The sequence below is a fragment of the Abramis brama genome (genome assembly GCF_963993115.1).
Source record: "Abramis brama genome assembly, chromosome: 14".
Lineage (NCBI taxonomy): Eukaryota > Metazoa > Chordata > Actinopteri > Cypriniformes > Leuciscidae > Abramis > Abramis brama.
Window position 1 is genome coordinate 14,768,249 of NC_139976.1, and position 72,089 is coordinate 14,840,337.

The 72,089-nt window shown below is 37.4% G+C and overlaps 1 protein-coding gene across 3 annotated transcripts; it reads right to left on the reverse strand.

Annotated features, from left to right (window-relative positions):
• Positions 1–17,257: 17,257 nt before the first annotated feature.
• ppm1bb (protein phosphatase, Mg2+/Mn2+ dependent, 1Bb) lies at positions 17,258–49,323 on the reverse strand. 3 transcript variants are annotated; one of them, XM_084135458.1, is made up of 6 exons: positions 48,957–49,323; positions 26,745–27,590; positions 24,671–24,788; positions 24,056–24,167; positions 23,345–23,402; positions 17,258–19,364 (listed from the first exon to the last, which is right to left on the reverse strand). In XM_084135458.1, the coding sequence occupies exons 2-6, from the start codon at positions 27,573–27,575 to the stop codon at positions 19,335–19,337; spliced, it is 1,149 nt and encodes a 382-aa protein (XP_083991584.1). In that variant the 5' UTR covers positions 27,576–27,590; positions 48,957–49,323; the 3' UTR covers positions 17,258–19,334. The 3 variants fall into 3 exon arrangements, with proteins under 3 accessions (XP_083991584.1, XP_083991582.1, XP_083991583.1); XM_084135456.1 differs by lacking the exon at positions 17,258–19,364 and adding an exon at positions 20,593–22,715; XM_084135457.1 differs by lacking the exons at positions 17,258–19,364; positions 48,957–49,323 and adding exons at positions 20,593–22,715; positions 39,634–39,778.
• Positions 49,324–72,089: the final 22,766 nt, after the last annotated feature.

A 72,089-nucleotide genomic window follows, 5' to 3' on the forward strand; every position in this document is an offset into this window, starting at 1 on the left:
TTCTGGCACCTATGTTTAAGAGTGTACAGCAGCACACACTTCCTGTACACTATGCATTCTAAAAACAGGATTTTGTAACTCTTCAAATGAGAGCATTCATCTAAAAACTATACAACACAAACTGAGCAGGAGGCGGCACAATTTTGCACAACCAAACAAGAGCTGAAGAGCTATCAATATTTTTTTATTTATTTCAGCTGTTAAAATGGACAGTGAACAAGCGGCTACAGAAACACAACTAAAGTCTGAGATAAACCCAAGTGCTTGGTTTGACATTAAATAGAACTTACAGAGGACATGATGTTTTAAATGAAAACATAACTGCTTTTTTGAATATTTTATCTGCAGAAATGATTTTGTGAGAGTGCTGAAATGGCTCCCAGGGACCCTCGAGCACTTTGCATTTTCCTGCCTTTTCTTTCCAGCTATTCCCCACAGACGCTTCTTCATCACTGCCTGGCAGATCCAACATTCACAATTTTCCACCTCCGTACACCCCTAATTACAGGAGACACAATTGGCACAGAAACTTGCATGACTGTAAGTGTAGCTAACTTGTAGCGTAACAGTTGTCATTGATGCAAAAAAAGATGTCTTTAAACAATCACATCGTTTGGTGGCATGTGGCTAGCCTGACTATGTAAGACTTCGTACTTCCGCTCAATTTCATTTCGCTTCTGTACTCAGTCTGAGACAGTAGCCATTTCTCAATATGCGTTCTTGTCTGTACTTGTGTTCTTGTGGACTTGTGAAACGTCATCAGTCGCTGCCCAAGTACTGTTCCAATTCAAAGTTCACATCTAGCCAAGTCCAGTTCAAATCCCCGGATGTGTTCTTGATCCGCCCCTTTTACCGAGGATACATCGAGAGGTGACTTGTGCGGACTTGAGACAGCCAGGTATCCCAGAATGCATCTCACACCAACCAGCAAGCGTCAATAGCAGAGGATAAACCCCGCGTAATTAAAAATACTGCTGTAATTGTGTCACGAAATGTAGTTTTAAGAGTATTTCAGGCGAGAATGCAGTTGTTTAAAGATCAAATCTAGGTTTATTTATAAAGATAGCGCCTATTTGAAAATTTGATCTGACGTTTTCGGAGTTGTGAGAACCAGGCAATCGGACACTCGGCGCTCATGTACCCCGCCGAGAACAGCCTTTCCTCGGCTAGTGCTGCTGACTTGCCGCTGGCTCGGATGTCTCTAGTCTAGTGGTTTAACATGAGATATAAATTGTCTTGTGTATATCTAACGGACGATTTATTTATTTATTTATTTATTTATTTTATTTGTCTCATTAATCTATAATTTGTTCCCTGGCAAAACGTTAAGCTGAGGGCAAAGTGAAGTTTCATAGCTTTATTTAACGTTGTAGCAGAGAGCTGACTTTTGTTTGACTGAATCGTTTGCTTTATTATTGTATAGCTTCTTATACCTTTTAGGCTACTTATACTTTTATAATGGCTATTATTGATCATTAAAACTGACATTTAACAAAAAAAAATTATGTCATTTTATTTTATATATTTAAAACATATAAAATGTTGCCTACATTCTCTTCACTGTATGTACATATATAATAAAATAAAATGACACAACCCTGTCTCTTTTTGATAAATGTTAGTTTTAATGATCAATATTATAATGTTTTTTTATTCATCATTCATCAAGAGTCAGGGTTGTGCTTTATTTCGTGTTGTTATAAATATGGAGTGAAGATAATCAATTGCGTTGCCTGAACCACATTTGCGTGACCATTAGGTTTAAGATTTTTTTAAATGAAAATGAAAAGAGGCAGAGTGGTGGTTTATAACATATTTTGTTTTATTTGTAGCCTAGATATACATAAAGAGATAACCGGAGTAGCCAGAGCGAGCTGAGTGACGCTATCAAGTACGCCGCTGTTCCATTTCAGAATTATCGGACTTGTGTCCTCCCGTCCTCGGGAGTTCGTTCTCCTGAGTCGAACTTGTCAAGTCCGAACTACCAAGGACTCAAGTCCGAACTTTGCGTACTTGGTATTGAGAAACGGCTAGTGTCAGAGCTTTCCGTTTTCCTCCGGCCTGAAAACAGCCGGCCAATCAACGAACAGAGGGCGGGCTGAGAGCCGTGACGTAGACGCTGATTGTACCGTGGATGCGTATAGATTTACTTCACATAATCTGCAAAAGATGGTTTTATTTTTTGATCAGCTGTTTGTGTAATGAGTGCTTCCACATCGAACGCGAATGTGCTGCGGCGAAAAAAACGACTTTTATTTTTTTCGTTTCGATGTCGATTTTTTTTTTTTTTTTTTGTGGCGACAGAAAAGGCTTCAGCCAATCGCATACTACAAGGACAATGATCAACTCGGTTATCATGACTGTGAGTATGTTGTGTGATAGTTTTAGTCATTGTATAGTCCTGTGCTGTGTAGGCTAGCAGGCTAAACTACATTTGGGATAGAAAGCTAATCGTCAAAGATAGAGACAGAGACCGTGTTTACGCGGCTCATGTGATGGGTTTTGACGCGAACTATTCGCACACAAACTATTCGCTTTTTCGTTACGCATCCGGTGTGAAAGGGCCTTTAGATGCGGCTGAGCATGCGCATAACACACGCCATAACCAAACGTTATGTGATTGGCTTACGGGTAACCAATGATTTTAAACTTAGAGTTTGGTATTACCAGGCTAGCATGTGGCTACTGAGAAACACTTTACAATAAGTTTCAATTCATTAACGTTAGATAATCCATTAGTATCATGAACAAACAATACATTTTTTTGTTGTTGCAGCATTTAATGTAGTTAATGTTCATTTATTTATACACATATTTTTCATTGGTAATTAATGTTCATATTGTTGTTATATCATTTGAGATGTTAAAAATGTATATGTAGAACTTAACATCATTATCCTATTAATTAATGTGTTTGTATTGTAACTTCACAAATGCATTAACTAATGTTAAAGGATTGATCCTTACTGTAAAGAGTCAGTGGTTTGTTTGTTAAAAATCATGAACAATTAAGTGCGAATGAAAAAATGTTGTTTAGACTGTGTTAAGAGAAATACATTAAACCTAATTTCAATTTTAAAAAAAATTTCCAAAGCAAGAGCTAAATTAGTTAGCAAATACAGTTTTAGAATGAAATAAATGTTTAATGTTTCCAACATCAAGGTTTACTTCTAAATAGCCAGAAGGCATTACACAGTTGAGAAGTCTAAACCTGCTTTCCCAGGATTCATGCTTCTTTTGGCATCAGTATGTCAAAACTGGACTCTTACTTTTTCAAGATGAGTAAAGGGAACCGAACAGGATTCCGTTTACAACTGCAAATGATTAGACTTTTGCAAAGCCACTCACATCAAGGTCCTGGGCACTGACTTGCGGAAATACCTCCGCAACCCAAAATATGATCTTATGAAACGTTTGCACGTCTGATTCTTTCACAATCTGTGGGTGATCGAACAAAATAAGAATGTCATTTTTAGATCTGCAACCCTTTCCCCGTGATTTCACAGCTCTATATTCACTCCCGTTTTCTCTCTTACAACTTTGATTTGGCTTCCCAACCAGAAAGCTCAGAGAACGGTCATGTGTTCCACTCAAGGTTAATGGATCTGCAGCCGTACAGGTAATCTACGGAGAGAAAGATGACCCCTTGTATTATTAAAGGTTTATTGCTTTGCGAGATCTGACGTTGCCTATTTAGTTCAGTCTATACTGGGATTCATCTTTTGGCCTATTGTGACATGCAGCTACATGAAAGGACAGTGTCTTTCTACATGTTCAGTCAATTGCAATGAAAAGCCTGTTATCAAATGCTTTACATGGATATTCTTTTACCCTCTTTGCTGAGTATTTCCGATTTCAATATCTTTTGCACAAAACGCATCTTTTACCGTCTTTGCTGAGCATTTCCGAATTCAATATCGTTTGCACAAAAAGCATCATACTTCACATTTACTACTTTATTCAGATTTGTATGCAGTGCAAAAGTCCACACGCTTTTCTGTACGGTTGTGTTGAGGGAGAGCAACTAAGTGACCGCATAAATATGCACATAGAAAACACACACACAAAAACACACACACACACACACACACACAGAATATCTGCAATCAGCATCCAACTGTTCTGCATTCCTCCCGCCCTGTTAAAATTGCAATTTCTCATGGAGTGGTGAATATGAAAAACAAACACACACGTAAATCACTTCCACCAGTAAATTACCTGAGTCCCGATTGCATCTGACCCTTCACCCTGCTGTCAGTAGCCAATTACAACCCCTCTCTGCGAACGCGATGCAACCTTGGGATTGGGATGTCAAGAGCAACTTCTTCAATTCAGATAAAGCAACGCAAAACCTGTTTGCGCAGTTTACTTGTCATTTCTCTCATCTCACAAACTGGGGAATTGTTCGCTATTTGGGTATGTGCTGACAACCAGTGAATTTTATGACAATGAGCCTTTCACAGTCATGTATTCACAAAATGTGGCTGCTGTGCATTATATATCTTATTTTCCAGTAAAAAATCTAAACATGTTTTAAACAATATAAATGCAATTTAATTTATGATTAAAAGAAAAAAAAGTTAAATAAATAAATAAATTAAACCATATTAAAAAATTATTAGCAAAATTAAGTAAAACATTGAGACTTGTTATAAAATGTTATGTCTTGAATTAGGTTCTTACATTATTGGCTTAAAACAAGAAAAATTATTTGCAAAGATATGAGAGAAATAAACTTAATTCAATATAATGTTAGTTTTGCAAGTAAATTGATCTTGCTTTAAAGATTTTTTTTTGTATATTTTCACTGCAAACAATAAAATAATGATATATGTGTAATAATATAATATGTGTTATAATATAATATATAAGAAATAATAACGTTTTTTTGCCTTGCACAGAGGCCAAGTAATGTGATTTTTTGTGTAATAATGAATGGACATTTATTTTTCTTACGTAATTTTCTTGTGTTTTTAATAACCCTGAAAACTGTTGTTAGATTTATACTTAAATCTTATCTTACACAATTGAGTTTCAAGTAAATTGATCCTGTTTTAAAGATAAAAAAAAAAGAAAAAAAAAAAAAAAAAAAGTTTACTGGAACAAGACATGGCAAATCTATCATCTCAGACTTCATGCAGTCATTATCGTTAAAACAAAACAATTAAAATTCTCAATATCTCTATTCTTTCTCACCGTCCATCTCTCTGTCTTTTTCACACATTCTCTCTCTCTCTCTCTCTCTCTCTCTACTCTGCAGCGCTAAAGTGCTGCATTAATCATCTTAAGTCTCTGGTCAATATGCAGGCGAAGAGCAAAGCGGCTCAGCTCTCTGCTTATTTAACGGCTCAGTGCTTTTCCACCTCTGTGGATTAGAGAAGAACGACCTGCATTTACACATTTATTCACTCCACAGAGACCTGCTCATCTTCCACTCTTCACTATCAGAGAAAGAGAGAGAGTGACCTCACCGGCCATCAACATACTGTAGAAAACACTGTGTTCTCCTGCTTCGCCGCCTGTGTGCATGTGTGTGTTTACTTCCAGTGACACCACTAGAGAACTCGATGGATTGAAACCACACAGTGGATTAAATTGCTCCGTTATGAAATTGCCATAAAACTGATAAGATGAACAGACACAAGGGGAACAGCCTTTAAACATAATGGCAGCTTGACAGACAGCGCAGCACTTAAATTTTAAGAGGCACTTAAGAGCAATAATTGAGTAATGTCTTCACACAGAAGGGACGCAACAGGCACGTCGTGGCTTTGACAGAGCGCAGAACTTATTTAAAAAATGATGGTCATTGTTTTACGCGCTTTTATTTGTAGATTAGCTCAGTTCAACCCATCCAGATTAATTGAAAAGTGCTCTTAAAATTCAAAGTAACTCTGATAACTGATTTTAGAGGGCAAGGGTTCAGGTGTTCCTACTCCAAAGTGGTGCGAATTAGGGGCATATGCCAGGCCCACATTTGACCCAGAGGGTCCCGTGCAATTCTAGCCATCAGCAATGGGGCACCAAGAATGCCTGTTAGACGGCATGCTGGGCACCGCAGAGAGCGCCGGTCTGAATGGCGGGGTCAACGGCTGGGCTTGTTTCTTTATGAAGGCCTGCTGAGGAGGGAGGAATGAATGGAGAGCAATGGAGGGAGAGTGACGCACAGGGCAAAAAAGGCCCAATAAGCGGTGCGTGGTGACCAGGGGGTCTTGTCAAAGGCCATTTCAGTTAACGGCCTCCCAAACTCACAATGCCCCGTGCTTTCACAATCCACGCGGAAAAGGGAATGGGACTGACCAGCTGATAGGAGGTCACGCTGTAATTACGATCCAATTTTTACCTGCAGGGCTTTTCATCCTCAGGTGGAACTCGGCTGCGATCGCTAGTGTAAAATGCCCTGTTGAATAATGAACAATAGCGGCGATCTCCAAAATTAAAACCCCATTACATGCATGTAATATTCAGAGACTCTAATTCAGGCTTTTAGAGGCCACGGCGGATGCTCGCAGGATGCCCCGCAGCAAGTTCAATCTGTGCAGTAAGAACACCTGCTCGATACGGTCCCCGAGTCTCTGAACGCATCAACCGGGGACTTGTTGTGCATGCAGAAGTGACGAGAGGAACCAACTCTGGGTTTAATCTTCCCATGAGCCTCTTAAGGGCCGTTCACACCAAAAACGCCAATTATGAAGAGAACTATTAGCATCCACACCAAATCATGATAACGTAGTTTATTATAAGCATGCACTCTTTAACGAGCTCTGTATCATCAGGTGGATTCTGATTGGCTGTCAATGTTTTTAATGTTAATAAGTTGGGAAAAAAAAGGATTCAAATGATATTGTTCCTTTGTGTCATTACCATTATTGGACTTTCCCTGTTCTCATAGAGTTAGAATGACTATTCAAACTTTATAGTCATGGTTATGGATGGGCCTTTACCCCAATTTGGGCGGTTTTGTTCCACCTCTAAAAGATAAATGAAATACAATAACCTAATGGGCGCTCATTTACTACGATGGCCTATATTAACATCGCAGTGAGATCCTACGACAGAGCTCTTCCTGTAATGAGAAGCTTGGGAGTTTTGAGGAGAGCTTTGCTAAATCCCGTCCCATTACAATATGAAATTAATCATAAAAAGAGAGCAATTATATCAATATGGTCTTTTGTCATTAGAGAGGCCACACCTGCCACAAGCCGTCAGGGTGACCTGGGTAATGGCGCACGGAAACACACCAGTCCTCCATCACCGAAATTACGCGGGCTTGACCCCTCACAATGGGCAGCGACAATGCAAGCGTAATCTCATAATCCGCAATCCTGATTGGGAACACCTTTCAGTTATGATTGCATTATGATGGACAGCCATTAAGCTCGTGGATACGGAGAGAGCGCTAAGACATCGGAATACAAGGGAGCGGGGAGTCATTCTCTTTATCCGTCTATCCCGAACCAAGCTCCCTGGACCAATCAGAAATGATTAGAGAATTATATTGACATCCTTCCACCAACCAGGTCCCGTATCAGTGCTCTGAGCCCTACTCGACTGTCATATCCCTGAGCCAAAATCACTGTCTGGGGCCAAGCACACCTTCCACTCCAATTAAGACCCGCATCCGATCATCAGAGCTCCATCCTTAATCTCATAATACCACACTCACACAGCACAGGCGCAGATAAGACTGCCACAGGTGTATCTGAGGGAAGAGGAGAGCGGAAAAAGAAGGGGAGATGGAGATTTTGGAAGGTGACAAAGTTCAGGGATTAAAGCGAGAAAGAGAAGCATTTTGTCAGTGGAAGAGAGAGTAAGGTAACAGGTTGAATAGTGATGGGAGACTGCGAGAGGATGCGAGGAGTTATAAATCCCCTCTTGAGTGCTGTGTGAACAGGTCTGAGAGTAGAGGGCTTTAGTATAACTTCCATATGCATTAACTAACCCTCAGTCATCTGGTTATTCAGTAGTGCCTGCCACTCTTCACCACAGTACAGAAACTTAATCACCCAAAAATGAAAATCATTTACTCACTCTCATGTTGTTCCGAAACTGTATGATTTACTTTCTTCTGAGGAACATAAAAGCACATATTTAACATTTTAATTTTAAATAAATAAATGACAGTAATATACAGCTAAGATAATACAGACTATGTGGTTAATAAACCTCAGTTAAACAGACATAATGAACAATTACTACAGCTTATATAAATATTTGCAAGTTTTGTATGGCGACCCAAAGTTGCAATCATCTGAAATCTTTGCATAAAACGTGTAATGAAAGGTTTAAAATGTTGTTGTTATTGTTGTTTTTTTTCCATAAAATGAAAAACAACGGAGTCCAATGTTGTTTTGGACCCCATTGGCTTTTTATTGTATGGAAAATAACAGTTGTAACATTCTTCGAAATATATTACATGTTCTGCAGAAAAACGTCGTCATACAGGTTTGGAATGACAAGAGGTTGAGTAAATGACTGAATTAAACTGTTCCTTAAATCTGATGCACACACATACATAGCCTACTCGCATAAACACTCCCTTGGTAATTCGATAAGTGTGTTTTGCGCCTCAGTCTTAAAGTAAACTTTTTCCTGACGAGATTGCTTTTGCTCTGAGGCACCCTGCAAATGAGCTCGCAGCTAAAAGCCTAAATTAGAAGCTATGAATGTTACATGTTTACAGGACACTTACTGACAGGAGCTGTCAGGTTCTCGAAGACCACCAGAGGACCCCTAAATAAGCACCACATGCAAAAAGTGGAGACTGCTGCCACCCACTGGTGGCACACGGTGAGGCAACACTGCGGTCTGTACTTCTGTCAGGATAGCTTCTGTTATTGGATTAAAACATTCCACACTGAACAGTAAAGCAGGATATAACACTCAAAGCCACAGATCCGTAAATGTCCCGATCATTGGGAAGCTTCACTAATATGATTCAGGTCGATAATCCCCATGACGCCCACAGGCTACTGGTAAGTGCAATTAACACTGCTTACTGTGGCCAATCCAATTGTGTAAATAGAGATATGCCCAGAAAGAGGCCAAAGTGATGGTGTAGTACTGCTGTTCACATAGGACTAGATTAAAGTTATGTTATACACTTGTGGGGTTGGTTGTACATGGTTCTAAAGGCAATGAATACCATTTTTTGCTCGTCTAAAAGTAGGGGAGGGTAGAGATAGTTGCTAGGACAAAAACAATTGCGGAATAGGAACATAAACTTTTCACTTGAATACATTTTTAATTTGTGATCACGTTAAAGGGATGTTAAAAATCATTTTCCATCATTACTTACCCTATTTCTTTCTTCTGCTGAACACAAAAGATGATATTTCGAAGAGTAAACAAACGGTTGATGGGCCCCATTGACTTCTATTGTATGGGGAATACTATGGACGTCGATGGGGTTACCTGTTTGGTTACTAACATTCTTCAAAATATCATCTTTTTTTTTTGTAGAGAAAGAAACTATTACAGGTTTGGAACAAATTAAAGGTGATTAAATGATGACAATTTTCATTTTTTTGAGTATCCCTTTAACAAATGTTAGAAATGGGTGTAGCTACAGTATGAATGAAAGAACAATATCATCTGTATAAAGAGATGTTCATGTTAAATTGGGTTTACATTACCAAGTTTAATTTAATTTGATACACTAGTTTGGTGTCAGTAAATCTTCTTATGCTGATCAAGACTGTTTATTTGATAAAAAAAATACAGTAAAAACAGTTATATTGTCAAATATTATGAAAATTTTAAATAACCTTTCTATTTTAATATATTTTTTAAAATGTAATTTATTTATATGATGGTAAAGTTTTATTACTACAGTCTTCAGTGTCACATGCATGAACATAACATTATTTATTATCATTGTCGTTGTGCTGCTTAATATTTTTTGGAAAACCGTGGTATTTTTCAGGATTATTTAACAAATAGAAAGTTCAGGAAAAAAGCATTTGCTTGAAATATATATATTTTTGTAACAATGTACAATAAAGTACTTTTAATCAATATAATGCATCCTTGCTGAATACAATTATTTATTTAAAAAATAAAATATAAATTAAAGTTTGAGTAGGAGGAAGTTATGAAACAAACGTGGATTAATATGGTTATATCCTACTGCTCATAAAACATTCACAGTAGGCTTAAGAGATATAACCAGTTTCGATGGAAAAGATCTGACTACCTGAAGACGTTACTGTAGTTACACCCATTAATAGACATACTTCCTTGAAAATAAATTCCAGCACATCGCTATAACAACCAAAATTAAATGAGCCTTCACAATAGATAATGCTTTACAGTGAACTTTGTTAGAGAGCTACATATGGCAATTTACCTGTTTAACAATATACCTTACTCTCCTGTTGAGTAATAAAATAATAAAAGTAATAAAACTTTTATAAAAGTAATAAAAAATCTCTGTCTCACTTTTACAACATTTCAAATCCCTCAGTTCTCGCCATCTCTGAAAGGCCCAGCCAATGTTGATTCTCGTTTTATTACGAGCTCTGTCGCTTTCTCTTTATGCAAGCAAGATTCTCTGTTCTATGTTTTTTTTCTTTTTTTTAAACAGGCGATTCCCCCGAGGTTCGAGATTTAGCGGCTCCATGTCAACCTTTCTGGCTCGTTTACTCCCACATGCATCAAAGTAGTCGGAGCAACTTTTCTCTATTTACAAGAGACGCAGGTACGCAATTTCACACGAAAAGTATCCTGCCCGGTCTAAAATACAAACACTTATAACGGACTTACCATAGTAAATCAGAGTCAGACAAACATGTTTTGGAAGGATTGATGGTGTATTGACTCAAAATTTATACCGTCTAACTCGACAGCAATTGTTGTACTTGACGTGAATTTATACAGTTTAGGAAAAAGCTGCAGATTTAAACAAACTGTAATTGGTAACAAATAAGCATGGGTAGATTAAATCTAATTTTGAGGGAAGCAGCACCAAAAACAGTATTGAGTTATAAACGGAAAAAAAATAGTGTTACAACCATCCCTACTCAGCAGTTCTTTGGCATCTTTAACTTAGGCAGGCGGAAACAGTTCACGGTCATTCTCTCTGCTCCCTCATCACCGTCTCTCAATATGACACCCATGTCCTGCTGCTTCCTTTCCCTCCACCCCATAAATAAGATATATGGCCATGTCTCCACGCTCAGCTGTCATCGTCTAAATTCATACGGCTCACGGGAGACACTCAGCTTTGTGTTTCACAATGACCGCCCAAAGGAGCGCACATTGCGTCCAGATAATGCACATACACAATTGGGCAATGTGCATTATAGAAGTGGATTAAGAGCATTCACGGAAGTGGCCCGAGGGCACCTCCAGAATTAAACGCTTCAGTTGATCTGAATCAAAACTATTTTTATCTCTCTGACCTTGTGGTTCTTCTCCTTCGTTTGGCTGGAGGACACAGGGTCAAATGACTAACAGGTTGGTGGACAAATCAAACGCAATGAAAGCTGATTGCGAGCTTTTGATTGGCTAAATAAAAGTGAGTGACTACAATGTGCAAAGAATAAAAACAAACAAAAAAAGTTAAGTAGACCAGGCCTCAGCATCTCTAAACACGAAGTAAAGTGTGTGCGCATTTGTTGGGTTGGCCTCCGCGGTGATCTAGTGATAATCCACTCCTCTCAGCCACAAATGGTGTACAAAGAGCGAAAGAGAGAGTGAACCGGAGAGAGGGTGGCCTCAAGCAGTGATTACTCTATTTAATTCAACATGGCTTCTGAGGCATGAAACATGCTCAGCCCATAAATGACTTCCTCCTCTTCTCTCCTGTTTTCCTCAGAGCCTGGTCTAGCCCGCAGACCAAGGCTCCCGCACCTGATCGTATCGGCCTCTCTCTCCTCACTTACAAAAGAGAAACCATAATATGGAGACAGATATTAGGAGCACATTGGTCTGGTTCCTCAGGCTAGAGCACATCTGTGAAGGAGAGTATAAATACATTTTACACAATAGCATGTTCACTGATACTATAGGATGAATACAGCATGCCTTTTGAAACTTTTTGAAACCAACGATCCTCAAATAACCTCTTCCTAAAAAAGCAGCTATGTATTTTCAAGTTGACCCATTCGTACATGATAGTAAACATCAAGCTTAGTATTAAAAAGCAAATTTGTTTGCAAAATAAATTTTTACATGTTAATTATTGAATTAATTAAAAGCTTGATTAGCTGTTATTTGTCGTTATACTAAAGCCAAAATGTATCATTGAAAAACACTTACAGTTATTATAACATACTTCATAATAAATATCATTCTAAACTTGTAGAGTAAAACTTATAGTGCCATAAATTATTTATATATAAGGAAAACCACATATATTTGTATATGCTAACATAATATATTAACACAATATATTTAAATATATAATTACGCACATACATATATATACATACATACATACACATTAACATAATATACATATAATATATAAATACATATATAAACAGAAATACATATATACATACACACATACATTATATAAATAATATTTATAAATATAAATATATTAACATAATATACATATATAAATACACACACACATATATATATACACACACACACACACACACACACACATACATACATATATATATACATACATATATATATATATATACACACACACACATTATATATGTTACCGGCAAAGTGTGTTATCCGGCATTCTATAGAATTCCTAGGTAATGTATAGAATTAGGTAATGTATTTTTGGCAAAAAACATCAGGAATTCTATACATTGCCTATGCATTCTATACAATACCGGGATTTCACACTTTGCCGGTAACATATATACATATATATGTGTGTGTGTGTGTGTGTGTGTGTGAGTGTGAGTATCCATGCATGTATGTATGTATATACACACACACATATACATATATACACACACACATACATACATATACATGTATATATTTATATATATATGTATATATTAATAACCTACATTAATATACATATATCTGATTTCTTACTGATTTAAAATGACTGATATATATGGTCTTTTTTACTCCACATTTTCTACAGACCCCATAGTGGGTCCCTGGGCCCCAATTTGAAAACCCCTAGACTACAGTACTACAGAGACTCTTAAAAACAAGTCGCAGAGAGCACTGGGGTGTCCCGAATCTAGTTTAACGTACTGTAGGGCGGTTACACAACATACAGTCTGTCTTGTACTCTGCAGACGCTGTTACAGCATATTGAGTCTCACGCCCTATTAATTGCAAAAAATTGCTGACAAACCAGACGAGCCGAGCAGAGATGCATGTGAATGGGCAGGCCTGTAATTGGAGCCTGGTGTACGTGAGCGGCTTATCCTACCCTTACAAACACACGGTCCTGCCCTGACCTCGCAGGGGCTCCGAGGTGTCATGTTCTGATCCGCTCTCACCGGCATTCCTGCTCTTTTCACTTGACTTGACAGTGTTTTGTGGTGAATCGCATAATTAACACAGGGATCTACAGAATTCAGTGACTAAACATAATTACTTCTCCCCTCCTATCCTTTCTTAATTCCTTCCTGCGGCCAGGGGTTTCGGCCTGGCTGGACAAACACAATGGGCTGTCATGTCGGGACAGCGCCGGCTGGTGGGCCGGTGGCTGAGAGGGAGGGCGCATTCAGCTCCAATGGACGCTTCATGCTGAGACTCAGGGATATCCACTGACACAGAGGTGACAGCTCAGAGAGGGAGAAACAGAGAAAGACATAGCAGGGGAGAGTCGTAATTAATGTCACTTGACAAATACGAAGTCAGATGAGACTGAGAGAAAGTTTATCACACAAATACATTAGCCGTACAACACCTGCTGGTCGCAAGAGCTACGATTTTTGACGGTGACCCGCGGAACGAGACGAAGCAAACTTGCCTCAATCCAAACGTGCCGGGTTCTGCTCCCAAACAATGACGTCTGAGAATGCACTGGGCAACAGTATGTCTCAACAGGTAGGAACAAATCCTGCAGGAATGAAGAAAAGGTGGGGAAGAATACATGCAGGTTGGTGAATGTGGTTAATTAGAGCTGAATTACCTGGCTCTCGGTCCCCTGCTCTGTCCTCTCATTTCCTCTGTAATCCCACCAATCGGGCGGCGGTTAAGCTTCGGCCCCCAGGACGTACGGTTGTTCCTGCCCTGGATGCATTCTTTCAACAGCTCATTTACTTCTGCAATGTAACTAGGCTTTGGAAAAGAGGGTAATCCCTAACACCCCCCACCCCCCCACGCCCACCCTCCCTATCAACCGCTCAGACCCCCACTGCTAACTCTATACACACGAGCCAAGGTAGTTTAGCAGGGCGTTACAAACGATGATGCAGCTTTATATATTGGATGTTTGAAAGAGCACAAGCAACCAATGCAGAGGCGAGCTAAACAATTAAAGGACTTTTTAGTTGCACGTTGAGGCAATTTGTTTGCTAAACAGCTAAAACATCTGCCACACCGTTTATATGTTTGTTTTTCAGGCGTAAATCTTCTCAAATGAGATTTGCGTCTGGAACAGAGCTGCAATGTGTTTGATTTACAGTTAAGTATTTTATGCCGTGTTAAATGCCGTTCACACACACAGAACAAGTTTTTCCACTCCACTGCGCTACTTTTCCATTCCTTTTTAAAAAATTTTTTAATGAAAACGTGCTAAATGGACCTGTTTGACCCTTGTGTCTTTTGCAACTTACAACAGAAGTGAAACTTTTAAAAAATGCATCTCTGCACCTTTTTTTTTAAATTCCACTGATCTGTATCTAATGTTTTTAACCGCAAAAACACCTTCTGTGTGAACTGCCCTTTACGGGCATTTAGCATTCCATTGCACTACTTTCCCATTGTTTGTGAAAACAAAAACATGATATTTTGAATGTCAACTATTTTTGCCCATATGATGAAAGTCAATGGGGTCCAAAACACCACTGGTCCTCATTGACTTTCATTGTACAGAAAAAAAAAACACACAAAAACAAACAAATCTATAGCTCAGGTACTTACTGCTTTGCTCCACACCAGGCATTTAACATTGTTTTTCACTATATGTTAAAACACACACACACACAGTTAAAATGATCTTCCTCTCAGTCAACAGGTGTTTTGACTAAACTATCTTCCCTATAACCGGTTTCAGACCATTAAACCATCATCTAACCTTCCTTAATCTCCCAATCCACAAACCTGAGAGGTTCTGCGCAATCTAGTCAAGTTCCCCACCGCTTCAGCCTGAAGAGTGTGGATTACCTTAATCCACACGTTTGGCATCCTGATCCATGGGAAACAATACTGTGTAACCATGCAGGGGCACTTTTTAGATGGGGTGGGTCTATACTAGATCATTAAGAGGATTTAGGCTTTGCAGTGGGAGACATTGTAATGAGCTACAGATGTTAAAAAAGAAAAGAAAAGCCAGTTCAGGATGTCTCTGCTCAGAGGCTGTCGATTAGCAGAAGGGGTGAGAGGTGATGACTCTACAGTCAGGTGAGCATGTGCAGTCATCTGTGGTGTAACGCACACTGTTCCTCATCTTTTCTCATGTCATTCACACAGACCACAGGGCTAAAGTGACATACATCCTCTTAATGAAACAGAATCTGTTCAGCTTCAAAAAGACAATTGTTTTTCACCAAGAGGAAATACACTGCTGCCTAAACCTAAACCACAGTTTCTTGTTCTATAATGAAGTCAACTAATTTTTTTTAATGGCTTTGGCGAGAAGAAAAGACTGAAAAGACAAGAAACGATATACTGTGCATGAAACTCATTGGATCACAGCATGCTTTCTTATTCAGCACTCACATCTACTCTGAGGAAAGTTTGACTTCAACTCAGTTATCACGCCCTCTTGTGTCAATCCACTGATATAACCGTTCACGCCTCAGAAACAGCATTGAACATATCTGAAGTTCAATTCACCTTATTTATTTATTTTAACTTGAATGTTCCTGTCAGCCACTTCCAGTTATTTTAATTCATTAATTTAAGCAAATGCTTCAAAAGCCATTGCCGTTTCACGAGTTTAATGGTGATGTTCCAGAGTGGTGTCTTCAAAACTATGCTGAGAAATATAATAATAAATGCATTTCTACCACAGTGAAGCATGTAGGAAGAAGGGTCATTGTGGGGAGCCTTTTTAGCTGCTGGTATTGGTGAGCTGCTTCACTGTGAAAAGGCATTTAATGCTTTGGAGTACAGGAGAATATTGACTTGCTTCCTACAAATGGAAAGCTATCCAAAGAGGAATGATCAGATGTTATTTTTCAACAAGACAATGCTCCTGCATTGCAGATTGCAAAGATAACCAAGAAGTGGCTTGAGAACAAGTTCATCAGGCTCATGTTCAGTCCTGGTCAGAGTCCAGATTTGGAACCTATAGCGAATATTTGGTCTCACAATAAACTCAAACGAACTGGGAGACATTTTTCAACTGTTTGAAGCCTTTAAAATTGAGTGAACAACACACTCCTCTTCCTGCTCTTCTAGCTCATTTCCTGATCAGTGATGTGTTCTTAAAATGATTATCATTAAAAGACCACTAAATATTTTGCCCGTTTTGGCTTGGCCTTTTATTTCTTTAATTTTTTGCCCAGGAGTGTATGCATTTGTTGAAGCCACCAGCCTATATTCTTCCAATTTTTTTTTTTTTTTTTAATTGTTCAACAGCAAAATTCCAGGTGAAAAACATAATTCTGCAAAGAATTCTCCACCAATCACAGGATCAGAAACTAATAGTGACAAAAGACCTCTTTAGCTCTCCCTACACTCAAATATTTGTGTGTATATATGCATATTTTGCATTAAACAAACATTGTCAAGTGTAGTTCTTTCTTTCTTTGAAGCCGCAAAGCAGACTTTTACCTTTGTCTTCTAATCAGATTTTTGAATACTTTTTTGCTTCCAGTTTGCAATGTTATGAATCACCTGGTAGCTGGTTGGTTTGGCTGATAGCTTACCTCTTCAACAAAGACTTTTCAAATATCCCAATGGGAAAATACTTCAGGAACCAAGGCCGCAGAAAATGTAGAACACTGTTGCACTCAATGACAGCTAATGAATCGGAAGTCTCGCACTTTCATAGAAAACAGCTTCTGAATTGAAAATAAGATGGCTAGAGGTTTCCTGAGAGGAGAAAAAAACAGAGTAATTTCACTTTCACTGAATGATTCATGGTGTGAATCCTTCACTCCCTTCCTGAAATATAGCGAGATAACATTTTAAACACAAGCAAGTCTTTGTGTTAACATCAAACTTTAGCAATCCTTTATTGAGGAGAACAGATCATATTCACTGTTTGCTACTGAAACATCACAACATCATACTGGGGACGTTCATTACATGGGCTTGTCGGGTGGTTAGAAAGAATCAGAGAGAAATAGAGGAAGGACGTGAGAGCAAGAGAATTTGATCACACTCTCCAAAATACAAGGGACAGTAGTTTCCCCCTCCGGTGAAACCCTCTCTTCTCAAGCCAACAGACTTGGAATAAATAAAATACTTTGTTTCAATTCTAATTATTCAACAATAATTGTTGATATACACAATGCAAATGAATGTCCTTGAGCACTCACAGCACAAAATATATCTCTTTACCATCTCAAACTGGAAACAGACTTGATCTATTCATCTTAAAATTAAGCTTTCCAGCATATGGCTACAAATTATGTGTACCAGAAGAGGGGAAAACTGCAAAAATATATATACATACATAAACAATCATCTCATAAAATTCAATTACACACTCATTTTAAAGCTACACACCAGAGCAGGTGAAGTCGATGAATAAACAACAAAAAAGGGAGGAAGAAAAGAAGGCCTCCAAAGCATGTCTGTCTGTGTCAGATGTACAGAGTGCAGAAAAAAACTTATGTGAAGTAAATGGAGTAAGAACGTGAACGTATACGATGAAGCTGATCAAACGATAATTGTACATATGAAAGTTATGCATGAGCATGTACAAATGGGTGCGTGAAGGTATATGTGTATCAGTGTGAATAAGGGGTACATTCATCCATAGCCGACTGTCCTGTAAGTACACCCTTACAGCATGGTTCACCTTTTTACAGGCACGGTTCAAAAACAATCCTACATTAAGGATTACCAAAAAAAAAAAAAAAGAAAAAAAAAAAGAATTAAAAATCAGAACCACTCATAATGAATATTCAAGTACCTATCAGCCAGTCTGAGGAGAGAGCGTCCCCTCCCACTCTTTTACTCTGCTGTTAAAGGAGAAAAAAAAATATATATAGCTATATACACATACATATTTCTGCAGTTTCACTTTAGAAATACTCTAGCTTCTCATAGTTTCTCTTTCATATAGTTTTTAGTATTTTTTGTTTTTCGAAAGCAAATGTGAGTGCAATCAAACAATACCAATTACGCCATATAATCTGTAATAAAAAGAAATTAAAAATGCTGAGTCAAAATGATAGAGGGGGAAACTATTCTAAATTCAAGAAATTTGTTAGAGAAAACCACAAACCAGAACTCAAGCTGATGGGAGAAACTCGGTGGGGAGAAAGCTGGGGATGAAGAGTGCGGAGCAGAAGACGACGAGTTTTTATGTACGGTCTTTGCGGCGACCAAAAGGAAGTCACCGTGAAAAGTTCCTCCAAATAAAGTTCCCTCCAATCAGGGTTTGCCATAATCTCCTGCCGTCAAAATGAGTGTCCTTTTATTTTTATTTTTACATTTTCGTGTTAAACAGCAAGCACCAAAATGAATGACACAAGAAGAAATTCGCCTCTGCCCCCAAAAAGAGAAAAAGAAAAATCCACAACAGATACATTATAATTCAGTGGCTGCTGTCCAGCTGGTCGGGTGAGAGTCGCAGGGTTAAAGTAGAGGGTGGCAGAGAGCATGCCTCCAAAAAAGCTGCACATGCGTGGTGTGAAGGGGTTAAAAGTGAGCCTTCTGAACGAGGGTCCCTGTCCCTCTCAGAGCTCGCTGGCCCCGTCCTCCTCCAGCTGAGTTCATGCCTCCAAATTAGCATCCAGCAACTTTTGCTCAAGCAGTCTCGTCACTGCTCGTAATCGACAGATTTCAGGAGGGGGGGATGGGGAGGGGAGTAAAAATAAATCTCTCTACCGTACAATGCAGTTCTAAAAAAAAAAAAAAAAAAAAAAATCATCTTAACATTTTTGTAGTTTTCTCATCTTTAAAAACAAGCGTATGTATTCCCAGACTCGTTGTTTAACATTTCCTATGACGCTCTCCGAATCGAAACCAAAAAAAGTGTGCGAGCAAGGGTTTTCTTGTGTGAACTGAGGACATTCTCATGTGGATTCAGAAGCCGTCGGCTGCTCCGGCTACCAGGGGTCGTCCAGGTCACCTCCGCTCTGAAACAGGGGAGAAAACAAGAACGGGAAAGAAATGAGCAAACAGAGTCAAATTAAAAGGGTAGAGCACTCGCTAGTGAGAATCGGGGAAGTAAAAGAAACAGAATGAAATGTGTGAGGATGTGAAAGACGAGAACAGGAGAGAAAGGAAGATTTATTAATGTTTGAATTCCATGTAATGGAAACACGATTACCCACCAAAGTATTTTTACATACTTCTGATAGAAAATACACTACTGTTCAAAAGTTTCAGGTCAGTAATTTTTTTATTTTTTTTTATTACAAGGATGCATTAAACTGATCAAAAGTGACAGTATAGACATTTATAAATTAATCCATTTCAAATGAATCTCGTTCTTTGAAAAAGTCTATTAATCAAAAACACCTGAAAACTTTTTTTTTATTATTAGTTTCCACAAAAACAAGCATTGATAGCAAATGTTTCTTCAGCACCAAATCAGCATATTAGAATGATTTCTGAAGGATCATAAAAACTTGACCACTGGAGCTTGAAAATTCAGATTTGCCATTACATTTTAAAACATTCAAATAGAAAATACATTTTAAATTGTAATAAAATTTCACAGTATTACTGTTTGATCAAATAAATGCACCCTTGGTGAGTATAAGAGACTTCTTTCAAAGCATTAACAAATCTTACAGACCTCAAACTTTTCAACAGTAAGTGTAGGTGCCTTCTGGTGACTCCAATGTAGGCAGAGGGCAAAAAAAAAAAAAAAAAAACACCACACAAAAAAAAACTCCAATAACATAAAAACTGCATAAAACCAAAATAGGTGTAGTAGATTTCATTCATTAAAAAAAATCCTCAAACATAATACACATAATAATGATAAAAGCTAATGAAAATGTAAAACAACCACAAACAAATGGGTGGAAAAAGACCTGCAAGGCCCAGCCAGCATTTTTTTTTTTTTTTTTTTAAAGATGCATTTGCATCTGAAAAGAAAACTTATTTTCCCCAGCCTAAAGACTGATTTATGCACATTTGAAGCTCACTTACCTCAAGCCTCAAACTTCCACTGAGCTCATGAGTAAGAACATTAGCCATATAGGAGTACATATGGAAATATCGGAGTATGAATGATAGTTAATAGTGCACAAGTTCTTACAAGAGCCATAACAAGCATTAATGTGATTGTATCAGCATTCTGTGTCACAGAATGAGAAATTATGACATTTAATAATGGCAGCCAAGACGGATATCAATAGTTGAATTTGATTTATTTTGTTCAAAGAACTTCAGAGTGAAACAAAACAAATATAAACCTTTGCCCTGGAAATACTGCTCTATGGACAATTAAGTAAAGCTCTTTGATACTGAGGGGGTATATTAGTAACATGAGTTTAATATAACAATGGCAGCATTATGCATGCACTTACTCTAACTGTTAAGAAGATTACACAGTTTGTATTATGCATTAACTTCCAAATCAACAACGCAATCAGCTTCAAATTGCTTGATAAATCAGCCAAAGAAAACACATCACAAAAGCAGTTTGGAACAGATTTCTTGCGATATGACACACAATCCATGTGGACAGAATTCAGCTTGCTTTCCAAAAACCTGGGTCATAAGAATAAGATAAGTGCAATAAGAAGCACTGTGCAAATACTGCAGAGTACAGACATTCATGTATGATCATGTAGCAGCGTTGCCTAACTTGTAGATTGCAGTAAGTTAGATTGCACTCCAATAGGTAATGCAGTCCACTTTAACAAATGACTTTTATATTGCAAATGTAAAGTCATTGACTGAATAGAATAGCACAACAGGAGAAATGAGAGTTCGCGAGAACATGTGATTGTGTAAGCTTCTGTAATCTCATATGGTCCATGCTTATAAAGCCAGTGCATTTCCATGTTGTGCTTTTTCCTCAAGGACACACCTGGATAACTGTGAACACTCAAAGAGCAGACACAGGACAATCATTTTCAAGAGGTCAGCTCAAGTTATAAACCGATATGAAAGAGATATGGAGAGAGTAGATATATACACACACACACACACAGCATTAAAGTTCCATTTTAAATGGTGAAAGAATTGCTTTTGATCAGTTAATCATTTTGCATAATATGATTTCAAACATTTGATTCATACACACACACACACTAGATAAAGAGCACAAATAAAGCTGTACCTGATGTTTACTACAGTACGTTAATATCCTATAACTATGATCAACCACGAGACAACCCAGGAAAAGGAGTACACATGCATCGCATGGCACGAGAGCAAACAGTTGTGTGTATTCTTGGCACAACCCAGATTGTCCAGTTAAACCATTCCCTCTTACAACTACTTGCATAAGTAAACTCTTTGGGTGTGAAACAGTGATGGTCAAATCATTCAGGTGTGTGACACAGTTTTCATATCTCCTTAAAGGGACAGTTCACCCAAAAATGTAAACTCATAATTTAGTCACATTCAAATCATTATAAACCTGTATAACTTTCTTCTGCGGAACACAAAAAAATATATTTTCAAGAATATTTGTCAAAGGGATCCAAAAACATGACTTTCATTATGTGGACAAAACAAAACAAAAAAACACAATTAAACTAGACAAAACTAAAACCAAGACATTTCCCAAAATATGTTCCATAGAAGAAAGTCATTTGGAATGACATGAGAGTGAGTAAAGACAATTTTCACATTAGGATGAACTATCCCTTCAACAGATTATTCATCCAGGTCTAATTTTAAAAACACTAGGCTAAGTGCAGAGATACGAGAAAGTGCTTACTGCAGACAGAGCTGGGATATGCCAAGGTTAACCTCACTTGCAGTTGCAGAGCAGGTTTTTAGTGATAAGAATTTTGCGCAAAACTTCCTCTGTAAGCGACTTTTACTGTGAGCAATGCTCACTAAACAAAAACACCCAAAGAGCCATTTCAAATCCATAAAGACAACCAAAAACCTGCACTGAAACTGCTCTAAGGAGGAACATTGCCAGAAGCAACCTAGCAATGTGGGGAAAAGGGTTTGATAGCAGGGCTGGGTTTAGTGGGTCCTAATCAGGGCCATGCAGTGGGGGCGTCAGAGAGCTTGTCCAGAGATGGTGACGTGGCGGCTTCGTCCTGTCCCTCCTCAGAGCTGAGGGGTTCAGTGGCCGGGGACGGTGGGGGTGAGCGAGGTTCCTCCTGAGGGTCGGTCCGTGTCGTGGCACCTGTCCCGCAGGACAGCCGGTAACTGGAGAGCGCCTGCTCCAGCACGTGGCGGTATTCGCCTCGGTGGCTGAGCCGGAACTGTCGTAGCGCATCCAGCAGTTGGGCGGCAGCAGAGCCGCCTTCTTCCTCCTCACCGCCGGCTGCTCCCCCCTGGCTGTCCTGGTGCAAGACGCCAGTGTCAGTGGACAGAGCAGGTTAAGAGACCCCGCTTAGAGCGGGCCACCTGCCCTTGACCTTACACTGGCCTTTCATTTAGAAAGAAGCACGCTTGAGGAGCGACAAAATAAGCTGTAAGTGGTGGCGAATGTGTGTTCGTCTGTGTGTGCGTGCGAGTGTACAAAAGATGCAGGAGCTTGTCAACACGGGTCTTTTCTCACAAGTCTTAGGAGCAATAAACTTGCTGAAGTAGCATTACCAAGATGCGACCACACAAATACAAACTGTTACAGAGTGGCACAAGCACAGACGGACAAACAAAGCCAAGGCCAGCAAAAAAAGCCTTGCATTTACATCTTAAATGCAGAGGCAGTGCTCTTAAAGATAGTGGTGTTTGGATGTTTAACCTGCTCTATATATAAAGCTATCGCTGAGTACCAGTTACACTTGCCTAAGTACGACATTTGCTAATCACTTACTAAATGTATCATTCAAAATATTTGCTGGTGTGTGCATTAAAAGTATTATAAGATGATGAGTAAATGAATGGACTTAAGTCTAAGCAAGAAGACTCAAGTGACCTTTTGTTTTGAATTCTTATAAGAACAAAAAAGTAAGGAAAAAACACTCACCCCATCTTCTTCTCTGTGTGGGTTTAGCCTGTTGTAAACAGCTTCAATTACACTACGTCTGGAAGAGAAGAGAAAAGAGACAGATTAGACAGAACTCTAAAACACCACGGAAGACTCTGACAGGGAAATATTATTTGGTTTACAGCAAAACCTCAGATGTTTAAATTTACTAATCACTGTTAAGACATTACGCATTGCAATATTTTTACTCGATTCCTATATATTGATATTTCATTTACAGCTGTATTCTCACACCAAGAATCAATATCTTAAGTTAATTTCCACATTAAAATAATTTGATATACTAGGTTATATAATTATATAACAGCAACACTAGAAAATATTTTCACATTTAATGTTAAATTAATATAAAATTCTGGATGATACCAATAGGCCTATAATTACTTTCATGTTATGGACAACAATTGATAGATGGTTCAAATTAAAACTATACTACTGTGTCTAAATCAATGAGAAAAACTGTAAAAACTTAACTTTTATCATTTTGAATGATACAAGTGAATTTAGGCATTACAACATTACCATATGTCTAACATATGTTTACAATAAGAAAAATGGATAATCATTTAGACATTTGCTCAAGATTAAGGATTAAAGTACTAATCTAAATGCAAAAACAGAAACAACAGAGAAAAGAAAAACAAAGATCTTGGCCCAAAATCATGCATCAATCCAATTTTGGATCCGTACTTGCTAGCGAGACCACCTCCTGGTGGCAGGTTGGGGATGCTCTCAGGGCGAAGGTTATGCATGATGTGGCTTAGATCTGGGACGCCTTCCTCCCCTGACTTCTCCATGATTTCTGCAGAGAAAGACAATTACATTACACATGTGGGATAATGGAAGAGTGTGATAATGGAAGCCTGGAGCATTTCTTCCACCATGACTACTGCTGTGAAAACGGTGTAGGCATTGGATCAGCCATCCCACTTATAGACAGAGTGTGAGAAAAACAACATCCAGCTGGAGAAAGAACGCCAAACAGGTTTCATCACAGCTGTCCTGACTACATCTCTAGTGGAAAATACAAGAATTCTTTCAGAATGAATATATTCCCCATCCAGAAAAGTTCCTACGAGCCTCCAGACTGTTCAGAACATGCCAGGAAGTTGACAGAGAAGAAACAGAGGGAGAAGAGGAGGACTGCAATCTAAACAGAACTTACACGAAGAGCATTTTCAAACCACATGGCAGACACTAAGGTCTTGGCATTAGGACTTTTTGAATTAAAAGATGGCCATTTCCACAACGCTCGATGGACAATGCAGAAAACTGGCTGACAAATAAACAGGTGCCACCTCTTACCTTCCACACGAGCCTCCAGGAACTTGTCCAACTCGGCCTCTCTCTTGACAGCCTCCTCTGATACCTTCGGTGCATTGGGAAAACAAACTAGAACAACACTCATGTTGTCTCGGCTTCCCTGGTAAAAAAAAAAAAAAAAAAGGTTAAAGAAAAGGCAGTTCACTGGACAAAAGTCCAACCTGTTGAGCAAGTGTTTATAACACCACAAGCTTCTATTGTAAACCACTATAAATCTAGGCCGCTTCCAATTTTGCCAATATTTACATCAGATGGAAATTTGTGACATCTATTCATACTTGGACACTAAGCAGACCATCGTAGAGAAACATCTTTCAATTGGGGGGGAGCTTAGTTTCCAATGTATATATGAGCCATACATCATGAAAATGTATGAAGAAGGTTACAGACTAATACGGAAAGCCCTGACATCAACTTGAGTAAATCCATGCCAGATCCAGAACTGTGACATCACTCACAAGGTCCCTGGCTCTGTCTGATCATCTGGAAAGCTGGTGTCAACAAAGGCAGAGGGCTCAAGTGTTTTAAAGGGTATTGGAGGGGTTTTGGATTCTTGAATGCCATGAGACAAAAAAATAAAATAAAAAAAATGATACGCTTAAATGCAGCATGGAAAAGGGGAGTGGGGATTGTTTTTATAAAATCATGAGTTACACACATAGGTTACACACAGCTGGTTTGTCTAATGAGACTAGCAGGACTAGCGATTATGTAAAGACTCAATGATTCAACTTCATAAAGCTGTACAACTAATGAAAAACAGAACAAATAGACTAAAAAGGGACGAAATTAGGGTGAAAAGATTTAAAAGGAAGAAAAAAAAAGCTATTTACTCTATTTGACACAAAGCAAACACAGCACAAACCATGATGAAATTCAAGGACAGCTTCTCCCCCAGAGCCATAACCATCATGAACTCTAATATGCACTGATCCCTCTCTGCTACATAAATACATACACACACACATACAGTCTCAGGGTGCTATTTTTCAATATTCACTATGCCCACGAACAGGTTTAGTGCAATATATTCTTAGTGCAATATTTAAATTTGACTACAAACTGTTTATTTTTGTAATATACGTTTAATATTTGTCATATATAATATTGTTTTTGTTGGTTGTATAATTTTTCTGCCACCAAGGGAAGCACTTACTAATTTCTTCAAACGTGAGTATAATGACAATAAAGGCTTTCTATTCTATTCTATTCTATTCTATTCTATTCTATGTCCAATTTGTAAACAAATGACTGATTGTCAACAGTTTTTTTTTTAAGTCAGTCAAAAAGATTCAAGTAACAGCTCTGAACTTGCTTGCAAGTTGGCAGTTTGAATAACAGCGAAAAACCATGATGTCCGATTAGAGAAAAAAACGACTGAACAGTTAAAAAGATAGTCAAATGCAAATGCAAAATAGTCAGTGCATTATTCAGAGCCACAACCGACCAATTAGAAATTAAATTAACGTTAACATGAGACTTACAAATAATGTATTTACTGACTGGCTGGTCATATGACAATGTGTAATTAAAAACATACACAACATTGTTTTGCTGTAAAAATGAATTGGTATTTATTAATTAATGAAAACCTACTCATGGATTACCCTGCTTATACCATGGTCACCTTGCCAGCAGTGACAAACAGAGCTAGTGTAAGTTACCTGCATCTGTGCAGCGTTTCTCTACTAACAATGAAACTGTGAGTTTAATTGCTTCAAAAACAGCAACGTTACCACCTCGTTACTGAAACAATATTATATAGCAATTCATTAGTGAAGCTACTTTGGGTCGCGGGACAGTATTGACAAACAAGTATTTGTGCTCCTAAATGTTTTTGTGTGTGTGCAGTGCGATCTCCCATATCTACCAGCCAAAAATATATATATATAAAAAAAAAAGCATTCAGATCATGGTATAAAATGAAATATTTCATAAAAAAATATTATTGTTATTGTAAGTTTAAATCGAAACATGATGTTATATTCTTCTAAAACAGTCATATTTTTATTTTAGCACTAATCATCACTAGAGACATCTGTTGTGATCTCCTCACCTTATGTAAACAGGTGTCCACCACAGAGTTGCAGATCTTCTCCAAATCATCCCACACCTCCAGCCGAGAGCGTACAAAATCACACAGCTCCTCATTAGTCATCACATCCCAGATACCATCGCAGGCGAGCACCACAAATTCATCCTCTTCTGAAACGCGTGGGATTTCGAACACCTCCGGTTCCGGAGATACCAGCTGCTCAGTGGGGCCCTTTCCATCCACACACTTGTAGTCATAGTCCCCCAGTGCGCGCGACACTGCAAGAGAACCATTCACCCTTTGGATCATCACAGAACCTCCTGCGTTCTGAATGCGCTCTTTCTCACGTGGATTGCACGGCTTGTGGTCTTGTGTGGAGAACCGGACCTGTCCGGCACGGCTTAGCACGGCACGCGAGTCTCCGCAGTTGATGAAATAGAGGTGCTCAGGGGACACCAGCACACCAACCGCCGTGGAGCCACTACGGTCCATGCCGTTACGTAGATCTGAGAAGTTGCGCATGTACTCGTCGATCTTCAGGAAGCCAGAACGAATGCCGATTTTAACGCCCTCCACGGAGTCGGGGCCAGAACGGAAGTCCTCGCTGCTGGTTATGATGTGCTCCAGCAGGTGTTTGGAGCAATAGTTGGCAACGCGGGAGCCCGCGTGACCGTCGTACACCGCGAAGAAGGACCAGTCGTCCAGGCCGTGAGGCAGACCCACTGCGGCCGTGTGTGCATCCTCCATCTCTACCCGCCAGCCCTGCATGCTACTCAGGCCAAAGAGCAGACCGTTGCCCGCCCCATGAGCATTGTGTTTCTCTGTCTTCGGTTTGTCCAAGAAGGCCCCCATGGCTCAGGACACCGTCTGCAAGAGAAAGAGTGAGTGATGCGAAGTTGCTTTACATGTCAAAAAGCATTTTATGATGCTTAAGTATTACAACAACAAAAAGCATTTTGAGAGGTTAAAGGCATAGTTTCCCAAAAAATGTAAAGAGTCATTATTTACTTACCCTCATATCATTCCATTAAAACTTTGGTTAATCGTCAAAAAACGAATTACGATATTTTAAATGAAACCTGGTTTCTTTAAAAAAATATCTTAATTTGTGTTTTAAAGATGACGAAAGATGATGAGTAAATAATGATAGAATTTTCATTTTTGGGTGAACTAACCCTTAAACAATATCATGCCATGTTATACTAAACATGTTACTGGCAATTTAATCCACAAACACAGGTTGGGCTTTTTTGGGACATCAGCCAAACAAACACTTGAGCACACCAGCAAAGCCGTTGCATTGACGACAATGTTATTTAGTATTACACAGTCATCAATCCTCTTTTGTTCATAAAACAGTGCATGTGAAAACGTATGAGACTGAAGGCTATGAAAGTGACAACTGCCTACGGAGTTACTGACAGATCTTGATGTGATCTAAAGGCAACTGTAACAGCAGATATGAAGATAATAACAAACTGCCAAAAGCTCATCAAAAGCAAATAAATACTTCAAACAAACCTCAGCAATTATGTTAATCAAGACCAATAAAATACAATGAGCATACAAGCATATATGATTAAATAAGTCATAATTCACTGAGTAGGCAGAAAAATAAATAACACTATTTAACCTAACGCATTAAATAGCGTACGTTTGAAACATTTGGCATGACCTTCAATGAGAAAATCTTTGCAGAAGTGACTTATCACTGGTTAACTAGACCCATATCATCATAACTCACCATGAAAGGCACTATGCAATGTAAAATGTGCAGGTGTGTTCAAATGGAGCATTTAGGCTATGTGATAAAAATACACTAAAACTGTATTATTGTGAAAAAACTACAAAAATGTAAAAGTGTTTGTAAGATAATTGTGAGCATGACTGTAGGACCTAAATTAAAGCATATAAGGATGTCAAAAAAGGCTTCTGGACACATAATCTACACAGACAGATGGGGTGTGTCCGGACGGTAACTCAAGCTCCTGCATCACATTTCATCTTGAGTTTCATCTCTACCATGAGCCACGCTTGGAAAAAAACAAAACAAAAAACAAACTGGCTTTGGCTATCTTAACAGGGTTCGTACACATTTTTACCATTAAATTTCCATGACTTTTCCATGACTTAAAGGTAAATATTCATGACATAATGTTCCATAAAACGTCTGTGTATACCTGTTAATGAACTCCTTGCAGGCGGGTAACTTTAGTAGCGGATGAAAAATGTGCTTGAAGAGCTCTTTTCCAAAACGCGATAAACGCCATTAAAAAAAAAACAAAAAAAAAACAACAACAAAAAAAAAACACCGAGATTGTTAACAGATCATTAGAAGTCCTCAAAATTAGTCAAACTAATCTTATATTTTCTCTCTCTCAAAGACGAAGTTGACTGACTCGCGATCTTCTTAGTATGCTAGTGAACACGCCGGAGAGAAATGCACATTTCATACGGATTAGACTACATCGTTTTATTTTGTTTTGAATGGTTCTGTTTAAAAGTAGGCTAGAGATTTCTGTAGATAATAGATATAGGCCTATTTCAGTTTTGTTTAGGTCTGTGAGGCGAGTAGGCTACCTTTTACGCTGAGTTTCGGTTCATGGATGATAGCTTAAGCTCCAGTTCACTCCGGCGCCTCTGTGTCGTGATTATCTATTTTCTGCTATTTACTTTTTTATTTATTAAGCAATTGGTTAATGAAACATATTTTAAAATCAATATACAATTAATACAAAACGAAATTCGTTTAGAAAGGCTTTGTGCTTTCTGTTTGAGGTCTCTGTGTAAGTTTTAGTCTTTTAGTGCCGCTTTCAGAGCACTCATTACCGTAATGGAGAACGGTCACGTAACATTGTTTTTTCCTCATAAATGCGAACACGGAAAATAAAAGACCAAAGACATTTTTTAAAAGAAAAAAATCATCCATATTAATTTGTATATATTTTAAATGTTTAACAAAGAGGCAAAAAGTCAAACAAAAATCTGAAAATTCGTCGATATTTTTTCTTTTTCGCGCAGCATTTGGTGTAGCCTACAGTTCAAATTTAAATGTTGGCGTTCAACTTTGCGTTTTAAAAATAGCTTACTTACAACAACCCTTCATTTTTCGTTTTTCATTTGGGGGTTAAAGGAAAAACGAGTGGACACAAAAGAACACGGACCTTTTGGACAGAAAGAATACATGACAGCCAGGGTTCTTTATTAAATTCATAAAATAAACAATAATTACAGGGATAGCCTACTCTCAAAGAAATGCCACAATCAAGGGAGAAACATGTAGAAACTTAGCCTATATATGTGCCGTTCGCATAAGGGTCTTTCCCTGACATTAATGCTACACGTCTCCTTCCATTAATAATAATAATAATTTGTAGGGCGGTGGCTGAGATATAAACCTACTAACGTCCTCCGTTGCCATGATTTTTGGAATGACTGATCGCGAGAGGAAAAAAAGTTTTTGTCGGTTAATGGAAACGCCGTCATTTTGCAATAGTTCTTTATCGATATTTAGAAGAAAAAAAAGTTTTGCTCAAATCTGTAATGGAAAGGCGCATACAGACGGTAGCTATAGCTAATATGAAAACGCAAAGCAGCTTATTTTCATTTGAAGCACTGAGCTGAGGACAGCGACACAAGAGCCACACAGGTATGGCTACTTAGTCGCTGTCCATAGTGCCGCAGAAAAGCGCTGAATGGGTTCCCCTTCATGTCCGTTTCAGCGCTTTTCTGCGGCACTGAGGACAGCGACTAAAACTAGATGGGCCAAAAGAAATGGGTCCCCCTTCATGTCCGTTTCAGCGCTTTTAGTTAATGGAAACGCCGTCATTTCGCCTCTGACGCGCGTAAATTTCTAGACGCGGCAGGCGCGAATTTGACGCGCTATTCGCGTCCGGTGTGAACGCACAGTAAAACGAAAAAAGTATTGCAATTTGTTTCACCAATATTATTAATTAAACAAATTCAAGTACAAGGATATTTTGAAAAACAAATTTCCATGACTTTTCCAAAACTTTATGAGTTTATTCATTTTCCAAAACTTTTCCAGGCCTGGAAATTGCCATTTTAAAATTCCATGACTTTTCCAGGTTTTTCATGACCATACGAACCCTGTCTTAACCTCATCCTCAAGACAAGCAAGCACACAGACATCAAATGCATTTGTGTACTGCACAAACGGCGCATGCATGCAAAGCGCACTTTAAAGGAGCTTAGCAGAACTTACAAGACCAGAGGAAAAATGTATTATTGATTACAAACTACCGAGACAGAAGGCAAAATGTATTTTTCATAAGTCTGATTCCCCATCTGAATGCAGGATTAGAAAGTGTGGAACAGCTTTAAGCCGCTTTGGGCAAACCCAAACCGTAAGACCATTACATGACTCCAGGAATAGCCACTGAAATGTATTACAAGCCCAAATAAGCCATTAGACAAATGGAACGAGAGCTGCCTCGTAAGCTATGCGATCACAACTTGGGACCTTGACCTAGCAAACCCAAAAAAGCCAGTAGGCTACTAACTAGAAACGAGTCAAGGTTTGCCAATAGATATTACAAGCAGGGTCATGGGAGAGGTCAAATGACAGTTTCTCTCATTCTCTTGAAGCGTCCCTAGGACTTCACAGGTCTGTTTATCCAGTGGGAGAATGAGAACTGGCAGTGGTCAGCAGGGCCGGGATCCAGTGAAAGTTCCAGCATTCAGAGGATCATGGGCTCGTCCAAACCTGAGCATGTGGCCCATCAGGGACTAAACTAGACTTACCCAGAAGGGTGGTGCCCATGGCCAGATATTTGCTCACTACTCCACACATGACAGGCATGGAAGGCATGTGACCAAAAAAGGTGGTTGGGAGCTGGAGTGTGTGTTTGTGTGTGTGTGGTTGGATGAGGGCACAGGTTGTTGTGCAGTGTCATGGCTCGGCTGGCCAGGCTGTCGGTTTGGCAGGTCCTCCCCCTCTGAGCATGGCTCTATTTATATCCGTTCAAACTCAGATTGGGTTACTTGCTTCTGAAAGTGGGCAGGGGCGAAGTGGTGCATCCTTATGGCTGTTATTCATGGGGGGGAACGGGGCTTCTTCCCAACATTCATGTTCAGACGTCCTTGTCAGATCCTCTTCATTCTGAGGCCTTGAGCCTGGGATGATCTCTGTCAACAGTAAAAGGGCTGATCCATCATGCAGCGCTCGCTTTGATCAAACCCTGCCATTAGCATGGCAGATACACTCAAGAGGAAGCTTTGTTAATGCTCAGGCTTCAAAACAAGAGCACAAGACCAGGTGCAGTAAACGCACGAATGTATCAGATCAAACGTTAATAAACAGGCAGCAGGAAATGAGGGGGGTTTGGAAAGGTGGCTGGATGTGGACCTGAAGGGATGGTTGAAACTGGACAGTTTACCTTCATCTCCACACCACACACTAAAGGCGAGATTAAACATGAATGTCTGGCACAACTAAATTAAAGTTTACTGCAAATGCTATGTATAGACACTGATGTATTAATCCTGGCTGGAAGTGCTATGGATTAAATTACAGGTTATATAGTATTATATTTGGGAGAACTGTATTGATACATGGACGCCAAGTATCAACATTTTCAGGGAGTGAATTTCGGCTCGCAATTGCGAGTATTGTGCATAATTTTACCCTAAGATCTGCGCTTATAATACGGGAAATAATGATCATTTGAAATATTTCTTTCAGACTGTCATTTCATAAACAGTGCAATGCATCTTTCTTGTGCATGAGCTGTGTGTACAGGAAGGGTGTCCTTGCATATTTCTGAACATGGACCAATATGTTTGCATGCCTTTAACTCAAGAAATATTAAAGATATCTTACTATCCTTTTAGATACTGGTTCTAAAACTTTCCTTTTGGAATCTTCATTTTAAAAGGCCCTCGATGGTTGAATCCCTCGCCATTTTTGAACTGTCACCGTTTTCATATACTGAAACAAAGATTGCTTAAGTCAGCAGATTTACTAATAGATCTACCAATCTCTGTGTAAAAATAGTAAAAATAAAAAAATTATGCTGCCACTTTTTAAAGCCAGTTTACACCCCTCTTTGGTTCTAAATCTCAGGTGAAAATGGTCATCTCTACAAGATTACTCAAATAAATATTCATCCATGACATTTAATATTTTGGCCTTCATCACTATTTATGTTTGTACAGAAAAAAATATTAACAAAATCAAAAATCTGACCCAGGGAAGTTTCCAAAATTTGGTTGATTTGACACGGAATGACCCAGTAGCCTCTCGAACACTGTCTGTATGAACGTGCAACGATGTTTTGTTGTAATAGCTTACACAGCACAGGAAGGCTTAATTAGAATTGTTGAACTACATTTACATAAAGACAAGTTAACAGTAATAAAATAAGAACAAATAAACAAACTGCAAACAATAGCACAAATACATACAATAGAGTAAAGAGAAAAATGAAATAAACATGGCTTCAAGTTTAACAGTGTAAGAAATACTACAGAAATGAAAGTAATCAAACAGTAAAATAACACTGGATAGTTTTCGTTGTAAAAATTAAATACAGATTAATGCTTACAATTAAAGTTACAAAAAAGTTGTTCAGTCAAGAGCAGCGAGTGATTTTCTGTGTCTTTTGCAGCAGGTTTATTAGGCTGCCATCACTTTAAGAGCTTATGCACAGATCCAATATACCATTACAGTGTTTACGTTCTAAAACGGACTATTCACAAGGATCACTACTGCTATAGCAACTGTGCAATAAAGAGCTCCAAAGAGAAGCACAGAACACAATTGATTTACTGCTGTAGCAACACATTGTGAAGAATTGAGATGTTGAAAATAAAGTGATATTCTGATGCTAAGGTATTTTTTCTTAGTCTAATTAGACCTAGTGTATTCAAGTACATGGACATTAAAAAAAAGGTCCAAATTGATGTCATAACATCCTCCCACCCTCATCTTGTTGAGGCACAATTATAACCCCCCCCCCCCCATTTTCTATACAAGACTCCATTCTAAAAATAAAGTAAACACTGTGGCGTCACCAAGCAACTCCAGTGCCGCACTGTAAACAGGGGGCTTAGCTTCATTCAGTGACCTAGCTGCAAGCTCTGCATCTTCTCGGGACGAGATGACCCCCACACATTTCCGCTTCAGCTCTGCATGAAAACAGGCATCGAGCTTAACCTCTGGTATAGAGTAAGCAACTGATAGGATTCTGACTAAATCACTTAGCTTTCCGTTTTGATATGATGAACAATGAGCAAGTTGACAGTATTTGCCAGTCAACTGCTGGTGTTCTGAGTGCCTGCAAGCCACACTAATGCTTATAACACTGTACAGAGGCTAGGGTTGGCCGGTATGACGATATATATCATGGTGGCGAAAAAAACCTGTCTATTGTTAGAGATTTTGCTACATCATTTATATCATGGTATACAAATATATACACGTAAAAGATACAATTCAAGTTTATTTGGACTTTTGACAGCTCCAGGGCTTTCATGAAAACTACAGATTACACTTCCACATTTTGTATCCCCACCCACGGACAGTCAGATCAACAGAGGGTTAATAACAAAAAAAGTTGTTTTGTAACAGTAGGTTTATTACAGAAAATGTTATCACTCAAAGGGATGGTTCGGAGTAAAATCAACCTAGGGTCCTTTGCACCATGACCTCGAGCCAAACACCCCACCAGAAGCCTTTTTTCCCTTGGTCGAACATTATTAAAGTTAGAGCTTATTTAGAGATATCAGCCGGATGGCTTAATGCAGGCGCTAATGGAACCTAGGTTGTATCTCGTAAATTACCCCACTAATAATGCCCGGAATGGTAACTTCTACAGTAGTACAAATAGGTTCTGTACTCATAAAACGAGGCATTGGAAAGTTTGTAAGTACAACAGGAGTTTATTTAAATAACACTTGCCTGATGGCTCATGCTACCTCTAACCCGGTCGTCGAGGTCAGTTCAGTGATTTGGGAAAAGCCCATAAAAGACCTGGCATTTTGAATATACTTTAAAAAGCCTACATTGGAATGCAAAAAAACCAAGGCTAGCAATGAATCCGGGCGATTCCTTTAACTTCATCTCAGTTCATCTCAGTTGAATCTATCACTAATATTCAGGGGTGCACCTCTGGTCTGAAATTAAAAAATTCCCTAGGGGAAAACAAATACTTTTAAAATAAAAATGACAATGAAATTACCACTATAACCAGTAGATGGCAGCAGAGAAGCACTCGTTAGCTCGCTTGCCATTGCCACTTCCTAATGTAGTTCTTTTCACGTTTTGCTTTTGGATTTATTATAAAATAGCTATAATAACAAATGATTTAGGCTATGCTAATAAGTAAATGCATCAAATACTTTCAAATATTTTTAGATTTAGGGCCCTTTCACACCTACCTTGTTTGGTCCGGACTTTCGGACTTTTCAGTTTGGTCCGAATCAAAATTACAGGTGTGAAAGCTCCCCCGGACCACGTTCCGGACCAAACAGACAAAATTTGGTCAGACGAAAAGAGGTAGTCTTGGTCCGGATCAAACTGAGCAAAGGTTTGGTTCATTTCTAGTGTGAAAGCATTTTCTGTTTGGTTCGGACTTTCAGACCATTTAAGCCGCGTTTCCACCGCAGGAACTTTCCCCAGGAACTAGGAACTTTGGGCTGGTACTCGATGTGTTTACTAGGGGTGGGGAAAAAAATCGATTCTTAGATGAATCGCGATTCGGGACGTGGACGATTCTGAATCGATTCACAAATGTCAAAAATCGATTTTCAAAAAAAAAAAAAAAAAAATCTAATAACGTAACATTGAAGGAACGCAAAAGGCGGAACTCTGAAGCGGACGTGCAGTGCGCGGACAGTCTGTGGCGTGCACATAACAGAGACGCGCACATAACAGACGCATGATGGCTGAGCGCCAAATCCGAACGGCACCAGAGAATGTCTTCGTTAAAAGCTAACGTATGGAACATTGGCAATTTCATTGTGATCTATTTAGTATTTTTTTTTTTATGAGAGCTAATTTCTGTATTGTTTAGTTTTCACATCAATATGCTGTGTAAACTGATCTGATCTGTATGCAATATGTGCAATGCCAGTCACAAAAAGTTACATTTTGACTGTAAGTTACTCTCTGCAGAATGTTCATTCACTTTCTTTGCTATTTTTGATTGTGGTATACAGCAAACATTTCAAGTCATAACTCTTTATTATTTAGTTGTGTATAAGTCAAGAGCGACTTTGTATGTTACTAATTATTCAGAATATGCATAAGTCCACAAGCATTATACGTTATGATAGCTTCTGGTACATAATTCTATATTTTTGACAGCAAAATGTTTTTTTTTGTCTGAAGGATTATATTGCTCATTGGAAATAACAAGAGGATGTTGGTTAGAAGTCTATTATTAAATGCTAGAGATTCAAAATATGCTGAAGTTTGTATTAATTTACTACAAGTATGCTGCTAGTACAGGCACACATTTATTTTCCTGTTGGTTCTCAGCAATGTTGGGACATATGCTGGCAAATGTAACCTTACAGTTGACTTGCCAAATCACTTCCATTTGTTTTATTAATACAATTAATATAGGAAGTATTGGAAGTAAGTTCGTTATGGGTCATCATAAATACTTTGCTTTAAAAGTACCAAGTAAAAATATTTTTTCAATGTTTTTGATAAAAGGCACTTCCCTGAGAATTGAACTTAATAAATGTGAAAAAGACACTTTAATGTCTCCGTTTGTCATTCTGTATTGCAAAGCAGATGAGAGTAGATCATGATCAGAAACCTGATTAGAAATCATTATGAATAAAATCGAATTGTTTTGAATCGAAAATCTTTTTGAATCGAAAATCGATTTTGAATCGAATCGTGGCCTCAAGAATCGGAATCGAATCGAATCGTGAGATGGTAAAAGATTCCCACCCCTAGTGTTTACACCGCAGGAACCAGGGTCTAAATGAAGTTCCGGGTAAATATTTCCCCCTCCGATAGTCCCTGCTCACGAGGTAGTACTTTTTCAAAGTTCAGGAACTTCAGGAACGATTGAAATAGCGCTTTGAGGTTAGTAACAAACAACTATTTACAAGACTGTCACTATTTATGATTGATAGACGGGGTTCAGGCTTTTTTTAAGCGTATTTGCAAAAGAGGGAATTTTTGCGCGTTCGTCCTAGGCATCTCACAATAACTGATAACATGCGTTGTCTAATTTTATACGCATACGAGCTTTCTGAACACGCTTTAGTATCAGTGCTCGTCTATTTTGTTTTGTTAATTACCTCGTTAGTAAACCAATACATAACTGCAGCACAGTTTGAATCTCCTCCATACTTATTATAAATGTGGCGCTCAAAACTGATTACTGTTCGTCGCAGACTGGGAGGAGCAGTTGCGCGCAGTTTACCTTCCCGGTACTTTAGACCGCGGTGTAAACGCAGAAAGCAACCGGTCTGGGGCAAAAAAAGTTCCTGGGAAAAAAGTTCCTGGGACAAATTGTTCCGGGTAATTTCGGTGGAAACGCAGCTTTACAGGACGTTCCGGTGGTTCCAGCGTAGCCTAAATAACTGAAGAAGAATATTTATGTTTAGATCTGTCAGTCCTGTCCACAGCTTTCTTCCAGCGCACGCGCACACACATTTTTCCTGCATCCTGCCAGCGACTAGGCCTGTCGCAATAATTAAATAACCGTCTGATCGCGATTATTTGATCTAACCGCGATTGTTTCAGACAACCGCGATTATTGCGCTCTTTTATAGGCCTACGACACAAGGGGGAGTCATGGACCAAAATAAATAGACAAGCACTAATTACGTTTTCCAGCAATATATTCAAAGTCATCTGAAGCCATTCCATAGCTTAAAGTGAGGGACAGTAGTACATTTACATTGTTAAATTAAAGTTCACAAACTCGTCTGCAGCTGTCAATCATTCCATTCAGCATTCAAACAGCGCGCGTCGTCCGGTTACGACAGGATACACGGTAAAACTTTCTCCAATGTGACATTGACGTTATAATGCTTGATCTGTAGATAAAGGGCTGTGGATTTGCATAAAATGACTTTATTTTGCTGGAGTTTTTTGCTGTTTCTAAATAACTCGCTCGCTACCGTGTGCCTACACAGCACAAGGACTATGAATTGGCATCAGACGCACAATAACTGGAGTTTAAAACTGTGAAGAAACAAATGATCAATAAACTGTTGGACTGATATACACTAGGATTTGTGCCCTCGACATTTCTTCGCTTTGTGCCGTGAACTTTTAAATGCGCACTTGTGCAGCGCTGCGCACTGTGACTCCATGTTGCATTAAGCACATCATTCTGCACCCGCGATGCGCATACGCGCTTTGTTCCGCTGTTTTGAAGCGTATCATATTATCATGGTTTGTGCACATTTGTTTTTATTAACATGTTTAGATTTTATTAAATTACTGTGCAGATGTTTTCAAAAATTACTTTTTGCTGCTGATTTATACACTCACTAAGTTTAATAAACAAATTGTCATAGCTATTGAATATATTTATTTAATATTTAAAGGTGTTAACTGTAATCTTACACTGCAAAATGATAACTTACAAAGGATTAAATTCATTACAATTATTTAATGAATGAAGCACAAAGCCCTAAAACAGACAATTAATCGGCATAATCGCCAAAGCCCTAACACAGACAATTAATCGTCAAAGCCCTAAAACTGACAATTAATCGGCATAACCGCAATTATTTTTTAGACAATTCATCGTCAGCCAAATTTCATAATCGTGACAGGCCTACCGGCGACGATCAAATGTTCGCACAACGAGGACGTTCATTTGGCGAATTTGAACTAGCCTCGAGTATAGTTGGTGCTGCAGGGAGTAATGTCATAATAATAAAAGTATAGTGACAACGATATGCGTCTGTTCATTCATTCTTGTCAAAGCTACCCGCCGAATTGACAACACGCTGACGTCAGACGCTCGTCCGTTTTCAAACCAATCAATGTCAAGATGCAGCCCATATAGATGATGATGACAGGACGCAAATACGTCATGTAAAGTTCTTTAGTGCACTCGCATAATTGCAATGTGAAACCAAACCAAAACTAACCGAATGTATACAATGTATCAAAACAGGTGTGAAAACGCTCTTAATTAAATCAAATTGGCCTATTTTTAAACATTGCTGTTTAAAAAAAAAAAAGCGCTAAATATCTTTAAACAGTCTTGTTTTCTTATACTCGTTTATGTTACTGCAGGTCTATTAGTCTGCATTTACACTACAGCACTAAATGCATAGGACTATTTTGACAAATGTTTTGTTCCGTCTGTTGCTGCGGTTATCACTGACGATCATAGCAATTTCAGGAGCTATTCGCAGAACAATGTAGTGGATTCACTCCTTATATTTCATAAGCTACGCTTTGCCAACCCTGTTTTATAAAGGCCCACCCACTTAAACATTTCTGGCCTCGCCCCTGCTCTGTATGCAGCGCTGTACAGTGGCTCCAGCTACTTTATGTTCCCTGTCCAACTAAAATAACATTTCATATTCAAATTGTGAAAGGTTTATAAACAGACTATGATGCATGAATCATGATGTGTATTTATAGGCAGGTTATGTAGTAAGAAAGGCAGTTACATCATTGTTTGGTGATCAAATCAGTGGATAGTGAGACATGGGCCAGTTCTGACAGCGTTTTAAAGATGGCACACAAGAGCCGTTACAAAAAGGTGTTTATGTGGTTAGAGTGCAACAAAGGATCCAGATCATACAGTTTCAGGGCACTCCCTAAGCTAAAGGAAGATGTGTTGCATTACAAGGCACCAAAACAAAAGAAGCGCAACAAGGCCCTGTATGGAGAGAGCTATATCTGTCCAGCTAGCCTCAGCTGAGTAAACACAGAGTTAGGAGAATGACAACCTACCCCTCTTCTATCACTCATACCATATGTGGCCTCTGCTCTACTGGAGGCAGGATGAAAGATGCGACGTCGGGTTCCTCTCCCCATGCACACATGTAAAGCACAGAAGAGCTCTCACATCTACTGTACGAATTATCCGCCCCCTCACAGACACACTGTAACTCCCACACCGCCCTATCACAGTTGGAACCGCAAACTTTCGCCATCTTTCCCCTCAAAACTGTTGTTACTGGCCAGTCATTTGTATCAAAACCACACGAAAGCACAGGCCTGTACTGCAAAAACCCAGCCAAAATACACTGTATCGGCGTAAGAGGGAAGTGGATTTTGGCAGGCTTACACAACCACCGAGGGTGTGAGCTGACAGTCTGCTCGCTAAAAGGTCTAAAAGGTCTGTGCAAGGGGAATAAGAGACAAAAAAAAAGAAGGGAAAGTTCCAAATTAATGACAATTAACTACCTGAAACTCTTTCGTACAAAGCACTGCACAACTGGAGACTCAGCAAAACCTGATTTTATTTGAAATCTTCATTGAAAGGCTCGAGACCAGCATCTTCTTGTGGAAATCGCTGGTCTCTGCAGGAGCAGCAGTTGCGATCACAGCATGTGAACAAAAAGGTATATAGAGGTACAACAAACAATAGTGAGCAAAACTGAGTCCCGCTGATGGTACAGCAAAGCAACACGTATTTGAGTAGGAGCTTGAGATAAAGTTCAATGCAAACTGTGTACCTAAGATTAAAAAAAACATTGAAGTCGTGACATTTTTTGTCCCAAAATGACAATACTTCAAAAATTCACTTTTCTTTTGCAATTGCACATTCACCACATGTGCTTTTCATTTTTATGGATTTCACTGACCTCAGTGCTGTTAGGTTCACGTAAAAAGATTTCCAACTATCGGCTTACAATCAATCCTAGAAACTGGGCAAAAGCCAATCAAGATTGGTAGCTCTTGCCATTTTTGTATGCAATATGCATCAGACGATCTGTGGGCATGACGCCTGAGGCTTAGACTACAGTAAGATCAAAAACAGATACCTAGCACCAGTGAAACAGATTAACACAGCTTTAACCACAGCTTAGTCTTACTTCACTAATGGTGTGCTCACATTTGGCAGGTTTAGTTCGATTAAAACAAACCCTGGTGTGATTGCGCTGTTAGTGCGGTTCATTTAAATAAGTGTGAACGCTGCAACCCAAACCCTGGTGCGCACCAAACAAGCTGACTGAGACCGCTGAAAAGATGGGTTTTGGTCCGATTACAAACTCTGGTGTGGTTCAAATGATATATGAACGCAACACGGACCAAAGACACGATATCACAAGATGCCAGTCGCAAATTTGACCATCACAGTTCGGTACACCGCGTCTCCTCACTGCAGATCTTCATTTGTGTGTGTGATGTTGGGATTCCTGCCACTGTTTTGACTCCTTTAAACATTTTATAAGCACTTCTCAGCTGGTCAAAATACCATCATATGTAGCAGGTTGTGAACATATCCCAATGCCTTTAGGTTTGGTGTTAAAATGCCACTGTGAACACCAAGCGTTTTTGGTCCGGATCAAACAAACTGAGAGTGAACACACCCTAAATGTTTATGATATTGGCTCCAGACAAAAAAAAAAAAAATCTAAATTCACTTCTACAAGTGAAAAATAAATAAATAAATAATAGGCACCATATTATTTAAGTGCCACAAAAGAATAAACATGTTTTATTTTGTCACGCCTGCCCTCATTTTACAGCATCAGCAATTGCATCCATCTTGTGGATGTCCTGGAAACTAAAATACACTTATAGTAGTAACTGAATTGCTTTTCCAACTTAATATTAATATTTTTGGTCGCAGTCTGGAGCCCTGTATTGGTCACACAAAACAACACACTTGCAGCAGACGCTCGTTTCCTTCTCGCCACAATGGTGGTGCTCAGACATGCAAAGAAGAAGTTCCTATGTGAACCAAATGGTTTGCTGAGGAAGACAAATACAACATGAACAGAAAAGCAGACAACTTTGTGCTGCAAGAAAAAAGAAAGTGAAACTTTGTTTGCACGATAGACAAGACCATAAGATCCCCATAAAGATTCATGAAGACGCCATTGTATAGGTTACATCCAAAACCAGCGATGGCTTCCTTCTATTATAAGCCCTGCAATGCTCTGCTACTTGTAAAGGCAATATTTCATCATAATATTCATAATAATTTCAACCACCGTCAAATAAAATGGTAAACAAAAAGATAAAGAAAGGTTTAGGATGGTTTAGAATCTAGGCAAACAAACAAGTTACTATTGACTTCCATTGTACAGACAAAAAAACAAACCTCTAAATATTCTCAATTTAATTGTATGTTCCACAGAATAAAAGAAAGTCATTCAGATTTGGAAAAACATGAGGGAGAGCAAATAATGATGAGTTTCCAGTTTTGGGTAAACTATCTATCAAAGGTGTAGCCTATAGATTTGCTAAGAGAGGCCAAGCGAATATGAAGAGACATCATCTTAGAAGCCAATGTAACTTCTGAATCAAGGTCTAATGAAAAACAGTCCATACACTTGGCATCAGTCAGTCAACCAAGCAAACCTGCTGTTACCTAAAAAAATATCCACTTCATACGTCTATACAAACTAAAGACAAAGCAGAACTGTTACATTCTATAAAAAGTATTATCAACTGGGATAAACACTGTAGTAGCATTGCTATGAATCAAATAATCTGCATAAGAAATGATTATTGATTTCAAATATGGTTAGGCTACTTAACATCCATTAGTGAATTTACCATCATTGCATATACAAGGCAGGGGGCCTGAACCTGCTTTTTATAGCTACCTGAGCTATTGCTTTTACTGAACCACCCATAGAGCCAACTCAGAAATAATCCACAACCTCCGGCTATCAAAACACAGCTGGTAGATTCCATTAAGGTGTTAAGCAATTGGACCAAGCCATGTGATCTGAAATCCAAGTTTTTACCTTGAAACTGTAACATAATACAATTATGCAAATGCAATTACTTGTATCTGAGAACGCAATCTGAAAATTTAAAATAAAGTTATGACCAATTAATAGTCAAAATCAAGCTAAAGCAAAAAATTAAATCTACACTACCGTCAATATTTGTAAACGATTTTGAGAGAAGACTCTTATGCTCATTAAGACAGCATTTATTTGATCTAAAATACAGTAAAAACTGTAAATTATGAAATTAACATTTAGATAACTTTTTTACTTGATTATAATGTATAATTTATTCCTGTGATGCAAAGCTGAATTTCAAAAGAACAGAACTTATTTGAAGTAGAAATCTTTTGTAACATTATAAATGTCTTTACTGCCAGTTTATTGCATCCTTGTTGAAAGAAAAAAAAAGTTCAGCGCAAACACTTGTGCACGCCTCTCACACGCCCACAAGAAGGAGGTGAGGAAAGAGTTAATCCTGAGTCATTCTGAACACCACCCTGCCAAACCCATAAAACATACAAATACTCTCAAAGCATAGGAAACATCTTGCATGTATTCACACTGTCGTAGTCCTCACACACCACCTATTCGGGCCTCTTGACATTAATCCCCTGACATTAGTCTGTGAGCTGGAGAGCTGGTTCAGCGATGACAGCAATAAGAGGGTGATCCACACGACCTGATTGTGACCCATACACATATTAAGACCATGCCAAGAAAATTAAGAGCGCTACCTGTGACTAGCTGCGTTTACATGGACACTTATAATCGGATTGACGGCTCAATCGGACTAAAAAACCTTCATGTAAACACCTTAATCGATCCGATTGAGCTCGATCCGAATGAAATTTCGATCGGATTGAAAGGGGTGGTTTATCCCTTTTGTAATCCGATCGAGAGAACATGTAAACACTTGATCGGACTGAAAACCGAAACTGAAAGGACTGCGCATGTGCAATGACGTTAAATAGCGTAATGACGTATGACGCGCGGAACGAGCTGTTCTTCCTGTTGAATAAAGTGTCATATTAATAAGTTTCCCGTCATTCTAAAATTCTCATTTCACTCGCGCATCTGTGAAGTGAAGCAGGACAACGTCCCACCAGTCCTTGTTTTGGATTCTCATCCACAGACGTCTGGTTTTGGCCGTGGGGAGGGGCATTTTTACTGCGTGATCAATAAGCAGCACGGCAAAACGGTTAATATGCTCTAAATTATGACCAGAGACGAATTAATATTACGTCTGCTGTTTAAAACATATAAAGAACCAATAGATGAGAATATTTATGCGCGAACAGCGGGAAACTCTGTATATTCGTGCAGTGTGCGCATGTCAAAACATCAGATCCGATTTGAAACTTGTGACATATAAACGCGCACGTCATCAACCCGATTACTTTATTTATCATTCATGTAAACACCTTGTTCGGATTCATCAATCGGATTGATTTCATTCCGATTGTGTCCATGTAAACGTAGCTATAGTCTCAATCCAATCGTAAACATCATGAGGACAACATCTGAAAGGTTTATAATCATTCTTAACTTTTTTCCACCACTTCTATCTACTGCCATGTAATGACACCAACCATTATGAATCCATGAACACATCAGCCACAGTAGGGTTGTCAAAAGTACCGGTACTTCGGTACTAGGACTATTGACAAATTTCACGATTCGATTCGATTTCGATTCAGAAGCTTGCGATGCAATTCGTTCTTTAAAATATAAACATTTCAATGGTGGTTGTCTTAAAAACTTGACTGATTGATTCAAACATACATTAAATATGGAAGAAAAAAGAATATGTAATATGGTGCATATATTTAGCAAAATGCACCATTGTATAGTTAATTTTTCTAGCTGACTGACGAGTTTATGACAACTGAATGGCTTTTCTGAGATATAAGTGTGACGTTACATGATATTGTTCACAAGCCGTTTTATTTATGTCTTCGCAGTTGAAAAACTGATTGCTTCACGCTGCTGCTTAGCTTGAACTGAGGAAGCCAATTGTCACGCCACATTAAAGAGCGGTTTGAATTTCGTAATAAAATTGACCATTTTAAATCCAAGACTGTTCATATAGATATTTTTTACCCAGCCCTATTCAGTACCAAGTCGATACTTAAATATTAAAAGAGTAATGGCACAAGTCTTTCTGCAGTACCGTTAGTACAGAGCACCAGGTCCATCCAGTACCTGCTGATAGGCGGCTGCTTTCAAATTTGGGTGAGCGCTCTGTGAAGAGCATCAAAGGTTTCTATTTATAACATGTTTTACAGCATTGAAGCCAATCACACACGTTTGTTGAGTATATGACGCAATGGCCAATCAGTGGAATTTAAGTTTGTCAGAATACGCTCAATTCATAGTTTTCACGCGACGTAACACCCTTATAGACATTGACCACCAGTGATTTTTACCAGGTTTGAACTAAGAACTAATATAGTAAGACATTGACATTAAAAGACACAATTTTAGAATGTTTTAGAATGTAGAATATATAAAATATTGCTGTATGTGCCGTATATGGATCACAAGTTCCTAAAACTTGCATTTTTTTCACATACTTTTGTTTTAATAATTTACTCCTTTGAGATGGAAAAGGCCTAACTGAAAACTATGAATACACCAGAGTTTATTCTGCGTGAGCTCTGCACACTCGCAAATAGTTCCATTATAACCAACAAAATATAAAGACTTAAAGGGTTAGTTCACCCAAAAATGAAAATTCTGTCAGTAATTACTCACCCTCATGTTGTTCCAACCGCGTAAGACCTTCGTTCATCTTCGGAACACAAATTAAGATATTTTTGATTAAATCTGAGAGCTGGATCACTTCTCCATAGGCTTCTAAGACACTATAACTTACTGGCCCAGAAAATGTATTAAAGACATCGTTAATATAGTCCAAGTGACTACAGTGGCTCAATCTTAAGTTTATAAAGCGACGAGAATAATTTTTGTGCGCAAAAACCCCCCCAAAATAACGACTTTATTCCACTATTCATTTCCTTCTCTCTGGGCCTCGAGTTTTTTCACGTAGTATAACTGCGCAGCGCTTCTGTGTTATACGTCACACGTAGGCTCACTATTGGCCGACGCTAGTCATGTGTGTGATACGTGTGACGTACAACACAGAAGCGCTGGAGTAATTACTGACAGAATTTTCATTTTTGGGTGAACTAACCCTTTAAGATTTACAGCGCAGTATAGGCCGATTCTTTTTTACTATACGATTCAATTGAAATCACAATACTGATCTTGATACAATACCATCACGATATTTTAATCCAAAATATATATTTTTTATTAACTTATAATTATTATAATTATTATTATTAAAGCTGCAGTCCGTAGTTGTTCCTCTTTGTCACCATCGCAATTGCAGTTATTCGCGGAATTATCAACTTTACGTGGGTTGTGCCTCGGCACGGCACAGTGCGGATGAGTCCAATGTTTTGAGGAGAATGTGCGTCTGTCAGTCACCGCGCCGGTGTGGATACATTTTTTTTGGATCATTTTTAACCCAAAAAGTTACGGACTACAGCTTTAAATAATTATATTATTTTATTATTATCAGGATATTTCCCCACTGCATTATACATTATATTCAACATTATATATAGTAGTTGTATGTAGTAATGTCACTAAACTTTCATTTTTGGCAAACATATGAACGTCCGTGTTTACTATATGCACGCTGTTGTTAATCTGTTCTAGGGTTGGGCCGACAGACGATGCCATCGTCCATTGCAATGGCTGACAGACATCACGATGTTGAGCCGGCATCATGATAAAAATTTCTGTGCGAGGAAAAAAAACTCAATTTTACAGAGTTTTAGTGTCAGTAGTACTACATTAAACTGCTATATACAATGTTGAATGTAACATAATAATGCAATGGGGGAATATTTGTGGGTCCTCCTGATAATGCCAAATGTATTATGTTAGCAGTAAAAAGTGGCCTACATTATTTTAAATATATCTAGTAGTCAGTGAAAGAGTGCTCGTCTAAAATGATTCTGTTTTCAGCTTTAGAATCATGAATATTTTTATTCTGGTGTCACCATTGTCCTGTGCATTGGGTAATCAACACACAGTCCAAGCCTATTCATTTCCACCCAAATTAAGTATTTTAATCAACAGTACATTTTTGTTAACCTTTTATCATACGTCTTGGAGTATCGCAATAATATCGTATTGTGAGTTCAGTATCGTGATATGTATCGAATCATGACATGAGGGTACTCATCTTTTCATTCGATTTTTTTGGAATGTTTATTTAACTGAACAATATATGAATGCTAGATATATTTGCTAAGGCACTGAAATTGGTACCGAGGACCACGAAATTTGACTGGTATTGGTACCGACTACTGAAATTTTGGCACCGTGACACAGCTACACAGCAGTAACCCGAAAATGAAAATTCTGTGACTATTTACTCACCCTCATGGCGTTCCAAACCTGTATGACTTCGTTTTCATTTGTAGAAAACAAAAGATGATATTCTGAAGAACTGTTATTATCTTCTTTTGTGTTCCACAGAAGAAAATCAATCATACCGGTTTGTAACGACATAAAGGGACAGTAAATTATGACATTTTTCGTTTTCACATGAACTACCCCATTCACATGTACAGCAAGTGATAAAGGAGGGAGTTTACGACTTCCACAAGCGCGCACCCACAGTGCCCGAGTACTTTCCCACAGAGCTCGCCATTCCATCTCCATCACAAGAGATCTGCATGGTAGACCTGTGCTTCGGTTCCTGCCAATACTGGACGGACTTTAAGGAAGCCACTGAGCAAAGAAAGGGGTCCACTCATCTGTCCTCCACACTTGTGCAGATCCATCCTTTAGCAATCAGCATTAGATGAACAACTGCAAACTCAGCACTCTCTCTGAACTGCAGGCTTGGTCAAAGTTTCACACCGTGTTCAATCATGATAAAGAAAGCATCATTAACTGCTGTCGTCATGTCTACAGTCCACAGTTATACCGATCGAGTTAACAAGTGGTGACCCAAAACCCTTTATCTACAGTTATAATCAGACCTTTAATCTCTTTGCAGATGAGCACTGTGTCAAGTGTGTGTTTCAGTTACTCTAACATTATAAATGGCTATACTGTCACTTTTAATCAATTTAATGCATCCTTGTTAAATAAAAGTATGTTCTTTAAAAAAAAAAAAGTCTTACTAACCCTAAACTTTGGTAGTGTATCAGAGAACACATTCTGAAAGTTAACTCATAGTTAAACTCAGTCAAGAAATCATCCCACATGAGATATGAAACGGCACTTGCAAAAGGCCACTAAACTACCGGTATACATTTTTAAGCATGTACCACAATGCTTAGAACTAAGTGAGGTTTGATGTATTATTAATTAAGATGTATTAAGTATTACTATGAAATTAAGATTTATAATCAGAAATTACACTTAAAAACTGTATCAGAGATTTTTAAAAAAGAGTGTATATGCTATGCACCACAAAACTGAGGCATTGGAAGAACAGAAGACAGTCACTCAAAGTTTTTGCCACCATTCGACTTTAAGCCAGATATATCCATAGACTGTAAAAAATAGGATATATCATGTAAAAGTTTTGTTAATCATCATGAACGTCTCCAAATTTATATCCATTCAAGCTTTTGCTAACTGCTACTTCTGCTATCAGTTAGGAGACATATTACCAACACTTTATCTGAAGTATGAATCACATTATATTGTAGTAAAGGAAAACTAGCTGTGAAAATAATATTAGTAAATATTATAAATTGCGAGGCCTTGCTAGAGCTAAACTGCAAAGATTTCATCATAAATCAGGCCGTCCTTGCAAACACCCAGTTAGACAAAAGTAACCAACTATGGTAACGTTAAGCATGAAACCAAGGGGAAATGTGAGCCAACACATTGTAGGTTTAAAGGACAAATGAAACGTCAAGTTTGAGTGAGAAAAGCTTCAAACATGTCAGAGAAACAGAAGGAAAGCTGACAGGAGCCGAGTTGATTACATAATGCACTGAATTCTTACTAACAGTGAGCACGAGCCGATGGGATTATTTCTGACGCGCGCTTGTTTATCTGTCGCAGCTAACGTTACCGGACAAACAAAAGCAATAAAACTCGGAACCTACACACAATAACAACAACAGTGGTTCTTTGTTCTATCCAAACGGAAAGTGGGCGGTAATGTCAGTCTAATATCGTTATAGCCGCGCTTCTGTGTCAACTCGCTGGTTACACAACAAGCCTCATACTTAGCAATGAAATCACGCGCAGGCTCGCGCTGGTTAGCTTAGCACGAGCTCTCGTCGAACAAACCCGAGGCCCACACGTCCCCATACTTACATTTCCAGATATTCGGTGGATGTCAGCGTTCGTTCCCACTTCGGTCTCTTGGTTGCGGATATTTTCGGAGTCGATATGCTTGTCGCTTCCTTTAAAAACAAACAATCAGGGTGACTTCACGTGAGAAACGATCATTCCGTTTACGGTGATTCTCTGCTTTGATAGCGTAAATTTTTGCGCATGTTTGACGCCAACGCAGATATCCCTGAACAAATCTATCCACTTGTTGTCTAAATCTTTCTAAGTTTCGTATCAATATGGGATCATGGTGTGGGATAAATCATTACATAGATCCGAATAATCAGCTTCTGTAGGGAGGCCAAGATATCCTTTGGTTCAGAGTCTTGTGCGTCTTGATGGAGGGGAGGGATAGTTTCTTCAAGTGGCTCGATGATTGGCCAAAACTCCACAAGGCGTGTTTGCTAATTGGATTATTTTGCTGACAGCAGAGACTACAGATGGCCAATCCCACGATTTGATTGGCTTTCGTCTTGTCATTTACCGTCATGACGCTTGAACAGTAGTTTACATTACGCACAAAACGCAGCGCTTAGTTTGTCATGCTGAGTGCCTCCATCCATCTCGAGGTCACAGTTGGGGCGATGTGCTTTATTTACAGTATAAAGCCAACAGTAGGTAGTAGGTTACTAATTTATTATATACAATATTATTTAATATACACTGCCGTTCAATGTTTTTTTTTTTTTTTTTTTTTTTTTTTAATGAAATAAGTCTCTTATGCTCACCACGGCTGCATTTATTGCATCAAAATTACAGTAAAAAAAAATATATATATATTAAAATAAAATAAATATATTTTAAAATGTAATTAATGCATGTGTTGGCAAAGCTGAATTTTAAACAGCCATTAGCCTACTCCAGTGTTCAGTCACATGATCTTTCAAAAAAAATCATTCTAATATGCTGATTTGCTGCTCAGGAAACGTTCCTTATTATTATCAATATTTATAAAAACAGCTGTGCTGCTTAATAATTCTGTGTAAACCGTTTTTTCAGTAACGTTAGCCCTATTTTTATTCAGCAGGGATGCATTTAATTGATCAAAAGTGAGAGTAAAGATTTATTTATTTTAATAAAACAAAGTTCTCTCATGAAACTCTAGATGGCATAGGCTAATATGTCCTTAAAACCTTGCAATCACATCATTCTCTATAGGGCACAGGCACAGCTGATTGGTCCTGCTGAATCAGTAGCAAATGAGCCTGCATGCTCAAACTTCAAATACATTTACATTTACAGCGCCTCATTCCTCAGCTCCACCTGTATAGACAACGCTACTTCGCTACCAACTTGTACAAATTCGTACGAGTGAGTAAAAGGTGGCTAATTCGTACAACCTCACTCATACGTATTCGTACAGTTTGTCTAAACCAGGGATGGGCAACTTCGGTCCTGGAGGGCCACTGTCCTACAGAGTTTAGCTTCAACCCTAATCAAACACACCTGAACAAGCTAATCAAGGTCCTCAGGATTACTAGAAAATTACAGACAGGTGATTTTTTCAGGGTTGGAGCTAAACTCTGTAGGACAGTGGCCCTCCAGGACCGAAGTTGCCCATCCCTGGTCTAAACCGTCCCCAGTAATGGGTAGGTTTAGGGGCGGGGTCAGGGGTAGGTCATTCTACGAATTCATACGAATTGGGCAACTCGTAAAATATGTACGATTTAGCAAAAATCGTAGGAGTGAGGTCGTATGAATTCGTACGAATTAGCCACCTCGTAAAATTTGTGAATCGCTGTAAGATCGGGTTGGTATCTGCTATGGGTAATTTGTGTAATATGCTATATTGTACAGCAGCAGAGTGTCTTACTTGTTCACAGCAGCGTGTCGTGTATTTATTGGCAGTAGCAAGTCCCATACTTGCTCTGCAGCAGCAGCAGGCCTAATAACAGCAGCAGTAGCGTCGCAGATCTATTCCACCAAGACCAAATATATTATAACATTGTCATATCCATTGCCATTCCATGCCAAACACTTGTCAGAGTTGTCATGACAGAAATTCTGTTCTTTTAAACTTTCTATTCAAAGAATCAAAACAAAAATATTAACCAGCACAACTGTTTTCAACATTGATAATACGAATACATTTTTCTTATGCACCAAATCAGCATATTTGAGTGATTTATGAAGAATCATGTAACACTGAAGATGAGTAATGGCTGCTGAAAATGCGGCTTTGCCAACACATGAATATATACATATACACATATATATATATATATATTACTCTTCTGATTATTAGTCATTATTTTGTAATAAAATGTTTTTGTCCCAGACTTCTTTCACTTGAATAATTCTTTACAAAGGAGTCTAAACAATGACTTCATCGAGAGAACAATGGATGCATTGTCTTTCTTTTTTTAATGAATCTTTATTTGTTTTTAACAGGAAACAGTAAGATCATCATGCAGACTTAAATTAGATCAAATCAAAACAAACAAACCACCCTCAAATAGCACATCAGATCAGATACACTGCTTAGGAAACCGAATATGTCTAAAGGTATAGTATATCTATTCCCTTTTAAGTGAAGCACTAAATCTCTCAAATGGAAGCATTTTGAAGATCTTCTCAAACAAATCAAAGAGGGTTTATAATTGATCCAACTAAGTAAAATGCATTTTTGGCAAACAAATAGAAGCTTTTGAGTGCAAGTGTCAGATTGCTGTGTCTATAAAGAGCCATGAGTCCAAGGTATAACCAAATAGCCTACAGTGCCTAATTTCCAAATGATCTTGCTCCAAAACGTCAACCTTCGTGAAACACTTCTGCCTCAGTGCTTCTTGTAGATGCACCAGCTGATGTGTGCACATCATGCTGTGTTAACCATCCAGAGACACAAATGCCTACATGTCTTGAGAGCTGAATGGTTAGGTGTCCTTATGCTGTTTTATGAATCTTTTATCAAGTTCTGAAAGTACAGACCACCATTGGCTGCTTGACAGCACCATCAAGTGGTCACCGGCAGCGGTTCTCTTTCACAAAAAGAATCAAGATTTGGTGACTTTATGCTTAAAACAAGCAACAACAAGAACTGCCAATTGGGTAAGAAAAAATAAACGAAATTTAAAATGAAAACAAGTTTATTTTTCTTACCCCATTGGCAGACGTTTTTGTTTTAAGTCACTTCATTTTAATACCTTTTTCAGAAAAACGGATTGAGGATGAAAATTAGTTTTTGCAGTGTTAGGACTCTCCAGAGGGAAATACCCAGAGCATGTCTTCATGAGTCTAAACTTAAGTTGTTAGTAACTGAAAATGATTAAACAAATAATTAAACATATGTTTGCAAGTTGTGCAGTCCGATTACTAAGAGTTCTAAAAGCCGAGTGAACATTCCAACACTCTCTTCCTCTGAAGGAAGTGCTGCTCTGAGGCAGAGTTAGATCATTATTACTGGTGACATCATGCAGCTGTTGCTGACTGGACAATTTTGCCTGGAAGCAACATCATGTTTAAATATTTGTGAATGTCTGCATTAATGCATCTAGTATGCATGGTTAATTATGTATTACATGCGTGTGTGCGTACAGAGGAGGTGGTGCGATACATATGGGCAGTCATTCAAACCTCTTTCTGACTTCTATTTCACGATACCTCGTAGGCTACACTCAATTTGACCCTCACTCTTTCTTCGTAGATAATGTCTGATTTAATTCTTTGTGAATTTTGAACGCTTTGAGGGGATTCACTTCACATTAAGCACGCCGTCCACACAGCGTTAAATATTGAGCGAGCGTGTCGTTTTGTTTTTATAATTTCTCTTGCCACAGGTGCTGTTGGCAGCACTAGCTTGGAGACCTCGAGAGGTAACTGCATTTTGATGAGCCGTCAAATGAGTGAACAAAGCAGGCTGGAGGCTTTAGTCAGGCAGGCTAGTTTATTTCATCGCTTGTGACACAGAGCATGCACACGGATAACACTTCCCAGCCTGCCTTTGTTTCTGCCCACTTTTGCGCTTGTGAAAGTCTCTTTCTCATTCACCCCTTGTGCCATAATGTTCCCTAAGTAAGTCACATTGAAATCAAAATGAACAATTCTTGTTTTTATAGAATATTGTTGTATTTATTATAAATTAGTTATCCGTGCACATCATTATTTAAAAAGAATAAAATAATGTCTCATAATCTTTAATCTCATTCTTGCAATGGCTGTGATTAAGTGTTTACTGGTGTGAGGGCAGGACAAACTGTCACTTACATGACATCACAGCAACAGGACAACTATCCAATCAAATTCCGATAGACAAAATGAAAAGTCTATCGCGACTTCCGTTTCATGTCGACTTTAAAGGGATAGTTTACCTAAAAATTAAAATGTTGTCATCATTTACTCACCCTCATGTTGTTCCAAGGCTGTATGAGCTTCTTTCTTCTGTTGAACACAAAAGAAGATATTTTGAAGAATGTTGGTTACCAGACAGTCGATGGTAGCCATAGTATTTTTTTCATATTCTATGGAAGTCAATGGCTACCGTCGACTGTGTGATTGCCAACATTCTTCAAAATATCTTCTTTTGTTTTTAACAGAAGAAAGAAACTCATGCAGGTTTGGAACAACATGAGGGTGAGTATCCTAAATGATGACAACAATTTCATTTTTGGGTGAACTATCCATTAAATAATTTTGCTTGTCACGTAAATGTATCTTGATTTAAGAATGTTTAGACATTCATACTGCAAAACAAGTCAAAAATACTGAGTAAGTAAATAGTTTTTTAGAGTGCACTGTGCCAAACCAAGAAGGAAATGCTGGTTTGTGGTGTGGTGGGAAGAAATCAACAACTTGATTCTGGAGTGTAAAGGTCCAGGTCAGTCTGCTTTCATATTTGGTTGGTTAACGTGTGAATGAATGGGTGGCAGTCCATTGAGATATGGAAGGGGCATGTTGTGTATAACTGCTTGTTCTTAATACACATGCTTTCCAGATCCCCTTTCCCCCAAAACATTTTAGCGGCACCATAGAGTATAAAAGCAAATTCATCTTTTATTCACCGCAGGCTGAATATTCAGACTGCGAGATGTTAAAGCAGCGGAGGTCAGTGTTTAGCAGGCTTCTCTTTCTCTGAAGTGCTGAAACAGAGTATGCACTTGCTTGAACCAAGGTTCATGGAAGCACATTAAAATGTTTCGCATTTTGAACAAGAAGCGAGCCGAAGCCATAGACCCTGCTGCATATGCATTAGGTTCTGTGCTACAAAGGCTAGGGGCGCTTATTCACCATGGATTGTCTTCAGGCGAGGCCCTCGATGTGAAGGCCTTGATCTCGGGTGTGCTGGGGGGGCCCAGACGCACTTAATGGTGTGAATCAGTGGACCAGTGATGTGATGAGTGTATGGTTGATCTCACTTCTTACCCTTTGGCATCTCCAGTCTCCTTGAGGCGTGTATGATGAACATATTTTACCCCTTAAGACTGATGGAACAATTAACAGTACGTTTGGTGGTTGCCATTAAAACTCTTAAAAGGGGCGCTTGTGTAAGAGTATAATAGTTATTCTACAATCAGGCTACAATATTCATAATAAAGGGATAGTTCATCCAAAATTTTTAATTCTGTCATCATTTACTCACCTTCATTCCAAACCCGTGAGACTTTTGTTAATCTTCGGAACACAAATGAAGATATTTGTAATGAAATCTGAGAGATTTCTGTAACTCCTCTGAAAGTCTATGCAACTACCAATTTGGTGCTTCAAAAAGTTCATAAAGAGATCATAAAACTAATTCATATGAATTGAGCTGTTAAGTCCATATTTTCTGAAGAGAAACAATCGCTTTATATGATGAACAGATTTAATAGGTTTTTATTCACATATAAACATTCATCATCGCACACATCAGCTGTGGTAAACAGGAGCCCAAGCATTTGCTTGATATGTGAGAACCAATGAGGTTCATTCTCGTGTTACGCAGCATGTTTGAGCTTTAACTTTAATGAATGTTGAGGTTATAATTTTAGCTTGATGGTGACATTTTGATGCGTAGGGTGTACTGTGTCAAAGCATGCACATAAAACGTGTCATCAGAGAAGCAGGCCTGGCTCCAGCAAAGGCTTGGGTGGGACTGGCCTGCCTAAATATGATCTTGGCCCACCCTGGCAACCACCACCCACCCATTGCCCCAATTGTTCAGCCCACCCTGAGAGTCCTATGGCACACCTTACAGATGGAACCAGGCCTCCAGCAAAATACAGGCATCAACAATTAAAATCATACATCCGCGCCATTATTTATAATCTGTTGAATTGATATATATTGGAGTAAAACAATTATCCATATTTTTTATTAATTTAAATGTTTAAAAATGTTTTTAGTTGCGGTTCACATTTTGCTGCTGTTAAATAATGTATGATTTCCCCCATAAAAAAAACACAACATTCTTAAATATTGTGACATAACATAATTTAAGTAAAGTAAATGATCTCAATCCATTTTCTCAGTTTAAACACATATTAAAGGAAAGGTATATGAAAATGGTCAAAAACATGTTATAAATATAATTTCATCCATACCAAACCAACCTTTGGTCCCAAACAAGCTGCTCTTCACTGCACTGGCTAAACTTTAATCCATTCATGGTATGTAATTTTTATGTGTTTGTATTACTTGTATACATTTTATTTAATTTAAGAATATCACGAATCAGGATTTTAAAAAAATTCTGAAAGGTCCCACATCTTGCTTTCTACCTCAGGCTGACAAATGGCATTTTCTAAATGTTAGGCACCCCCTTTCACTGATCATTAGCTAAAAAGCCATCCCTAGTAATGATTTCTCTAAGTCAACCACTCATTTGGTGTAATGGGATGTGAAGACCTATTTATTTTCATGTTCTCCACAGAGTGTTTTTTGTTCACTTCTGCCCCCTGCAGGAGTATGCCTGAATAGCAATCATTATCGTGGAGGCAGAGACTCATCTGTGGATTTCACCTTACAGGAGCACATATAGACTTTCTTATATTATTTATTTAAATAATAAACCTATTTATTCATAATCAGCGAATCATATATAATCAATGGAATATTCCACCCCAAAATTAAAATTCTGTCATCATTTACTCACCCTCATGATAGATACACCTGTAAGATATTCTATCTTCTCTGGAACACAAAATAAGAGATTTTTAAGAATGTTGGTGACCAAGTGATTTGGTTCCCATTCACTTCATTGTATGGTCAAAATTTTATAACGAAAGTGATTGGAATCAGAACTGTTTGGTAATGAACATTCTTTAAAATTTCTTCTTTTTTGTGACAGAGAAGAAAGTCATACAGGTTTGGAACGACATGAGGGTGAGTAAATGACAGAATTTTCTTTTTTTGGTGGACTATCCCTTTAAATAGGCCTACATAAAATTCTCGGTCTCTAAAAACAAAAAGTCTCTAAAAACATATATGTCTCATTGCTTATTTTCTAATATTTTGCTAGTAATCACATTAAATAAGCTGTTTCAGAAAATCTGAATGACATGTAACTGTAACGAAAAGCATTAATTAGCGGATAAATGAACATATAGGCCTACTCTGCTAATCTCTCCTGCTCCTGCCTGCTGTATATGAAAGGCCAACAGGACCAATACGTTTTGGCCCTTTTGGCCTTCCATAGCCGTATTCCTTCTGCTCGGCCGTCTTGACACTTCTGTGTGACTGCGACTTAGATGGTAATGGGAGAATGTTTTGAACATTTCACACACTCCAAGTCCACATAGAGCCAAGCGTTGCGTTCTCAGGCGGCCTAGCCATTAGCCTGGCTGCCGACCAGCAGACCTGTCACCCTTGTTTAATGTGCCTCACTGGGCGTGAGTGTGGGGGAGTTTGTACGCAGACACAGAGATGGGCATTTCTGAGGAGGAGTCCGGGCCGGTGTGGCTTTGCAAATCCACGGGCTGAGGGTTAATAGCATCTGCGCCTATTCTGCCACCTCCAGACGTCAGGAACACACACCGTCACCCACTTAGCTCAGAGGGTCGCGTACAGAGCGCTCGATGCCGCTCTTTGACAATGTCAGGACCGATTTAAATGAATTTCTGCATGTGCTAATTGAGTGATCTCTAACCATCCACTCAACTACCTGGGCAGAGCTCCAGCGGTCCGTTCATCTTCCTCGGCGGCGGAGCTCCGGCATGTCCTACTTTACTGTTTAATGACCCTCTGATAGATCAAGACCGTGCCAAAAAGCAAACAAAAGCGGGAGCTTTAAAACCCAGCATGACCCAGATGATGCCCCCCTCTGTGCCCGTTCTCATTGTTCTGACAGGAGAAAGAAGCGGTGCTTCATTTGCATAATAAATGGGAATGCAACAGCAAGAGAGTGTGCCGCTCCTCACCGTAAAACAGTGCCTGTTACAACATGCAAATGATCTCCTTCATAATCCCATCATCATTCAAGGATTCGCTTGAGTTGATGGGAACTACATATACACGCACACTTAAATGATATGAGAAATGATCCTTATGTTCTGTATCAGCTATAATGAAGAATTACCTTTCATAAAGATAAAAGTAGCTACATGTCTCACATTTTCCATTTTGTTTTTGTGAAACCCCTCTTCTTTATGGCTCTCTCCTTTCTAATTTAACCCAAAAATGTAAATCTGCACCGGAGCTGCAGCCACGTCTTTGTCAGCTGCACAATTTCTGGTGCAAGATGGCAAGGTTAAACGTCTCATCAGTTGTATTTGGTTGCCATGTGGTCAAAAACATTCCCGACAACAGCCATTCAGAAGTACCCCGGATATTAGGGCTTGTGACGAGATGTTTTGTCAGATTGGGGCCTTTTATTTGATGTTTAAATTATAATTGCCTTCCAGGCTTCATAATATGTTGTCAGATGGGTCAGTTAAAGAGAGAACGTTCCTTTCATTCGTCTGGGGACTGATTAAGGATACAGCACACTATTTATTTTGAAACCAATATTTTTAATGGAAACACATATTTGAATGGCGCTTACACTTTTTTTTCCCATTAGCAGAGTTTAATTGTTGCACAGCATTTAGGTGGTTTTGTGTGCATGTGTGGGCTTTAGATCCTTACAGACAATGTGCTAGAGCTGGGATTACATTCGTGTCACGCCAAGATTATTCTCCTTGCCTTATCCTTGCAGAAATATGATTATTATTGTCATTGTCATTTTGTGTTATTCCTGTTTATATAGTGCGATTAAGTCAGGTCTTAATAATGAAAAACTCATCGGATGTCAGCTCCTGCTCATGCAGGATAAGAAAATGTTTATGAGACAGAGGGCAAAGCTGGGAAAGGTCCCTGAGAGATTTGCAACGTTTAAATACATGCCAGGCCTGAATAATTCTGTCTGCATGGATCAGAGATTCAAGTTTACAGGATAAGCCATCACGGGCGTCTCAGGGCAGGGTTGTAGTGACTGAAGTCTCACTTCTGCAGAACATGCTCTCTGTACTCACAGCGGAATGCTGTTCTTTAACATCAGAAAGCTGAACAATGCAGTCACATCCAAAGAGTGTGTGTTTCTATTGTTTGATTATAAATCAGACATGGTATAGTATACAATGGCCAAAACACTTAAAAAATCCATAAATGTCTTTAACAAAATATTAAATAATATATATATATATATAAATATTAAATAAATAATAATATATATGTATATATATATAGCCTATATATATATATATATATATATATATATATATATATATATATATATATATAAATATGTTATAATTATATAAAATGTTATGTTAATACTAAATATAAAAATTTATAATTTATAATTATATACATTTCTTGTATATATAATTCTAAAGACAAAATGATAAAACTTTATGGTATTATTATTTATTAACATTTAATTTCATATAATTATATATAATATAATTATATTATATATAATTACATGAAATATTATAAATGGTTTTATATATTTTTATAATCTTATATATTACATATTATTTTAAAATAATATATTATTTGCAATATACAATGAAATGTATATATTGTATTATTCAAAATGTTTTGGATTTGTTTGGAGTTGTTATTTTATATAATTTATGTATGTTAAATATGTATTAAATATTATAAATGTTTTTACATTTTTATAATGGTATATATTAAATATTATTTTTAAATAAAAATGTTATATATAAAAAGTATTATATTACATATTCATACTTAAATTTAAAACATAAATTAAATTCATGCAATTTGTAATGTGTGTGTGTGCCTCAAACCAGTGTGATGTTGTTTTTATTTATGAGTGGTACAGATTTAAAGTTTCATTTGAGCAACAACAGCATTGTTGTTGCAGGATTCTAAATTTGCACCAGTTTAATTTGTAATGTGCCAGTGATTCCCATGATCCTCTTCTCTTGTGGTTCTCATCTCTGATTGCTCAAACCCTGATTTGGCTTCTTCTTAGAAGAATTTCAGACCCTATGCTATAAAAAGACAGTGGAGGCATTATCGACTTATAAAACGGATTCAGAAACAAATTAAAAATTGTCATGTCTAATCTTCTTTGACCAAAAGTACCAAGTGCAAGTGGTACATGTTCTTAAATCTGTGGCCTGATCCAAGTTGTTTACAGTGCTAAGCCTCAGAAGGGATCTAGTTGCTCATAAATCTGGGGCTCTGATTATGTCACAGCGGAGACGAGACACAAAGCCACACTCTCATTTTCACTTCCTCCTGACAGAAGACATACATTTAGGTCAGATATATATATAGCATGTTTGTCCATGCACATATGCAACTATATCTGCTGTCTAATGCACATATACTTTCCAAACAGAAAAAAAACTGCAGGGAACTATGTGATTTTTTTTCTTTTTTTTTCTTTCTTTTTTTTTTTAAACGGTGTAACGTGCATGCGTATTACGTGTTCAATCTATAGGCGAGTTGTGTTTCTTTACAAAATGACCATCAAATAGTGGCCTGGCAGCATAATACAGCGTTTTTAGACGTTTTCATGGATCCGTGGGACAATTGTGTCACCTGTATGCAAAAACAAAACATCGTTGTCATGTAAACATTCCATTAGGTCGTTCATTTACACGACAACTGCATTTTGGGGGCCTGAAAACAGGTTTCAAAGTGCAAGTTTTTGATAACGATACTGTTATTGTTTCCGTGTAAACTATTAAAACATGAATTTGTGAAAACAGTGAAGTCATGCGCATGCGTATTACGTGTTCAGTCTATAGGCGCATAGTGTTTCTTTGCAAAGTGACATCGCCAACTACTGGCCTGGCAGTATAATACAGCGTTTTTAGTTGTTGTCGTGGTGTTGTCTGAGTGGTGTATGTATGACGTCACGTTGTAAGCCAATCGCTTATGATCACTTATGAAAGTTTATGATACTTACATGTTTTGTCCATCAAGATAATTTTTACAGATAAACACAACTTTTATGTATTTTGAAGCCTAAATGCAGTCGCCAGAAGTAAAAAGCTAAAGGAAGGCTATAAACGAACTACACCACGGTCACATGACTCGCAACGTCACCATCACTAAGCTTCCTACAACTCTTTCAGTTTTTATCTACGTTTTCCCAGAAAGTTAGACTTAGAATAGTTTATAAGAGCACAATTTTAAGCGAACTGAGTTTACATGTTCGGTTGATGACGTTTAATCACCTCGACTGCCTCTGTAGTCCCATTTAGCCACTTGTTAGCAACCGCCTTTTTCAAGACACATAACAGCTTAAAAAATGGAAGTGGGGTAATACTGATGTATTTTAGACCGTAGAATAAAACGTGAAAGTGTCTTGAGCTTGTGTTCACCACAGACCATTTCAGCCATTTAACCAGAAACCCATTAAAAAAAAAACATTGACTTCAGGACGATGGTACCGGAAGTGCTAAAATGCTAACTCGCTTCCGCGTGTTTAAAAGATGTTAAAGATGTTTACCACAGGCTTTATTTTACACATTATAAAACCCCATTGGAAAATCTCGAAGGAACCAGTGGCAAATTATTCTTCTGGGTTCTATACCACGTGTAGGAAGTCCTGATGGTGGCACATTCACACAGATCTGTTTGGTATAATATTGTTTTTAAAGGGACAATATAAATGTAAGTAAATGAGCAGATAATATTTTTCAAATCTAACAATTTTCTACACGTTCTTGAATCGTCTTAATGGGTGAGCTTATGTTTTCAAATAGTTTTGAAAGCAGCTACAGAGTCTCCATTTTGCCCTGATTTTACCTGGATTGTGTATGTTTGTTTATGAATAGGCTATGAATAATATACAGTATAGCTCCAAAAAAGTATTTGGTCATTTAACCCAAACTTAAAAGTATGAATTATTTCCTTACATCCTTACATTCGTTTTGAAGAATAAAAGCACAAGCAAAACATTTAAAAAGTCTGATCAAATAAATAATATTATATATTTTAAATAATATTTCAAATCGACAACAACAATATTTCATAAACGATAGAAATATCGCATTTTATTAAATAACATTACATTACATTTTCAAAAGTAGGCCTATTTATTGTCTTTTAATAAATGCAAATAAATGAGAAGATATTCGTCGTCTTTACACTTTCTTTGACGTGGATTGTTTGGCATGAAAACAGACTCGTCTTAATGGACGAGTTTAATTCTTCAAATGGTTTTGAAAGTAATGGTGTCGATAACTCATTTTGGTGATCATGATCCATATGTGTGTTTGTTTGCATGTCTATTCATGTGTTTACATACGGGAGCCATGTCAATTGACCCCATTTTAATTACTAGACAGGATAAACATGTTTGACACACAGTGCACCCCAGCTCTGCTCTTTTTTTTTATTTCTTTTTTTATTAATGCTCTGAAGAAGCAGCTGAACTGAGCAGCGCAGAGGCTTACTGAATGATTACAGAGATTGCCGGTGCCATCCAGAGCCCACTGGAACACACGAGTCAAGTGGCCTGGCAGCAGGACGAGTTTTTTTCTTGGGATTGTGTGGAATTATACAGAGTATTAATTCAGGTCCCTGCAGGATTCTGTGGGAGGCAACGGCTGGCCGGTCAATACGGCATTGATAAGGATAAGGAGCAGCTGCTGATGCTCAGTTCAGCAACCCGATTAATCCGCTGAGACTCTGTATTAAAAAAATAAGGCACAGAGCAAGTTTGATTGAGACTTAAGCTCAGGGAAAAACGAAGGGATCTGGATGCTGCATGTATGGGGAGGGGGGTTTCTCTAGTTTCATCATAAAAAAACACTCCCTAATCTATATTTGAGATGTACTGGATCTTTATCTGGGAAAGATTATTCTTTCCATGATATTTCAGTTAAATAACACATTGTATATGGTTTTGTAGCATTTCCTAAGCAGCTTGGCAACGGCTTAGCTGAAGAATGTGTTGGAGCATATTTAGAGCACGGCAAATGGCATAATGAGAATGAAAATTGCAGTGGGGGAATTTATTTTGTGTATCAAATGAAATCCTGTTTGTCTATGTAGTCACAAGACTTCGGAATCTCAGTGAATTAAATAAACATTACGGGATCAATACAACTTAAGCTGTCAGCATTTGAGGCATAATGTTGATTGCCACAAAAATGAATGACCACTTCTCTCTCCTTTTATTAAAAAAGAAACTGTGTGACACTTACAATGGAAGCAGATGGGGCAGATTTGTGAAGAAAAACTTCAATAGTAAAAAAAAAGAAAAAAAAGAAAAGAAAAAAAAGATAGGGATGCATGATATCAGTAGTGGCCGATATATGTTCATTTTTGTTATCGTCATCGACCCAATAAGAAAATTAGGCCAATATAGTAAAGCCAATAAATAATAGATTATTTCCATCAGGCACTTCAGATGCACACTGTTTCCCATTATGTTTTTGAACTGCTTAAAATATTATTGGAATCACTTCAAAAAAGGAAAATACAGTTAAGTGCAACATGCTGTCATATAGGCTGTCATAGGCTACATTAAATTATAATGAGAACATTACAATTGTGTGCTTGGGACATGGCTTTTAATGGTGAGACTTTTGTTTTTGTAATAATCAGGCTCTCAAAAATGCTAAAAATTTGGATTTAGATTTATCGGCCAATATATCGGTTATCGGCAAAATTTTCATATCGGTGCATCCTAAAAAAAGATTCTATATAATCCAAAAGTTCTTGACTCAACTTTAAAGAACCATTTATTCCAAAAAAAAAAAATATCAAGAGAAATGTGTTAAATGATTGCATATTACTTTCATGTTTAACAGGTTATTTTATTTATTTATTACTAATTAATTCAAACTAAATCTGGCCGAACTCTTTAAGGTTCCATATAGAACCTTTTCTATAGAGTGTGATGCGTTACCCTGACTTTACTGTAAAAAATCGCTAAATAACATTGCCTGTGTAAAGATATATTCAATTTTACAAACTTGTCACCATGAAAATGCTTTGCTATAAACCTAAAACGACTGCAAAACTTATTTAAACATATTTACAGCTTAAATAATACTACTATTGCTGAATAGCTACTGCTGTTAAACTCCTCCAAAAATTGCCCTTTGCCATAAAGCTTTTTTTAATAAGACATTATTTATTTTGTGGTAATCAGCATTATATAGGCTACCATATATGTGGTCAGTTGCATTAAATATGCATTAAACCTGACTATTTCACTGGACTATTTCACGGTGCCCATGGCTTTGAAGGAAAACGGCCTGGCACTGTGCAAACCCCCTAATCCACCAAACATAAATACATGCACATATAGACCACACACGCATAAACGCATCACTACCCTCCATCACTACTTTCCGAGCACCCCATCCCCTCTCGCAGCTATGAATATTGAAGCGAAACACTAATAACAACATGTTTGCATTGTTGCGACTGCTCGGTCTGAATTATTTACTGGTGGACTCTTAATGTGACCACGTTGGGCTACAGACCAGCACACAGCCTTTCCCTCAGTCAGCTCTGCTCTGCCATGTCACCTTGACCGTGTCACTACAGCTTAGGCGCAGACGGAGGTCAGAGTTCACTCTGCCAGGTTGCATGAGTTTGCGAGGAGGTGAGGTCCAATCAAGCATGAGACAGCTTTTCACTTCCAGTGTCCGTTAGAACCAGCTCCCTCGCCCTGCACATTAATCCACTCAGCAGCATTAATGTGTCGAATGAAAGTTTTATGTGCCGAATAGTCAGCAAATAGTCACTGCTTTTAAGGCACAAATAAAGCCAGGGCAAGCAGTTGTGTGAACATGGTTTGCTTCGGTTATTACTTGTTTTTAATTGTTTATGTTGAGATATTTTTCAACTCTAGCTCACAGCCTCACACCAAATTGAGATGTTTCTTCAAACTCATGTATGACCAGCACCAAAATATGTTGATGTGCAAAATTCTGAGACAATTTTGACTTTTGGGATTTCTAACTTAAATCTGGTAATAAACTGTAAAACAAAGAATATTGTTATTATTGTAAATAATATTCCTTCATATTATGATGCTTTATTTATTTAATAAATGTATATCAGATTCGGCACTATGTTAATAGCGGTAATAAATTGAAAATTGTAATATTGAAAAATAAAATAAACAAAGAACATTATTATAGTATTATTGTAAATAGTATTTCTTAATATTATTAAACCTTTTAAAAATAATAAATATTTCAAATTCTGCACTATTTAGGTAATAGCGATAATAAATTAAACATTTTAGGTTTGTGAACAATGTAAAACAAAGAGCATTATTATATTATTATTGTAAATAACATTCATTAATATGACTATATTTGTATTATTTATTTATTTTTTAATGATTCTGCACGATGTATGTAGTTAATAGTGAGTAATATTAAATACAATTTTTTAGTAGGCCTAGTTCTAAAAAATGTATTGTAATATTCATTAATATTATTGTATTTTTATTTATTTACTTAATAAATATTTCATAATTTGTGCTATTTCTATACACTAAAAAAGAAAATGGTAGAAAACTGTAAAAAAGCAATGAATAAGACATGTTAATTGCTTAACAGTATGTAGGCCTACCCTTACTGTATACAGTGAAAAACTGTAATAGCTCTCACGGGACATTTACAGTAAAATATTGTTAAATGTACGGATTTTGGAAGTACACTGTAAAAAAAAACCTTACCGTTGCATTTACCGTACCTTACCGTAAAAAAATACAGTAGCAATTTTTATGTTTTACATCACTGAATTCAAATTCATGGTGAAAAACTGGCAGCTGTGGTTGCAAGTACTTTACCGTAAAAAATATGCTAGGAATATTTATGTTTTACAGCATTGTTCTAAAGTTCACAGTAAAAATCTGGCAGCTGGTTGCAAGCGATTTACCCTAAAAAAAAAATATGGTAGTAATATATTAGGTTTTACAGCAGTGATCTAAAGATTACGGTAAAAAAAACTGGCAGCTGTGGTTGCCAGTACTTTACCGTTAAAGATACGGTAGAAATATTACAATTTTTACAGCACTGAACTAAAGTTTACAATAAAAAAACTGGCAGCTGGTTGCAAGTGCTTGGTTGTAATATTTTAGGTTTTATGGCAATGAACTTCAGTTTATGGTTAAAAATAAATAAAAAGCTGCCAGCTGTGGTTGCCTGTAATTTAAAAATATTGTATTACAAACCAATTTGCCATAAAAGTTATTATTGAGAATTACCAGAGGTTTAGACGTTGATGTTTTATTGAAAATAATAAATTTTAGGATAAAGTCGCCATTATAGTTGGGCTCTTGACCCTTGACTTTCTAACTTTAGATTTTCTCTGGCTGCTTTTACTGAGTGTTTATAAAACACATTCATTATGGCATGAAAATCAGAGAGAAAATATGATCAGGTGTTGTTGGCTATTTATTGATGATGGCATAATCGTGATGTAGTGGCCTGGTTCACTGATCTCATAAAAAGTTGTATCTTTCATTGTATGAGGAATGTTTAATACTAATATATTTTATAATAATATAATTATAATAATATATATAATATATATCACAACACTGATGGATCACATGCTGTAGAATCATAGGGCTACTACAATCAATAATGTAAAATTAATGACCCATATAATCAAAGATAAGTTGTAAGATAAGTAACAGCAGCAGAGATAAACTAATGTTAGAAAGTCAAGGGTCAAGAGCACAACTAAAGCAGTCACTGATCACCATCATGGTAACTTCAAATAAAACAATAAATCATCAACATCTAAACCTCTGTCAATTCTCAGAATTTTGACAGAAATAAAGTCAATCTGGTTAGTAATAAGTGAAGCTGGTAATGCTGTTTGTGGAGTTGTTTAATCCTCTGATGAGATCTTGAGAGATCTTGAGATCATGTTCTTTATCTTCAGTTGATTTCATCTAAGGATGTGGCCGAAGTCAGTTGTAGTTCTTGTGTTTCTGCTCATCTCATTCTTGTTGTTTTTCTAAATTGACATTCCCAGAATTCCCTGCATGACAGTTCACATTTGATGTTATTTCATTTAAACAATTATGTTTCTAATTTTTGTTATCAGTTATGTACATTTGGGGTTTATATAACATCATACATTGTTTAATGAATGTTTATGGCATTATTTGGAGTCATGTGTGTCATCATGATGGTGTTTTGTATTTGTGTGTATGACACCTTCTTAATATTAATATGTGCCTCAGCTTGTGGAAAACTAATGGTGGTGAACTTTGAATCATCACGTGGCTTTCTATTTTACCGCCTGTATTTTTATGGTGGATATCAGTATATTTCAAAGGTATAAAGCAGATTTTAATGCTTAGTGAAATTGAATGATAACGTTTATCGGTTAATGAAATATAAGGGTTGTCCCGTAAAAACTAAAAGGTTACTACTGTATTTTTTATGGTTAAGTATGGGAACCACAGCTGATGTTTTTTTTTTACCACACATTTAAGTCCTGCTGATGTTTTTTTTTTTTTTTTTTTTTTGCTGTAAATTTAAGTCCAAATTAAGGTTGCTACCATATATTTTTTTACGGTAAAATATTGTCAACCGTAATATAATATTTAAAAAATATATATTTTTTACCGTAAATTTTACAGGTTTTTTTTACATTGTCGCTTTTTTTGCCCATAAATTTAAGTCCCGTAATACATAAAAGGTTGCCACCATATTTTTTACGGTAAAATACTGGCAACCACAGCTGCCGTTTTTTTTACCGTAAATTTCACAGTTTTTTTAGGTAACCTATCAACCTAGGTAACATAAGTAATTTAGTGATGGTCAACTCCTTTGTACAGACGTTCAGATGTTCTTCCATTGATGCACAAGATGCTCACATGATCATTCTTAAATCATGCTGGGGAACATGATCATCTTCATGCAGCTCCAGCGCTGCTGTCATTAAAGCAGAAGAGAGATAAACCAAATAAGACTTACCTTTCGAATAGTAAGGACCACTGCAAATGTTCTTAAGCAGTTTTTTTTTTCACGTTTAACTATATTGTAAGGACACCACAAGTATAGCCATGTTTTCCTCATGGGGACCAAAAAATTTCCCCAAATGGACAAGGATTTCGGATATGGCCATTTTTGTGGGGACATAATGTGGGGTTTACCAGGACACACACACACACACACACACACACACACACACACACACACACACACACACACTTTGATGTAAAAAGTGCCATACTGCCCTCTGGTGACCGGTATAATATTGACATGCAGGGAAAACAGAATCAAAGATGTAATATTTTGATAAAAACGATTAATAAATTCAAACTCTACCCACCACATTGACCCTTATATTTTTAATTTTGACAAAACTAGAGTCAAACTGCCAACTTTTAGCTGCGGGCACTTTATCTCTTTATTTATGCAACTTTAATTCTTCCTATTATTATAAGGTATTCTATATTATTATAATACCACAAAGCTGAAATAGCTGATATAGTCTAACTCATTACAGTATGAATGTATAATATGCATGACCTTTTTAACGAAGCAGGCTACTTATGGAATGTGAAAGGAAGGATCTGCCTTGCACGCTTTATTTTATCAGCAGAGGGCGTTGTAGTTCCAGCCATGACATTCATTCATCCAGTTTCCAAACTGCTCGTCCTCTTTAGGGTCGCCCAGCAGCATCATAACACATAGAAACACCCGGGTCCTGGACGAATGGCCAGTCCATCACAGGCCCATATGTCAGGTTGAAAAGATTTTGTGAATGACAGTAAAAGTAATTGCATATTGTTATTTTCTCATTAAACCTCACAAATTGTCACAATAAAAATGATTGCATGTCAAATAAGAAGGACACAAGTTAATATCATCAAATCATGCTACAACAAGGACAGCTCTCAAGCTTTAGATTTAGAAGTGATTCAGCTACCAGTACAGAGTGCTATTTTGTTCATCTCCGTTGTTGACGTATACAGAGAAGCGAGTTGCTGGGCACACTATGGGGTGTGGTGATGGTGTCTTCGATGGGGATGTCCAAGGCACCTCCTTTGGCTAGTGTAATGAAAGGCTGCCTGGCTGTGGCGAGGCCAATAGGGCACACTGAAACCCAGAATACTAGCTCTGTGGCATGACCAAGAGGGAGGAACAGCACCAGTTTAGGAGAGACTCCCAAAATGTAATCTGAAAACAAGGACGGGTACATTAGTAGATAAGTATAAATTTGACAAAAATTGATACAATTCTAATAGAAAATTGTCTTGTGAGTCAAAATGACAAAATATAGATATTTTAATGTTTTTTGCTCCTTTTAATATTCTTTGTTAAATATTTTTTTATATTCACCATAAAATTGACATGAAATTCGGCTATTTGATAAAATGCTAATAGAAAGTTGTCTTATGAGTGAAAATGACAGTCAAAAGGACCCCCCAAAAAAGATACGTTTTCCTCCTTTTTTATATTCTTTGTTAAATATTTCCTTATTTATTATTTAATTGATTTCATATTTCATCTAAAATTATATGCTAATAGAAAATTATTCTATAAGTGAAAAATGATTTTATTTTTTTTACGTTTTCCTCCTTTTTAAGATTCTTTGTTAATTATTTCCTTATTTAGTATTTAAATATTTGTATATTAAGCATAAAATGTACCTGCAATCTGTCTAAAAACAAAATTCAATAAAATGCTAATAGAAACTTGCTTTATAATGTGTTTTCCTCCTTTTTTATTCTCTGTTAAATATTTCCTTATTTATTATTTAAATAATTTCCTATTTACCATAAAATTACCATAAAATCCAGCTAAAAACAAAATCCAATCAAATGCTTATAGAAAAAAATGTTTTATGAGTTAAAATGAGTCAATATGACTACATCTATTTTTATAATGTGTTTTCCTCCTTTTTAATATTCTTTGTTAAATATTTTCTTATTTAAATAATTTCATCACCATAAAATTGACATGAATACAGCTAAAAACACAATTCAATAAAATGTAGAAAAATGTTTCATGAGTGAAAATGACAGTCAAAATGACTATCTATTTTGTATAATGTGTTTTCCTCCTTTTTATTATTCTTTGTTAAATATTTCCTTTTTTAGTATTTAAATAATTTCATATTTACCATAAAATCGACATGAAAACCAGCTAAAAACAAAATCCAATCAAATGCTAATAGAAAAAAAAAAATGTATGAGTTAAAATTACAGTCAATGACTACATCTATTTTTATAATGTGTTTTCCTCATTTTTAATATTCTTTGTTAAATATTTTCTTATTTCTTATTTAAATATTTTCATTACCATAAAATTGACATGAAATACAACTAAAAACACAATTCAATAAAATGTAGAAAAATGTTTCATGAGTGAAAATGACAGTCGAAATGACTAAATAAATTTTTTTATTATTCTTTGTTAAATATTTCCTTTTTTGGTATTTAAATAATTTCATATTTACCATAAAATTGGCATGAAATCCAGCTAAAAAGTACCTTAAATGAACCTTAAGGTCAATGTAAGCCTAAAAAAAAAAAAAAACCTGGCTAAAAAAGAATATTGCCACAGAGGAGACGCCTCTGACGATAATAACACATAGGAGCAAGTTGTGCTTAGTAGTAAGCGAGCGGCACAGACCGACCCAAATCGGTCTCTTCTCCGTGCAGGGCCCTGGGTGCTGCAACAGATGGAAGCCGGGGTTAAATTCAGCTCTGGGTGTAACCGTACATAAACAAGCTGAGCAGACCTCAAACATGGCTTCTGGATGCACTACGGCCTGTAGGGAAGTCCCTGGGCCGAAAAACAAGGGCCCCAATCTGTCAGTATTTTCAATGAGAGATCAATCAGCAAATATAATACGGTATGAGGGGCTACGTGAACCTGCGACAGACATCAGCAGCATCTTCAAACGATAACAGTCCAGTCAGTGTGACTCGACACAGCAACAGTACAGTCAGAGAAAGAATGTTCAGCATTACCATGTGTATCATGGAAGACAAGAAACGTTCCCTTATGGGCCGTCCTTTCTAGGGGTCGCCTTGGATACTCATTGTGGACATCACAAAGAAGTCAGTGTACAGTCCTGTGCAGACGCCTTGGCAGCCGCTCTGGCCATAGTAGCGATGTTCCCTCTCTGGAATGATGTAATGTTTTGGAATGATCGGAGTCAGAGTAATGGATGAGTGGTTTCTGTGGACAGAGTTTTGTTTGAGAGTTTTCTTCCTCTTTTTTATTTTTTGACGGGTTGATTCAGTTGTCCGTGGACCACGGCTGATCTAAGGCTTGCACTTTGCGTGTCATTTAAAGCTCTAAATTGAGGGTTTGTAGCCAAGAACTGCATCTATGATTAGAGTTCTGCCACTTTCCTATCCACTATGAGCAGTTCATATTTAGTTTATATACACAAGTTGAATCACGCAAAATGAGACGGTGTAACGCATGTAACGTATTACATAATATATGGGTCTAATCATACGGAAAGCCACTGTGGTGAGGAGTGCTAAGAGAAACTGCCTATTTAAAAAATGATGGGAATTTCACATGGACTGAACTTAAATAGCCACTGAACTGATGCCACAAACGCTCTCCAGTGTGGAAACAAATAATTTTCCACTTAATTAAATGATGCATAAATTTAACCATTTGGGCAGGCAACATTTTAACCAGTTATGAATATAATAGAATGTGTTTACTAGTCAAACTGGCGTTGATCAATCAGCATTTTAGAATGATTTCTGAAGGATCATGTGACACTGAAGACTGAAATAATGATGCTGAAAATTCTGCTTATTTTTTATGGTTTTGAAAGAAGTCTCTTCTGTTCATGCATTTCTTTGGTCAAAAACTGTAATATTGTGAAATATTATTACAATTTAAAATAATGGTTTTCTATTTTGATATACTTTAAAATATAATTTATTTCTGGGATACAAAGCTGAATTTTCAGCATCATTAGTCCAGTCTTCAGTCACATTAGAAATAATAGAAAAATAGATTTTCCCTTTAGAAATCATTCATGCTGATTTATCACCAATGTTGGGAAAAGTTATGCTGCTTTTTTTTTTTTTTTTTATAATCTGTGATACTTTGATGAATAAAAAGTTTTTAAAAAAGAACAGCATTTATTTACAATATAAATCTTTTATAACAATATACACTATACTGTTCAAAAGTTTGGGGTCAGTGATTTTTTTTTTAAAGAAATGAATACTTTTATTCAGCAATATTGTTAAATTGATAAAAGTAGTAGCCTAGCAAAGATTTATATTGTTAGAAAACATTTCTACTTTGAATAAATGCTTTTTTTTTTAGCTTTTTATTCATCAAAGAATCCTGAAACAAATATCAGTTTAAATAAAAATATATGTTAAGCAGCACAACCAACATTCATAATTACCGAGTATCAAATCAACATATTAGATTTTTTTCTGTATTTTTGTAGGCTAGATGAGCATAAGAGACTTCTTTCAAAAATATTAAAAATAGTAATGTTTCCAAACTTTTTACTATATATATATATATATATATATATATATTTTTTTTTTTTAATCTCACCTACCTTGATCTTTTGAATGGTAGAGTAAATTTTGAATCTGACACAATGGATTATTCCTGATCTAAAACTGCACTGCGGATGTTGTACCCCAATAGCGCTGGTATATAGTGACATAACTGCATCTTAATTCTTGTCTGTTATATTGCACATAAAAAGAGTTAATAATCTGTTCCAAAAAAAAAA

Excerpts from the sequence above, each read along its gene's own strand:
- ppm1bb (XM_084135456.1), bottom strand. The coding sequence starts at position 27,575 with ATGGGGGCCTTCTTGGACAAACCGAAGACAGAGAAACACAATGCTCAT. Across the intron at positions 24,168-24,670 it reads CCTGGAGGCTCGTGTGGAAG|AAATCATGGAGAAGTCAGGG; the intron begins GTAAGAGGTGGC and ends CTTTCTCTGCAG. Across the intron at positions 23,403-24,055 it reads GGAGGTGGTCTCGCTAGCAA|ACGTAGTGTAATTGAAGCTG; the intron begins GTACGGATCCAA and ends CTTCTCTTCCAG.